Source organism: Adiantum capillus-veneris, chromosome 11, assembly GCF_014529385.1.
Source record: "Adiantum capillus-veneris isolate H3 chromosome 11, ASM1452938v2, whole genome shotgun sequence".
Taxonomy (NCBI): Eukaryota; Viridiplantae; Streptophyta; class Polypodiopsida; order Polypodiales; family Pteridaceae; genus Adiantum; species Adiantum capillus-veneris.
In genome coordinates this window covers 41,219,074-41,291,162 of record NC_140941.1, presented here as the reverse complement: position 1 = coordinate 41,291,162, position 72,089 = coordinate 41,219,074, and the positions used below count along the sequence as shown (strand labels likewise).

The 72,089-nt window shown below is 45.2% G+C and overlaps 1 protein-coding gene across 1 annotated transcript; it reads right to left on the bottom strand.

Moving 5' to 3' along the window:
* Window positions 1–13,747: 13,747 nt before the first annotated feature.
* Window positions 13,748–67,464, bottom strand: DUO3 (Homeodomain-like superfamily protein). The gene is made up of 10 exons (XM_086523033.1): window positions 65,962–67,464; window positions 65,775–65,863; window positions 65,495–65,703; window positions 65,315–65,399; window positions 37,794–37,850; window positions 37,627–37,686; window positions 16,297–16,473; window positions 15,283–15,847; window positions 14,401–15,194; window positions 13,748–14,259 (listed from the first exon to the last, which is right to left on the bottom strand). The coding sequence occupies exons 1-10, from the start codon at window positions 67,232–67,234 to the stop codon at window positions 14,194–14,196; spliced, it is 3,375 nt and encodes a 1,124-aa protein (XP_086379159.1). The 5' UTR covers window positions 67,235–67,464; the 3' UTR covers window positions 13,748–14,193.
* Between the last annotated feature and the right edge of the window lie 4,625 nt (window positions 67,465–72,089).

Genomic DNA, 72,089 nt, shown 5'->3' with positions numbered 1-72,089 from the left:
CCAACTTGTCATCCCGCAATGCCTGAAAGACCTGTAGCAGATGTTCTCTATGTTCTGCCTCATCCTTGGAGAAGACAATAATGTCATCAAAGAAAGTGCCAACAAAAGATCTATACTCTCTCAAAATCCTGCCCATCATTCAGTTAAAGGTCGCTGGAGCATTGGCAAGGCCAAAAGGCATCACCAAAAACTCGAATAAACCGAAGGTCGTCCGAAAAGCTGTCTTCTAGACATCTCCCAGCGTGATTCGAATCTGATGATATCCGCTCTTTAAATCGATCCTGCTGAAAGAAGAGGATCCCTGTAGTCGGTCTAGAATATCATCGATGGTAGGAATCGAAAATCTGTCCTTGATGGTGATTTTGTTGAGAGCTCTATAATCAACGCACATTCTCCAAGATCCATCTTTCTTCAAAACCAACAACACCGGAGAGCAGTAAGGTGAAGCACTCAGCTGGATAAGACCCTTTTTCAAGAGGTCTTTCACTTGGTTCATAATCTCTTCATTCTGGGCTCGGTGCACACGATAAGGTGGCCGGTTCGATGGTGTGCTTCCAAGTATCAAATCAATGGTATGATCCTCAGGAGTAGCTGGTGGCAACTCGCCTGGCAAGCCCTCAGAAAAGCAATCGGCATGAGTGTGGAGAAAACCTTGGGGTTCTTTATCAAGGTCAGATATATTTGTCCTATGTTCATCATTCAACTCTTTCAAAAAGATCGAGTAAACAAACAAACCGGATTTCATTAATTTCGAAATGGCCGAAGCCGATACAATAGGGACAGACTCACCCTTAAGTTTCACATCAAGTACAATTATTCCGCCTTTTTCAGTAGTCAATGTCGCTTTCTTCGCCCGATAATCGACCACGACGTTGTTCTTATGGTACCAAGGGACTCCTTGGAGAACATCACAACCTTCCAAGGACATTATGTAGAAGTCCTCTTCTACGGTTTGTGCTATATAGCACGTGTTGTTCCCGCTTCGTTTCTCCTATTTTCAGGCAGTTTTCACATCAGGTGCAGCATTTACCATGGCTGACAAAAACACAGATGTGTTCAAGATGTTTGTTGTTGAGGACAGGTTGGATGGGGACAACTACCCTATGTGGGCTTCTATGATGCAACATGTTCTTGTGTCAAAGGGTGTCTGGAACATTGTGCACGGCATTGATGTACGTCCTGGTTCTGAGGATGTAGGCGATGTTGAGGATGTTGCAGGTCTTGCTGCAAGCATTGCTGTTATTAGAGTTGTTTTGCCTACGCCAGAACAAGCTCATTGGGATGTAAAGGATGCGCAGGCTCATGCATTGATTGCGTTGTCTGTGAAGCGCACCATTGTTCCTCACATTCGTTCAACAAAATCTGCAAAACAAGCTTGGGATATTCTAGCAGGTCTTTATGCAAGCCGCAATGAGGCTAAAATTGCTTTGAGGCGTAAAGAGCTGGAGTCGAAGATTATGCATGAGGAAGATAATATGGACACTTTCCTTGCTGGTGTCAAGGATATCAATGAGCAACTTATTTTTGCAGGTGAAGTCATTTCAGACAGTTCCCTTGTGCAGACTGTTCTTGATGCCTTACCAGATTCCTACCAGACTTTTGCTAGTATTTGGAGACTGATGACCCAAGGAAATCCTGAAGTTGTCAAGTTTGATGCATTATGCACATTGCTATTGCAAGAGTCACTTTCCAGAAAAAACAGAACTAGGCAGCGTGCAGTTGAACAGGCTTTTATTGCTTCTCAAAGAAAGGGTGGTAACAGCAATGCGGCCACTTCTTATGGTTCTGCTGCGAGTGGCAAAACTTCTGTTCCTAATGCTTCTGCTGGCAGCAATTCGTCTGGAAATTCTGGTGATAAGGGCAAAAAGAAGATGCGTTGCCATTATTGTAAAGCTAATGATCACTTGATCAAGTCGTGTCCTAAGTTGAAGACCAAAGAGGCTAAGAAGAAAGAGGATGGTTCCACTGCGAATGCTGGTTCCACTACAAATGCAGCCATTGTTGAGTCATCTGTGAAAGGAGACTGTGTTGTTGATGTTGATGCAGAATGGGCTTTTAGCACAGAGTGCACTTACAATCATGCTATCCATGATGCATGCTTGTCAGTTGCTGCAGATTCACATGTGTGGTATTTCGACAGTGGTGCTACAAAGCACATTACCTCACATCGTGAATTGTTTACCTCTCTCGAGTCTGTCCCTCATGGGAATTCAGTCACTTGTGTCAACAACGCCTCTTATCCAGTTCAGGGAGTTGGAAAGATTGTGCTCACTACTGCTAATAACAATTCCTTCACACTTGTTGATGCACTTTATGTACCTGGGATCAAGAGGAATCTCTTGTCTGTATCCGCACTTGCTAGACTTGGACTTGTAGTCAAATTTGTGGATGACAGATGTACAGTTCATGATCTCATTTTTGGTGATGAAATTGTTGCATTTGGCCTTTTGTGCCGTGGGCTGTATAAGCTCACTTTGTATGACAAGTGTGGACAAAATTTTGCAAATGCTGTTGCAGATTCAAGGGCTATTTCAGATGCAAAACTTTGGCATGCACGTTTTGGTCATCTGAATCTTGCCAGTTTGCTTGCGTTTCCAAAAATCTGATATGATTGCTTCTTTGCCGCCTCTTGAAGCACCTAAACATGTTTGTGAAGGCTGTATTTTAGGTAAGATGCAGTGTTCTAAGTTTCCAAAGGATGGTTCAGTTCGGGCCAGATGCAGGTTGCAGCTTGTGAATAGTGATGTTTGTGGGCCCATGCAAACTCCGTCCTTGGGCAATTACCTTTACTTCGTGACTTTCACTGATGATTACTCAAGGCATGCATGGGTATTTCCGCTTAAAGCGAAGTCCGAACTAGTCGTGGGATAAAACACCAATGTACAGTGCCTCATACACCTCAACAAAATGGTCTTGCTGAGGAAAAACAGGTCACTGACGGAAATGGCACGATGTATGGTCAAAAGTCAAGCTTTGCCGCATTCCTTTTGGCTTGAGGCCATCATGTGTGCCACTTATGTACTAAACAGGGGCCCTATGAAGCTTTCTAGTCTATTACTCCATATGAAGCATGGCATGATAGAAAGCCTTCTATTGAGCACATGCGTGTTTTTGGATGTTTGGCATATGCTTTGGTGCCACAAACACAGCGCAGAAAATTGGATGATAAGGCTGTCAAATGTAATTTTTGTTGGTTATAGTGCTGAAAGCAAAGGTTACAGGTTGTATCATCCGCAAACAAAACGTATTTTGGTTTCATGGGATGTAGTGTTTGTGGAAGATTCTGTTCAGCCCTTGCTGTCATGTATTAGAGACAGTAATGTAAGCTCATAGGACATTTATGACACTTTGTTGCCTCTTTTCAGTGGTGGAAATACAAATGTAAGTTCCAATGAGGCAAATGTACAGCCTATGGGGGTTTTTGAAAATGTTATAGATCAGCCTATTACTGATGCAGATGTACATGATGTATTTGATTAGGAAAGAGCTGAAAATGAGCAGGCTAGAGGTATGCCAAAATGGCTGGTGCACACTTTGCGTGACAGTAAATTGGATGCACCTTTGTCTAGTCGTACTCGTTCAGGCTCTCGCCATGCATCTTATGCATCAGATTGTTATGCTTTGGTTGTGTCTAGCTTACATGATGTTGAGGAACCTCTCTCTTTTGATGAAGCACACAATTCAGAAAATTGGATGGCTGCCATGCAATCAGAATATGATGCACTTATAGAAAATGACACATGGACTTTATGTGATTTGCCTCCTGGCAAAAAGGCCATTGGTACGAAGTGGGTTTACAAGTTGAAACGCAAGCCGGATGGTGAGATCGATCGCCATAAGGCTAGACTTGTTGCAAAGGGTTATGCACAGCAAAAAGGCATAGATTATGAAGAGACTTTTGCTCCCACTTGTCGTATGACTACTGTGCGTTTTCTAAGTGCATTGGCAGCTCATTTTGGTTGGGATGTACATCAATCAAACATTGTTACTGCTTTCTTGAATGGTGACATATTTGAGGAAGTTTATGTAACGCAACCTCGCGGTTTTGTTATAAAAGGACAAGAGGACAAAGTGTGCAGATGTAAGAAGGCTTTGTATGGGTTGAAGCAATCTCCTCGTGCTTGGTATGAGAAAGCTGACACTCATTTGGTCAAACGAGGCTTTCGTAACAGTCCAACAGAAAGCACATTGTATGTAAAGCGTGAGGGTGATGTACTTCTCATTGTGGTTCTTTATGTCGATGATTTGCTGATCACTGGACCAAATGAGAGACATATTGCTGAATTTAAGGCTGATTTGAATGCCACTTTCAAGATGAAAGATTTGGGGCTGTTGCATCATTACTTGGGTATACAGTTTAAGCAGTGTGATGGTGATATTGCCTTGTGTCAGAAAAGTTACATACAGACATTGCTATGTAAGTTTGGACTTGAGGATTGCAAACCTATTGCCACTCCCATGGAAACAGGTTTGAAGTTGAGTCTACATGATGCTGGAGATCTTGCTGATGTCACTCATTATCAAACTGTTGTTGGTTGCCTCATCTATGTATGCAACACAAGGCTGGATATTCAGTTTGCAGTCTCACAGGTCAGCAGATTTATGCATAGCCCAGGGTCTAAGCATTGGCAGGCTGTCAAGAGGATTTTCCACTACCTTAGTGGCACTTTACATCTTGGCTTGTTTTATCCCAAGGGGGGATCATTGCTGCCAGACTTACATGCTTTTTCGGACTCAGATTGGGTTGGTTGTTTTGACACGCGAGTGTCCACAAGTGGTTTTTGTTTCATGCTTGGCAGTTCATGTATATCATGGTTGAGCAAGAAGTAACCTACTGTGGCCACTTCAAGTTGTGAGCTGAGTACAGGACAGTCTTCACAGCTACGGTTGAGTGTGTATGGCTCAGACGCCTTATGGCTGATTTGGGTGTTGGACAGGACACTGCCAACACTATCTACACTGACAGTCAGAGCGCATTGGCACTTGCGAGGAACCCAGTTTTTCATGCTCGCACAAAGCACATTGAGGTGCATTACCACTATGTCAGGGAGAGGCTCTCAGCAGGAGAGATCAGCTTGGCTTATGTGCCAACACAAGACAACCTTGCAGATCTTTTCACAAAAGGCATTGTCTCGTGAGAAGCTTGAAGCTATTCGCAAAGCTTTGGGCTTACTCCCCTTTGTGGACTGATCGTGTCCTTAGGGCATGGCACTTCCCTTTACTCATGTGCCAGCTCTCGTTCACCACATCACTCCAGGGGGAATTTGTTACCATATACATGTGGTAGTGATGTGTGTGAACACACTAGGACCGCCGGGGCATTTTTTCCCTCTTTAGGAGGTTTTTTTCCCCGTGCATTGTATATACGCATATCACTCTAGGGCTATCTATCTTTCCATTGCACACTACGTAACACACTCTCTATTGTGTGCCTTGAGCTTCCTTCGTCTTCTCCAAGCTGTGTGCGTTTTTCTGCAACCCTAATTCCAACAAGGATGTGCACAAGACTGCATTTAGAATGACATTTGGTCTTTATGAGTTCTTACTGATGCCATTTGGTCTTACAAATGCTCCTGCCACGTTCATTAGAATGATGGACCAGATTTTCTGCTCGTATCAGAAGTTTGTTGGTACATTCTTTGACGACATGATAGTCTACTCGCAGAATGAAGAGGAGCATAGGCGTCACTTGACCATTGTGTTCGAAGAGTTACGCAGTCACATGTTACTTGTCAATCCTAAGAAAAGTGAATTCTTCTTGGAAGAGATCCACTTTCTTGGCCACATAGTGTCAAAGGATGGTGTTTGAATGGATCCCGCAAAGGTTAAATCTTTTAAGACATGGCCAGACTTAAAGACTGTGCATGATGTCCAAAGCTTCTTAGGATTGTGTTCATACTATAGAAGGTTTATCAGGAATTTTGCAAAGATAGCTTCACCTCTTCACGCTTTGCAAAAGAAAGAGGTCACTTTCAGATGGACCCAAAGAGAGATTTCAGCTTTCAGTCTCTTAAAGGAAAAGTTGACTTCAGATCCCGTGATTGTTTTACCAGATCTCAGGAAGTCATTTGTGGTCGAGTGTGACGCGTGTGGCAATAGCATCGGAGCAGTGCTAATGCAAGATGGTTAGGTAATAGCCTATGAGAGCAGATCCTACAAGGGCCAGAAAAGACTATGCAAATCTATGAGAAAGAGTTATTGGCCGTGATTCATGCGCTCTCTAGTTGGAAGCACTACCTATTAGGTGCTAATTTTGTTGTCCAGACAGATCATCAGACCTTGCGATATTTCTTGACACAGTCAAAGTTATCCGAAAAGCATATGCGATGGGCAAAACATTCTTTCTATGTTCCACTTCCAGATTATGCATGTGGAAGGCAAGAAGAATGTCGTGGCTGATGTGTTATCAAGGAAGCCGTAAATTTCAATTGTATCAATTCCTTATCATCATGAGCTTGACGACATGAAGGAACAATATGCTACTGATGAAGACTTTGCAAGGAATTTTGAACAGTTGCAAGATGGGCAACATCATGAGCATTACCTCCTCAGAGACGGTTTTATATGATGCATAGAAGACTTTGTGTCACTATGCCATTGCGACATAAGGTCATGGTAGAAAGTCATGTCCCACCGTATGCAGGGCATCGTGGTATTGATGCGACAATTAAAGCAGTAGAGACATTCTTTTATTGGCCTACTTTGAGGAGAGATGTGGATGCCTTTGTGCAAACATGCATGATTTGCCAAAAAGTCAAGTTTGACACGCAAAAGGCACCAGGGTTATTACAGCCATTGCCGATTCCGGATAAGCCATGGGAAAGTATTGCTATGGATTTTATCTTTAATCTTCCAAGAACGCCAACAAGGAATGATGGTATATGGACCATTATTTGCAGGTTCAACAAGCAGGCCCATTTTATTCCTGTCAAGAAGAAGATAAAATTTGACCAGATGGCACGGTTGTTCATGTACAATGTGTTTAAGTACCATGGTATGCCACAATCGATTGTCAGTGATCGTGATCCTCGCATGACAAGTTTGTTTTGGAGAGGATTGTTTGAGAACATGGGCACTACGCTCAAGTTCTCGTCTTCGTTTCATCCAAAACTGATAGACAGTCAGAAGAGGCTAATTCTACTGTCTTGGATCTGCTGAAATGCCATGTGTCGGATAATAACGGCAAGTGGGAACAGTATTTGCCTATGCTTGAGTATACGTAAAACAATATGGTGCATTCATTCACATGCAAGGCACCTTTTGAGATTGTTGAAAGTGGAAAAAAGATTCCTCCAATTTTACATACAAAGGACAAGATCTTTGAGGCAGATCGATATGTTGAAAACATGGATGAAATGTATAAGAAGATTAAGCTTGCCTTGGAGAAGACTCACGCAAAGCAGAAAAGCTGTTGATCATCACCGTCGTGAATTACTGTTTTCACCTAATGATTGGGCACTTTTACGGTTTGAAAAGAAAAGGTCAAAGAAGATGAAGAGCAAGGAAAGGTTATTTCCAAAGCTCAACATGCGTTACTATGGGCCTTTTCAAGTGCTTGATAAGATCAGCGATGTTGCTTATAGGCTGAAATTGCCTGACACTTGGATTATTCATAACACATTTCACGTGAGTCTTCTAAGACCTTTCGTGGGTGATGTGCCAGAAGATATGCCAGATGAGGACCAGCCAGAAGTTGAGAAACTTAATGAAATTTTAGTTCCTGAGCAGATTTTGGCACATAAGGAAAGAAAAGTTGAGGGACAGGTTGCAAGACACTATTTGGTGAAGTTCAAGAACTATCTAACTATGGATGCAAAGTGGATGGAAGAGCATGAATTGTCAAAGTCACCAATTGTATTGCAGCTTTAACTTGAGGCCTTTGGGTTACAGCCTACGTATTCCCCAGCCCAACGTGTTCAAAGGAGGGGTAATGATGGAGCTAGCACATCAAATGTACATGCGGATTTAGTGCAATAGAAGTGTGCATCGCTCTTCAAGTGTTAAAGGTATTATGCTCACTTCTATCATAGATGAAAATGACAAAAGTATGAAGGTCTCATTAAGTCATTTGTATCTATGTGTTATGACCTTTCTTGCGGGCACATGCGATGATAAAAGCGTGCTAACCACACAAGATCATCAATGGCATGTATATATGGCAACTGCTAACCTTAGTTGTTGGTTTCTTTCCCTTGATTTTTTGTTTGATTTTTGGGACCCTCTTTTTGAAGTTTCAAATGGCCGGACATTGTAAGGCAACTGTGAAACGGCCGAGAGTTTCACCCGCAAACAGGAAGGTCTTGTCGCCACGAGTTGGTCGAGCCGACCGGCATTGCAATCCGAGCAGTAAAAGTATGTCTAGGCTCTACTCAGAGTTTGAAGAGAAGATCACCCGATAACTGGGCTACATTGCATTTTTGGATGTGGTCCCAATGGTGATAGATGGTCAGATGACCAGTGGAAGTGCCATGGAAGCATCTCCTAAAATTTAGGGAACTGCTATTTTGGGCCATGAAATTTGTTCGCATCATTAGCTCCGGAATGACAAGAGGAGCATTTTATTACTCTACCGCTAAGTCAACTGAGCAATCGGTTGAGATATTTTTAGATTGGAAGGTGCAAAACTGGAAAACCATGCATGAGTGCCATTTGACACATTTTTGGGCACTTTCTAGCTTGAGAGAGAGAGAAGCCTTGAAATTAAACATGGGGCTGTACTTTCAACCGTATGGTGGATTGTTGCAGGTACCAAAGCTACCGTGTGCTTGCCTACCCTCTATGTACAGTGAAGTGCAAGAACTGAAGCCTTGCACAGCATTCACTGCTCTCTCTCCCCCCTCCGTGCAGTTATGTGATGCCCCACATCAGGGTTCTTCATTTTACCTATGTACAATAGTGTGGGTTCATGCGCGATTGATGAGGCAAGAGCCTCTTGCACAGGCACTAGATTAGCTAGTTGCTAATCCTCCGTAGGTACGAGTGAATTCAAAGAGATTTCAAGCGAGAAATCTCGTCTGATTCAAAGGGCAAGTAGCCCTACAAGTGCGGGAGCTCGAGGACTTGCTAAGGATGCGACTAGCTCGCGAAACGGAGCCCAAAACAGGGAAATACACCCTGCTGTGTATTTTTGCAGGTTTAGGGTCTCGGCCCTCAACGGTCCTTAATACCCCCAGGACATCCGGGGACGCGAGGAGACCGTTGTGCGAGTGATCTAGCGCATTATCAGGGCAGAAAACAGAGAATTCAGCGTGCTGCAGATTCTCGCCAGGTTTTGCAAAGTGTCTATATGCGTAGGGAAAGTCACTTTTTGTGTGGGGATACTGTCTGTGAAGCGTCCTAGTATGGTTATGCTGCCGAAATCGGCCAGAACAGGTCATTTTCAACCCGGATTATGCGGGGCAGCTTGTAGGAAATCACAGGTTCTATTCCCTCTTTGAATACAATAAAGAAATACCGAAAGGGGCGCTAGTCTTTGGGGTCAAGAGATGTCGGCGTCTGCTTGGTAGCGCTCTAGCTTGCAAGCTGTGTGTGTTTGAAGTATCAATTCCTGTTATAGGTTTTTATTTGCAAAGTTTCGGGTGAAAGCCTACGTCTACCGCCCTACGGGCCGGTTTCATGGTTTCGTCGCCGGGGCTGCAATTTCAGTCGTACGGTGGATTGTTGCAGGTACCAAAGCTACTGTGTGCTTGCCTACCCTCTATGTACAGTGAAGTGCAAGAACTGAAGCGTTGCACAACATTCACTCGTCTCTCTAATTGACCAACCTAGGATCCCATAGTATATATCTTTGTTTTGTACTGTTGTTAGGTTATTTTCGTTACTCTTGACTTTGTATCAGATCCACCACCTTGTAACTTGCTGGTCTCATAGGTCACTATGGCCTTTTGAAGACGTTAATATAACATTTCATTTCTCCCCTCCGTGCAGTTATGCGATGCCCCACAAGAGGGCTCTTCATTTGACCTATGTACAGTAGTGTGGGTTCATGCACGATTTGCCGAGGCAAGAGCTTCTTGCATAGGTACTAGATTAGCTAGTTGCTAATCCCTCGCAGGTACAGGTGACTTCGCAGAGATTTCACGCAAGAAATCTCGTCCGATTCAAAGGGCAAGTAGCTCTACAGGTGCGAGAGCTGGAGGACTTGCTACGGATGCGACCGGCTCACGAAACGGAGCCCAAAACAGGGAAATACAGCCTGCTGTGTATTTTTGCAGGTTTAGGGTTTCGGCCCTAAACGGTCCCTAATACCCCCAAGAGGTCATAGGTTATGTGGGGCAGCTTGTAGGAAATCATAGGTTTTATTCCCTCTTTGAATACAATAAAGAAATACCGAAAGGGGCGCCAGTCTTTGGGGCCAGCAGGTGTTGGCGTCTGCTTGGTAGCGCTCTAGCTTCCAAGCCGTGTGTTTAAAGTATCAATTCCCACTACACGTTTTTATTTGCAAAGTTTCTCTATGTCCTGAAGTGTAAAGTAAAATTTCGGGTGAAAGCCTACGTCTACCGCTGTGCCGGCCGGTTTCATTTAGCACCTTGAGTTGGGGCATACATAGGCTGTAAAGTAAAGGCCTCAACGTAAAGCTGAAATACATTTGGTGACTCGAGCATCTCACTTTCTTCAATCCCTTTGCATCCATAGCTGGATAGTTTTTGAACTTCACCAAATAACGTCTTGCAACTTTCCCTTATGTACCAAAAATTGCTCAAGTACCAAGATCTCATCAAGTTCCTTAAATTCTGGTTGATCATCATCTAGTATATCTTCTAGCACATCACCCACAAAGGGTCTTATAAGACACGTGAAACGCATTATGAATCTTCCAAGTATCAAGTAATTTCAGCCTATATGCAATCCCGATGCCTTTTGCCTGTCAAACTTGACCTTTTGGCAAATCATGCATGCTCGCACAAAGGCATCCACATTTCTCCTCAAGTAGGCCAATAAAAAATTTTCTTGACTTCGTTCATTGTCGCATCTATGCCACGATGCCGTGCATACGGTGGAACATGACTTTCTACCGTAACCTTATGTCGCAATGGCCTAGTGACACATAGTTTGCAATGCATCAACAAAGTCATCCACCATGAACGTGCATTTCCTTTCAAAAAAGTTTTCCTGACCTTGGAGGCCTCTGTAAAATTCCCCCTTGCATAAGCAGGATCAAACTGTTGGAGGAAAGTAAGAGCCTTCATCTTGTCCTCAAATCTGCTGAAAGTTTCAGCTGCGCCACCTTTTTTGTATGATTTTGGCTTTTCCAGCACTCCAAAATTATCATAGGGAAGTGTCTACAACATGGGTACAGTGGTAGGGATCATTTGTGCCTCTTGGCCATTAACATTTTGGTTCCCTAGTGCCATATTTGCGCTCGAAAAACCAGCCATACCAAAAACAACCTGTGGCACCCCAAACTGGCCCTGATTACACTGAAATCTTGGTCGTAAGCCGATATTACCATGCTTCAAAACACAAATCCACCCTTGAAATACCCAGATTGTATTGTGGGTTGTGGAAAAACCTACTGCATAGATTGGAAATTAGCTCCCTATCAATTTAAACCAACATTTGGACTACGAAAGGTGGCTGGCTGAATTGGTATAGCCTGTGGAATTGGAGTTATAGCCACTTGTTCGTGGACAGAAAAAGCTTGTCTTGGAGCCCCAAGTGGCTCCGCAACATGCAAATGCTCCCTGCCCTGCTAGGACGCATAACAGACCTGGGCTTCGGCCTCAACAGGCTCTACTGCATGAGAAGGTTGCCTTGTATGCTGTGACAATGGCGGAGCTTGCAAAAATTCCATAAACCTGGGGTTCTGCACCAATCGAGTAAACACATTCACAACAACAACCAACTGTGTCCTGAACGCATCCTCATCTAGTATCTAGGCCTGCCTACATGAACACACTTGTCCCACGGCTTACCATGTGCTATCAGACAGATTCGGACATCATCACACCAGCTGATTTTGAGATTGGCAAAATTCGAGGCATCTCAGCTGAAGCCAGGTTGTGCCTGCTATGTCAGGGAGAGCCAGAGACAGAGCCCCACTATATATGTCACTTTACAGCATACTATGAGATACGGGGCCGCTTTCACTGCCTAATCAAGCAAACAAACAGGGAACGGAAAGGAAAACGTGCATAGGAAAGAAGCGGAAGGAAAGAAACACATGGCAGAGACGCAGAAGCATCATGCGGAGGAAACGATGCCTCATGGCAGGTTGCTGTGGCCAGCACTGCACGAGCAGCCCAAGGGGGCCAGCCGTACATGCAGGAGGAAGAGAGTCCACTAGTCGCCATGGATGCAGCGTCAAAGGCATTACAAACAGCTCGGAGGCATTACAGACAAGCTTATAGAAACAAATAGAGAGAGACAAAAAAAGGTAAAGGGATACGAGTGAAGGACAACTGTAGAGGAGAGCAACTGCTGAAACACACCATCCATGATGATGAGAGGTTGAAAACTCTGCCAAAGAATCCCCAATCTCAGACTCCATGCTCTCTGCCAAAAGTATATCTCTACCAAAGAGCAGGCTCCATCTGATCCAGCGGAAAGGTCGTCAACCACTTCCATAGAGTTCTTCACAGCAACAGGACAAGTTGATGAAGATATAAAGAGACAAACCACCAAAACTTGCATAGAAATCTGCAAAGTCAAAGGACAAGTCCATGACAAGGGATCTTGCATATATAACTTCAACTAAGCAGGACAGCACTCCCTAGAGAAGAGACCAGCCACCACACCTATCGACCATGGAGAACTCCAAAACAGGAAAAAAAACAACAAAACAGGCAGCTACAAGGCATGCAAGCACAGCACATGCCCACACCACACCACAGCACACACAAACATACAACACACACACCAAACAGCCAGACAATCCATCAGGCATAGACAAGCACAAAACACAAAAACAAAAACCACACCTAGCAAAGCATACATAAAAGTAGCAAACAAGGCAATGAAGGAAAGAACCTGCGTGAGGAACAAACAGAAAGAAATCAAAGACGCCGCAGGTTGTGAGTTCTCAGAAGAGGAAAGGGGGGGGGGGGGGGGGGGGGGGGAAGGGGGACCCTGCGTGTTCTCTGTAGTTGTACTACTGTGCACATGGTGCTCCTCAGGATGCCTCCCCCCATGAGGTATGTACTAGCAATGTCTACATCAAGGTGGCATACAAGATGAGGACAATATAAACTACAGAGGTGGGGAGTAGTGCCATGTAATCTTGCCCTGTATGAGGATGCCTCCAAAGCCTCTCCCCATGAAGCCGTGTAAAACTGCAGCGATACGTACAGATGATGTCTACATCAAGGTGGCATACAAGCTGAGTACGATATAAACCACAGAGGTGCGGAGTAGTGCATGTAATCTTGCCCTGTACGAGGGTGAAAAATGGAGATATCGAAGAGCCCCAATGGCTCAAAAAGGCAAAACAGTGCTCATCCATTGTGAAGTGCGTGCACAACCCTCCTTCCCTCACTCTAAATCAGAGTTCTTTATATTGCTTTGCTTCTAGAGGGCATGGTACTCAACAAAAAATCATTCACTTTAATCAACACCAAAAAGTAATTAATTCTTCCTGCTACAATTGACTTGCTACCAAACAAGCAGCTCCCTGACACAACAAAAGTTAGCAAATGTCTAGTACTTGCCTTTCAAAAAACAATTTACTTCATTAATGTTGAGTTGTTTTACATTGATTCAGCATTGTCCCCCAAAATACAAACACCTTTCCATGATGGACTGTGTCCAATGGAGATTACAAATAGGAAATACATATTATTCACATTTATGCGTAGAATACAGGTTTCCAAAAATGATTTCCCAGTGGGAGTGTAAGTACTAAATTGTAATTAAGTGAGTAATGTAAGGGTAGCACCTCAAGAAAAGCCCTGTTGCACGTGTTGAATTGGCTGGTCCAAGTGGCCTCAAGTAGAGGTTGAGGGTGAGAAGCTGATGATGAGTTGGGCTTTGAGAAAAGGATTCTATCTTTGTTTCGAGACTCAAGGTGATCAGGTTAACGTGACTTGTCAAATTGACCCAGCTCATATAGAGTGGCAAATTACTACTGTGATATAATCTTGCTTTACATGGACTAGACACACGGTAAGCCCTGGCTCATTCCTCTGAGAAAAAAACAGTGTTCTGGGAAATCTTGGTATCAACGACTCTGAAAGTCAATGGACTAAATGTATATGCTCAAACTTCAGAATCACCATCATCAGATCCAATCTCTTCTTCCTCAAACTCAATGCCTTCCTCGCCCTGCAAGTAAAAACATATCTTTGATGGAGAAAAGTGAGGTAAAAGCGGACAGGAATCAAAGAGGCTCCAATATGATGATCTAAAATGAAACACCAGACAAAATAAAAGGAGCTTTTGCCAAGGACATATCTCACTGTATACCTTTGCTGGATGGATGGCATTCTTTCCACAATCGAACTCATCATTGTCAGAATCAGTTATCTCTTCATACTCAAACTGCACAACCTCTTCAGTTTCCTCTTCCGATCCACTGAGCTCTTCCTGTTCCATGACCACATTCTCTTCCTCTCCAGAATTCACAAAGTTATCACTCTCCTTTTCTGTTTCTTTACTCGAGTCTAACATGTCATCATGGCCAGTGATATTTTTAGACATAGCTTTGCTGCCACGCTTTCCATTAGCTACGTTTTGACTTCTGTTTCTGAGAGAAGCTGAGGCTGATCGATCTTGATGTGCACTCTGGACTCGCACAGCCCGTCTTGGTTCTGGTCGAATGACAGAGTCTGAGAGGAAGAATGGCCAATGTGTGTGACCCAAATGAGAAATTCCTGTGTTTGCCCCATTTGCATGAGGAACTTCCACTGCAGAGCTTTTCTGCTCCATCACACATTTGGCAACCACCTCTGAGTGAGTATGGTGGTCCCCATCATCCTGCAGAAAGGGGTGGAGTTCTGCCGCACTCCTGGTTGAGCTTTCTGTTTGAACTGCCAAGACCTCCATTGACCCCACAGTGCTTATACCTTTTGAAACAGGAAGAAATGGACGAAATCGCGGAATGTTGTGTGTCGAAGGTAGCCCTGGAATTACTGTATGAGAAGCACCCTGTTTGCTCGACGTGGATGAAGTCAATGGTCCCGTTTCAAAAGTGTTCTGCATGAGCAGGGGATGCATCTTGGCAGGAGCAGCCTTCTCTCCACCATAAAAGCTTGGAGTACCTGAAAGCACCCAAATGTTACTTGAATGCCTTAAAACTCAAGTTTAGGACGCAGAACTGGAATTGTTCACGTTCTTCCGGACACTTACCTGCAACGTATACTGGATTTGGAACGGGAGTAGGTGAGAAGCTGCAAGCTGAGCCACTGGCTGAGGCTACACAGCCTCCTTTCTGGCTTCTGAAGCTGCCAGGTGCAAGGGAACTGTTGCCATGTGCAGAGAACTGGCTATTGTACTTGGCTTGAGATATGACACGGACACATCGAGGAAGATTCAATGAAGGCAACCCAGGAGCTAGCTTGATTATTTGGAAACTGCTGCGCCGGTATCTCTTTCCTCTCCTTGATGGCTTAAAGGTTGTGTCGAGGGTTCCCAATGATTGAGCACTATGCAGATAGTCACTCTTTGATGGCGGAAGACACGTTCCTGTTGGCAGTGGAACGTTGGGGACCGGAGTGAGAGAGTTCCGTACTGCTGCACTAGCTTGACATGCAGTTGTCATGTCTGATGAAAGACCACGAGGGCTGCACGCTTGGGAATTATAGTCTGCCAGAAAGGCTTCATGAAAATAAGCACCAGTTGTGTCCTCACATGTCTCATCCCCACTGTTCATATCCCCAATTGTGCCATCATTTTTTTCTTTCAGAAGTGCTTGCTGCCAAAAAAATAACACAAAAAACTTATTTGTACCACCTTATGCAAGTTTCAAAAGCAAAGCAAGACGCACAATGCCTTCAAAAGAGGAACCCAAACAGCCCAATCATGCCAACCTCACCAAACAATGCATGTTGAAAAATACTTCAGTATAAATGCTAGTAGTGGTGCATAATGCTTACAGTGAGACCCCTGGAATGGTCTCTTGATTGATGCCAATCTTAGTAAAGAAACACTGAATAAATCAATGCAAGCCAAAATAACCAAAAAGGTGGAACAAACCAGCAAACGAATATCACTCAACAGTGCACATAGTATATTGAGACAACAATAGTATATTCTAAAACATCACAGTGATACATCTGCACAATTAAATAACAGCTACTTTCCACACTCCCAAAAAAAAACCCACAAATAGATTGGTAATTCTAGAAAGCATTACATACAAACCTTCTGCCGTCGCAACTTCTCGCCTATCCTATGCTTTTCTTTGGCCTCCTCGCTGGCACTGTAAGACTTCTGAAGCCCAACAGCTGCCCGCCACAGCCGAGATAGTGTCACTGGGTCTCGGTAAGGAACACAGTGCTCCCAAACTTTCATCCAGTCACTTCTGAAGAATTTGAGCCCCTGTGCTACAGCAAACACAGATAAATTATCCACTGTCAGTTTGTGACAAAGACTGCCCCGCATATTTATTGAATCCAATCAAATCTGTCATTCTATAAGTAATCATCCACATTTACTTGACACCTATGACATGACTAGACATTTAACTTCTTTAACTACTTTGGCTAATCTGTATAGCGAATGAAATCATTTTCTTGCGTGTAGCTGAATTTATGAAAACATTTATTGAAGATGGAAAAATTCTCGTACAAGGCACCAGTAAACGAATTTCCCCAGACACAAAAAAAGTACTAAGTTAATAGCCTAGCGTACTGTAAAGCGCACAAGTACGGCCCATGGATGAAGATGGGGTCCTAAGACCATAGAATAATTTAAAAATTTCTAGATTGTTTGCCTGCACATGGGGACACCTGGATAATTGTACACATGTAGCTTTTATAGGGGAAACTAACCTTGTGAGGAGCTGTGCAGGTTCAAAACAGCTATAGTCACACAAAGATGTCAAACTTTGGCCTTTTTATTGGTGCCCAAGGGGTTAGAAATTAAAGCACCGTTAATTTTTTAACATTTTAAAGTGCCCCATCTATGTGAATACATATTACAATTAAATCACCATTCTAATGTAAAAAACATAAATTCCCTTCTTGGTTCTTACGGAATGTTACGTGGGCTCATTTGTCCTCGCTTCTCCCTCTCTCCTCCATACCTTACCTTACCTGCTTTTGTCCATACCATGCCTCTCATAGATAAAAATTGCCCCCCTCTTCCTTTTCAAGGCATAAAGACCCATTTTCATAAAGATGTGTGTAGAGACAGAAAATGATGCAAAAATCTTCACATACAGCATTTCGCTCTCTTTTCCCTCTCGCACGCACGTGCACACACACACACAGAGTCTCGAGGTTCCTAGCCTGCAAGAGCCTAATGGCCATGGAACCAAGCCAAAACCCTGAGCTAAACATGGCTAGAATATCCCAACATGAGAAAACTACCTCATACTGGCCAACCACCGCCACAAAACAACCCTCACTCCCTAACACTTGTCCTTGGGAGAAACTCGAATAAACTGAACGAATCCAGCGAGATCCCATAACTCTAACACCCCCTGTTAGCTCATGGAAAGGAAGTGGGACCAGGAAGCTGGAGTGAGCAATCTGCAACTGTAAAGAGAGGGATTCGTGGATGAGGATATTTGCAACAGAACTCTGAGGTTGAACAATACATGGCCACTATACCAGCCAACCACTACCCTCGAAGAACTCCGGGAAGTAAAATGCTATCTGTTGAGAGTGAATCCAGCTCTATCAAGAATCTGCTCAACTAAACCGACTCACAAGTCCCACAACCAGCATCTGCCAAAGGTATTGTTGTTGACTGCTCCATCAAAATTGAGGGTAAAGGCATAGACCACTAGTATTGAGGTCATTTCCCAACCTCAAGAGCTCCACCTCAAGGAAAGAGTGGGAAATTTGCACATCTGGTCACATACCAAATGCCAAAATCTCTAAGCTATTACAAGAAATCCAAAGAATGAGGACAACCAAGGCTATTGAGAAATCATTTGTCCGATGACGAAGAACCAAAGAACTGCACCAACCACCAATACAATGATGAACTGCAAATTGTATCTGAAGGAACTACAAATACAACGTGCTATAGAAAGCCACCAAATAGACTGTCAATCTTGTCCGTTTCACATGGAACCACTAGAACTGAAAGGAAGTAGTCCGCTGAAACCGACTCCCAAGCTGACTCCACATCCCCCTTTAAAGGGAGAGCACCCGGACCATGGGTAACTGCCACAAGTCTCTATCTGGGTAACTCGATCATCCGAAATAGATGTATCCGAAAGAAAATATACCTGTGAAACTTGGAACCAAAACTCGGAGAATCGAGAAGACCCCCTCCCCACTGTGAAGAATACTCAAGCTAACTATAACTAGTTCTTAGTCCAAGAAGGACCACTACCCACATGTACAAAGCAACATGCAAGTCTAAGGATGAGAAAACTAGGTGTGTCCTGAATGGTACAGTCTCTAGAAATCAATCTGGAAGATAAAATATAGGAACTATTGCTTGGATGCACAAGGAAGAGCAACCGTCACACCACCAATCTGAAAGACGAAGAAACCACCGAAGTGGCTCAAGAAAACATCCGCGAAGATACTAACTGCACTGTGGGATAAAGCACACCATCCAAGCCACAAGAAATGGGCAAGGAAACCGAGGACTAGAAGACACTGTGCTACTGCGTTGAGTGGAGAACCCAAGCAAGGGACATAAACCCTAGAAAAAATATAAGTAGCAGAAGTTCTCCAACTTACAGATCCTTGGGAAGTGGGGTAAAATCATTTAAGTTTTACCAACTTATCGGACCCCGTCTGATGGGGGCCCAAGTCACTAGAAGTAAAGCCAACACACACACACACACTCAAAGTCTCCATAAAAAATGATGGCGTGGCAACTGTACAAACGATCCACGTTTTGCACTGACTGATGACGTGGCAGCTGTATGGATTTTCGCAAATCGTGCTGGCAGCTTTTAGGCCAGATGTTTTTTAGCTTTTCATGTATACTGCTTTTCAAGCCAAGGGCCTTTAAATATGTGGCATGGGCTCTTACTCTGGCATTCTACCCGGTGGGAGAAACAGAGCAGAGCCGCAAGGATTGTACCTTGTTGAAGTAAAATAAAGAAATACCGAAAGGGGAACCAAGGTTTGGAGCCAGGTGAAACTCCGCCACTCCCCGTCTCGTATGTCGTGCATCTCTTTCAGTTTAGTGTTATTTGAAGTGCTTAAAGTTGTTTAGTCTGTTCTTTTCCATTGGCACATGGTGCCCTTCCGTTACAGTAGTATCAGAGCTTCAGGCGTGTGCTTTTCTGAAAGCATACCGGTCCTTAAAGATTCAAGAACAAACAGAGCAAGCTATCGAAGAATCTTTGGGTTTGTGCCCCGAACTTACTAGCCACTGAAATCGGCCTGTAGGGCGGTAGGCTTTAGCTTTCACCCAAATCTTTACTTGGTAAACTTTACTTGAACTTTACAACACAGAGAAACTTCACACATAAACTTGTGATTGGAATTAACACTTCAAACAAACCATGGCTTGGCAGCTAGAGTGCTACCAAGCAGACAGCAACACCTTGTAGGCCCCAAAGACTAGCGCCTCTTTCGGTATTTCTTTATTCTTATAAAACTTGGTTCCTACGAGCTGTCCTCAGCTGAAAATGACGTACTCTAGCCCGATTTCGACAGCATAACCACAGTAGGAGGCTTCATAGACAAAATCCCCATGTAAAGGTGACTTTCCCAGCACATACCAGCACTTTCCAAAACTTAGCGAGAATCTGCAACATGCTAAATTCTCTGCTTTCTGCCCCCAAAATGCACCAAATCACCTATGCAGTGATCCCCTAGCTTTCCCGAAGCTCCTCGGGTTATTAGGGATCAATTAAGGTCAAAACTCTAAACCTGCAAAAAATACACAGGCCTCCGTTTCACGTGCCGATCGCATCCTAGCAAGCCCTCAAGCTCCCGCACATGTAGGGCTACTTGCCCTTTGAATCGGACGAGATTTCTCGCGTGAAATCTCTCCGAGTTCACCTATACCTATGGGGGATTAGCAATTAGCTAATCCAGTACCTGTGCAAGAGACTCTTGCCTCAGCAATTGCGCATGAACCCACACAACTGTACATACAAACAAAAAGCCCTCGAGCGGCGCATCACGTTTTTGTATTCAAAGGGGGAAAGAGATGCATGAGAGAGGAATCATCGTGCTACATAAGACAAGGGAGAAGGCAAGCTTTCCATTAACGTTGTGATCACATGCACCCACTACTCACACACACAGTAGTTCACTTATGAAGCAAATCAGCCCCTTCTCTCAATTTGGGCGCCTCCTCTTCATGCAAGTATAGAAAATTGACTTGGAGCCGCCAAGTGTCCAAATTGCCTCTTTTGAGTTAATTTCCTAGTACCCACCAACTTTGAACCGAGCCTAGACACACTTTTGCCACCGGGATTTCAATGCCCTCTGGCCCGCCGACCATCTCGTGACGACATGTCCTTCCCAGCTCCGGATGAAACTCTCGGCCATCGGCCGTTTCACACTGGCCACACAATGTCCAATCATTTGTGACTTCAAAAAGAGGGCCCCAAAAATCAAACAAAAATGAAGGGAAAGAAACCAACAACTAAGGTTAGTGGTTGCCACAACCTCATGACATACCCCTATCTTGAATTCGCAAACGTCCTCGATTGCATGCCAAATATACATGCCATAGATGATTTAGTGAGATTAGCACCCTCCTATCATCACATGTATCCACAGGAAAGGTCATGAAACATAGATACAAATGACTTAATAAAACCTCCATATTTTTGTCATTTTCATCTATCGTAGAAGTGAGCATAATACCTTTAACAATTGTAGAGCAGTGTACACTTCTCTTGCACTGAATCCATATGTACATTTGATGTGCTAGCTCCATTATGACCCTTTTTTTGAGCACGTTGAGTTGGGGCATACGTAGGTTGTAACCCAAAGGCCTCAAGGTAAAGCTGCAGTACATTCGGTGACTCTAGCAGTTCATACTCTTCCATCCACTTTGCATCCATAGGTGGATAGTTCCTGAACTTCACCAAATACCATTGTGCAACTTTTCCCTTAACTTTTCTTTCCTTATGTGCCAAAATGTGCTCAGGTACCAAGATTTCATCAAGTTCCTCAACTTCTGGTTGATCCTCATCGTATCTTCTGGCACATCACCCGCAAAGGGTCTTAGAAGACTCACGTGAAACGCATTATGAATCTTCAAAGTGTCACGCAATTTCAGCCTATAAGCAACATCGTTGATCTTGTCAAGTACTTGGAAAGGTCCATAGTAGCGCATACTGAGCTTCGGGAACAACCTTTCCTTGCCCTTCATCTTCTTTATCCTGGCCTTTTCAACCCGTAAGAGTACGCAATCACCAGGTGAAAACAACAACTCACGTCGGTGACGATTAGCAGCCCTTTTCTTGCTTTGCCTGAGTCTTCTCCAAGGCAAGTTTGATCTTCTTATACATTGCATCCATGTTCTCTACATATCAATCTGCCTCAAAAATCTTGTCCTTTGTGTGCAAAATGGGAGGAACCTTTTTGCCACCCTCAACAATTTCCAAAGGTGCCTTGCCTGTTGAAGAATGCATCGTATCGTTGTACGCATACTCAGGCATGGGTAGATACTGTTCCCACTTTTATCCGAAGACTGACACAGCATTTCAACGGATCTAAAACAGTAGAGTTAGCCTCTTCTTACTGTCCATCAGTATAAGGTTGAAATGAGGAGGAAAACTTGGGCATGGTGCCCATGTTTTCAAACAAGCCTTTCCAAAATAGGCTGGTCATACGAGGATCACGATCACTGACAATAGACTGTGGCATACCATGGTACTTGAACACATTGTACATAAACAATCGTGCCATCTAATCAGATTTTATCTTCTTCCTGACAATAATAAAATGGGCCTACTTGTTGAACCTGCAAATATACCATCATTCCCATCGGTGTTCTTGGAAGATCAAAGATGAAATCCATAGCAATACTTTCCCATGGCTTATCTGGAATAGGTAGTGGCCGTAACAACTCCGCTGCCTTTTGCCCGTCAAACTTGACCTTTTGGCAAATCACGCACGCTCGCACAAAGGCATCCACATCTCTCCTCAAGTAGGCCAATAAAAGAATGTCTCGACCGCTTTTACTGTCGCATCTATATCAGATACCACGAGGCCCTACATACGGTGGGGCATGGCTTTCTACCATAACTTTATGTCGCAATGGCCTAGTGACACATAATCTGCCATGCATCATCATAAAACCATCTGAAACGAACGAAGAGAGTGGATCTCCCGGCTACACGGATCGCCTACAGACACGCGTCAGACGAGCCACCCGACCATAGCCACCATCCGGCAGCTCCCCGTGTTGGGGCCAGCGTCCGAGGACGTAGGCGTGCACCTGTAAGACCGAGCGTCCCATACCACCCGGCCTCACCTCCTCGAGGTGACCTCGCGCACTCCTAGCCTCTCGGGCTAACCATTGGCACTCTGCCAGTGGGGGTCGATGATTGCAAATGAGGCCTTGGCCTCCCTTTTATAATAATGGCCGGCCATAGTGCACACTGGCCGTGTTCACACTACGTCCGCACGGACACTGGATGTCCATCCCGACGACGTCTGGACTAGATCCCCTCTCCAGAGAGCGGGACATAACATACTTCCCCCCTTAAGAACCATTGATGTCCTCATCAATGAAGTGGGGATACCGAGCTTTCAAAGCTCTAACTTCCATTTAATTAAGTACTCGTCATAAGCCTTTTGGCACGAATGACGGTACGATGCATATCTTGCCATACATTTTCCTCGATGGGCACAACGTCGGCTTCGCCTAATTTTACTTTAAGGCGGCTGACATGAAACACTGGATGTACACTAACATCCGAAGGAAGAGCCAGTTTATAGGCAACTTGGCCAATTTTCTTTGTGATCAAGAACGGACCACAATATCTAGCTGAAAGCTTATAATGCTTTCCTGTTCGCATAGTCTTGGAATCCTTGGGTATCTTCAGATAGATCCATTGTCCCACATCTAGAGTCCTTGGAGATCTCTTTTGGTTAGCATAAGTAGTGACTTGATCACGAGTCGTTCTTATACTATCCTTAGCCAATTCGAGCATTTCTTGCATGCCATACAGGAAATCACGAGCTTGGCGTTCCTTGACTTTCTCTAAGCCAATAGCAATTGGGGATTAGGCTCAAATCCATACATCAGCATGAACGCGCTAAATCCAGTAGCAGAATGCTTGCTACTATTATAGGCAAACTCTAAATGTGGAAGATATCTTTCCCAATCAGAATGCCTGTGAGAGACATAGGCTCTTAACATGTCCTCTAACGTCTGATTCATCCTCTCAGTTTGTCCGTCGGACTCAGATGGTCAGAAGACGACATACTCAACTTCGTCTGAAGATAAGCAAACACATCTCGCCAAAATCGGCCAGTGAACTTAGTATCTTGATCACTCACGATATCCTCTGGCAAACCATACAGCTTATAAAGCTGATCGACAAATAAAACCGCAAACTCATGGCTTTTTACTGTTGATTTCGTTGGTATAAACTTTGCCATTTTTGTGAGTCTATCGACCACAACCCAAATAGCGTCATTGCCCCGACTAGTACTTGGCAAACCAAATACAGCTTATAAAGCTGATCGACAAATAAAACCGCCAACTCATGGCTTTTTATTGTTGATTTCATTGGTATAAACTTTGCCATTTTTGTGAGTCTATCGACCACAACCCAAATAGCGTCATTGCCCCGACTAGTATTTGGCAAACCAACGATAAAGTCCATGGAAATACTTTGCCACTTTGCATCTGGGATTTTCAATGGGTGTAGCAGGCCAGCTTTCCTAAGGCGATCTACCTTATTGACCTGACACTGAGCGCATCTCTTCACATAGCTCTCTATGTAAGAGCACAACCTTGGCCAATAGAAATATCGCTTGACCAAAGACAAAGTTCTCTGGATACCTGGGTGCCTAGTGCTAGGAACATCATGGCATTCGGACAAAATCCTTTGTTGAATCTCATTGATTTCCGACACGCAGACTTTTCCATTTATGAATAATAGTCCACCTTTAATGGGATATTGTCGCTATCTCGTCTCTCTAGCACGACTCACTTGGGTCTCCGGATCACCCAAGCCTGTACGCGAGCCATGCCCCGCTTCGACCTCGTTCCATATCTTGCCAAAATGGCCATCGGAACGACATAGCTCTCGGAGAGAGAGATAGAAATCCGTCGAGATTTCAGCCATAGACAAGGCATTAACCTCAGGAATCCTGGTAAGTGCATCGGCAACTCGATTGCTGGATCCTTTTCTATAACGGATCTCAAAGTCAAACTCTTGCATAAGCTCAACCCATCTAGCCTTCCGGCCTCTAAGATCACCCTGATCACAGACTTAGCGCAAGGAGTAATGATCTGTCCATGTAACAAACGTGAAGCCATACAAGTAGTGCCGCCATTTCCTCAAGGCGTGGACTACGGTGTAAAGCTCCTTCTCATACGTTGGATAACGCATCTCAGCATCAGAAAGTTTCTTACTTTCAAACGCAACATACGTATGGTGTGGAATTGGCACCGTTCTCCACATTTATAATAATACCGTAGGGAATGTGCCCTTCCCTTGCCACTTTTATCCCCTCTAGTGTTGAAGGGGGACTTATGCTTCTCCTCAAGTGTTTGAGGGACTCTCTTATGATAAAAATACCGCATTTGCACCAAAAAGAACTCATTACCGATAACATGTATCATCCTAGGTTGCCATGCCGTGGTGTAATCCCCATGTGTCTCTTTGTCAGACATCGCATAAGTTCTTCAATCCTTGTCACCTTCATCTATAGTGTTTCCAATAAAACTGATGTAAATTCATTGCTTTAATGTGCACATGATGCTTTTGAGATAACTTAAACGAAATCGAAATACGGAATATAAATGTACCTTTGGTATTGGTCATTTGCACATGGATCGGCTCCTAAACCTTCCTTACGCTGTTACACCACCTTGCCAGTAGTATGTGTTTTACGTCATCGTTTCTGTGATATCTATGGCATCCATGGCCAAACCTGAAACCAGCAGACCGAGTGAGTTTTCTAGGCAAGATTACCGCCACAAAATACACCATGACTCAAACAGTATATACGCTCTCTCAAAATGCACTTGCCTGATTGTTGCAAATTTCTACTGCAGGCCGTCTCCATTCCAATAGACGATATTCCAAACAAGAAGCTTCTCAAGCACTTTTTGTGCTTTCTGAAGCCCACCACATTTGGCATACAAATCGACCAAGGCAGTGCCAAGCACAACATCTTTTTCAACCGTCTCCTTCTTCCCCTCATCCAGCCGGCCGCTGGCCCTTCTCCAGGATGTGACGGATTCATCGTCTCCTTGCTCTCGGCGAGGTCAACATCAGCTACATACAGACAAACCCCTCTTCTGATAGAAGCATGCGGTGGGTTCTGTAGTACTGTACCCTCGGCCTCACCTGTTGCATCGCCTGTTCACTATCTTTTCGAAGGATGTCTCGCTTAAAGTTAAATTGCATTGTCGTGCTTTTCTACGAACAGCCGAGATTTCAATCATCGAATGGTTGAAATTGAGCCAAGTGGCTCACTCCACGATCCAGAAAGTGCAAAAGTTCATTAGGCTCACCAAGTAACAAGACGTCCATCCTGGTATAACGCCGCACCAATGGCATTCACTAGCATCCGTTTCAACCACAATGTGCAGTATTGGTGGCACAGTAGTCACCAAGTGCTTTAGTGTACGAAAGCTCTCGTCGAGACACTCATTCCAGACAACAGGGGGATTACCTTTATGGTGAGGACCCGAAGTCTTCAGCCCTTTCACCCCTCCTTTTAAAATTTGCGTAAGCGGAGCAGCAATTATAGAGTAATCCTTGATAAACTTGCGAAACAATCCAGTAAAGCCTAAAAAGGACTTTACTTGGCGCACGTTCTTCAGAATGGGCCAATTTCGCACTTTATCCAGTTTTTCAGGGTCGACCCAAACTCTTCCCTAAAGAATTCGCACTTAGAAGCCTTAGCATAAAGCTTCTCAGTTCTCAGTACTTCGAGAACAGTGCGTATATGTGCTAAGTGTTCAGACAAACTTCGGATGTAGATCAAGATGTCATCGAGAAAGACAACAACGAAGTTGCCTAGAAACGGTCTCAGCAGATCATTCATCATCTGCTGAAACGTGGCTGGAGCATTGGTCATGCCAAAAGGCAAGACCAAAAACACATAGTGACCATAACGCGTATGGAAACCTATCTTAGGAATATCTTCCAGTTTGATCCGTAAATGGTGATAGCCTGATCGCAGGGCTATCTTCGTAAAGTACAATGCTCCATGGAGCCGATCTATCAAATTGTCCATGCGTCTCGTCCTCCTCGGTTTTACTAAACCGATAGGGTTGCTTTGAGAAGGGCTGACTACCAGCCACCAACTCAATGCCATGATCTACTCCTCTCGAAGGCGGCAAGTCAGGAGGTAGATCATAAGGAAAAACATCCTTGAAATCAGTCATGATTTCTCGAATAAGGTTGGATTCGTCGGAATCCCAAAGTTCAACATAGGAACATGAAACTTTTTTACGAAATTCAGTGACAGAAGTACCAAGCACTAATGAATCAAACCAAACAGATGGTACACATTGATAAAAGTCAACATCAGAAGACTTTGTATCTTTATACATTTCCAAAGCAGTAACAACTGGTATTTCAATCGAATTCTAATACTCCTCTCGGTTTTCCGCGACGGAGTCCTCCAGTTTTGATTTACGAGACGAGGGCACTCCAGGTAAGAAATTATTTTCTGTTTTTGCATGCCATTCTCATGGAATACCAACATTAATATTTGTCATCTCCAGGCGCTTTATATAGCCTTTATTTTGCTCCCGAAATAACAGCTCAGTCGACGACTATGATGTTTTCTCTGAGCGGATTTGAAAGTCGACAATTGCAGTGCAAATTGCCGATAATGTGCATTCACAGGTTGGACGAATCACTCAATTGTCTCGTGGGGAGAAAGAGTGTACACAGGTTGCAGTTAATAATTGGCTTCGCCAATGGACAACTTATGTTGATTTCCATGAAGAATCAGAAGCACAAAGGATGCAGATGCTTCCTCGGTACTTGATGGGTGCCGCTGTCACCAGGAGGTGTATTTTTCCTGTTGCCTTCCGTAAATAAGTATTAGATATATTTATTTTATTTTTACTTGTTTGTCCCAAAACCCTTGAAAAGGTGCAAGTGGACATTGCATGGCCAGTGTGAAACGGCTGCAGCCAAATGGGTTTCTCACATCGGGGATCTAGGTCGGTCAGACAGGGACTGCCCGGGCCAGTTAGCACTGAATTCTGATGAGTATGGAAGCTCGTGTGCGCCAAACTGGAATTTGGGCCACTCGTCAAGTCACTGCAACTTTATAAGTTGAAAGGGGCCAGTAAATTAACCCACATTGTAGATGTTGGTCAAATGGTAGTCTTCAACGATGGTCAGGAGACCGATAGGGACGCCATGGAAGCATCTCCTAAAGTTTAGGGAACTGCTATTTTTGACCGGAAAATGTGTTCGCGTCATTAGCTCTGGAATGACAAGGGGAACATTTTATTGCTCTACTGCCAAGTCAACTGACGCACCAGTTGAGATATTTTTAGCAAGGAAAGCCCAAACTCAGAAACTGGGTGACGTGTCAGCCTGTGAGCGATTCTGCCACTCTGGGAGGCAAAAACGAGCTGCATATCAACAAAGGGGGGGCCATTCTCAGCCTCAGGTGGATTGTAGCAGGTACAGAAGCTATGGAATGCTTACCTTGCCCTCTATGCACAGTATGGTGACAGGAGTGATGCCCCGCACGCTACATATTGCTCTCTTTCTCCCCTACGTACAGTATGTTATGCCCCACTAGTGGGCTTCTCATTTGACCTATGTACAGTTCTGGGGGTTTATGCGCGTTTGCCAAGGCAAGAGCCTTCTGAACAGGAACCGGATTAGCTAATTGCTAATCCCCCACAGGTACGCACAGTTCCATCACGAAAGATTGCGAGTTTGGAGAGTTTTCTCGCGTGAAAACTCGTCCAATTCACAGGGGAACTGTCCCATTGCGTGCGGGAGCCCTTGGGACACGCGTAGGCCTGTTCGCTCCGCTAAAAACGATCCGAAACAGGGAATTACAGCCTGCTGTGTTTTTCTGCAGGTTTAGGGTTTCGCACCTAAACTGCAAGGGAACATCGGGGGAGCCTCGTGAGAGCCTTGGGATGCGTGTACAGGCTTTTGGGCTCCCGGCAGTGAAAAACAGAGAATTACAGCCCGCTGAATTTCTGTGACAGCTCACCAGAAAGCTTCCAGATATCGAGGGAATCCGTCCTAGACAGGTGTTTTTGACCTACAGGGGTTTTTGCGCCGTTATGCTGTCGAAATTCGGTCGAAAACCTGCGTTTTCAGCCTTCGCCAGGTTTGGACAGCTTTGTAAAAGCTTGTGCTAAGCGGTCGGATCGTCTACCTTAATTTGAATAAAGAAATACCGAAAGGGGCGCCAGTCTTTGGGGCCTACAGGGTGTGAGTCTCGTGTGCGCAGTGACATTCTAGTCGCTGGACGCAACTGTGTTCTCTTCCCTTCTCAATGCTCTGTGTAAAGTTAACAGGTAATTGAAATAGTACCGCCCTCTACGTTGTACGGGCCGGTTATATGGTTCCATCGACGGGATATTCACTTTTTCTTCAAAAAGTGCAGCGTGGATTGTTGTGGGTGAAAGCAACACAGAGCTTGTCGATATGGCAGAGAAGAGAGACCAAGTACCTGAAGAGAGATCTTCCTCACATGGCACAGAGAAAATTCCTTCAACTCTTCAAGAAGAGGACAGGTTGTTTAGAACTCAACTGCGTTGTTGCATGGACATGTTTCAGCAGTTGGCTAACAACCCAAGGATGCAGGAATTCTTACAGGCTCCGACACAGGGTTTTCAGCCTCCTACACAGGGCATGACTGAGCCGTTGCAGGAAAAGGAGATTTCCAATGCGCAGAGGACTCATGATGCTCGAGGGAAAGCCCATGTGGTTGAGCAACTAGCGGTGTCCAATGATCCAAAGCAACTTGCTTTAGCTGGACAGGAACCGTTTGTGAATGGTCAAGGGAGCAATGAACAGGCTATGCGTCAGACCCTTCCATTACCTAATACTTATCCTGGTTATTTTGGAGGTGGTTCAGTGTTTCAAGCTATGGCTGGACCTTCCACAGGTTATATGCCAGGGAATGTGTTCGGGACAATGCAAACAGGCATGGGTAACCCTATGTACGCGAACATGGGTATCCAACCTAGTTTTCAGGGTGCCTATGGCCAGTTTCGAGTGCCTAGAACACAATTTGGTATGGCTGGTTTTTCGCAGCCATACGTACAAAATGCAGATATGACAGGGAAAACAGTTGATGCGAGTGCTGGAATGAACACTCATGGAGCACCACTGCTACAGGCACCTGTTTATGATAATGTGGCTCCTTTGAGTCAGCCTAAGGATTACAAGGAAGGTGGGCAGGGAGTGAAGTTTGAAACTTTCAGAGGAACTGAGGACCAATTAAAGGCTTTGACCTTTATACAGCAGTTTGATGCAGCTTATGCTGGAGGCAACTTCACGGAATCTTCAAAGATACGCAAGGTTGCCACTTTCTTGAAAGGGAATGCGCTTCAATGGTGGACCGCATTGTTGAACCAAGGTCAAGCCCCAACAACGTGGGTCCAATTCAAACAACTTTTTGCGCCTGCATGGTTGACAAACACTTTTGAAGTGGATGTAATGACGGAATGGCACGAGTTGAATGCTAAACAGTGTGCGGATCTCGAAGAGTACAATAAACGGTTTTGGGCCGCACTGTTGCCAGTCACCTCTTACAGGTTTGTGCCTTTGTCAGAACAAATTGAGAAGTACTGTTGCGGATTGCCCAAGAAAATCAGGGACTACTGCACAAAGACTACTGTCATGAATATGTTTCAATTGATAGAGAATGCAAGAGTGGCCAACAATCTGTCGAAGGGAGATTCCAATGGATTTAATAGCCACAAGAAAGGGGCCCAGGGCAAACAGTTTTCAGCCAAGGGCAATGTTGCAGCAAAGTCTTCTGAGCCTCCCACAAAGAAGCCCTCCACTGAAGAAGCTGATACGTCCAAGAAGCAGTCTAAATCTTCTTCGGAACGAGGACAAGGACAAAAAAGGCATTTTTCTGGCAAAACTTTTCAAGAAAGGAAAGCTCTTAGGGAGGCCAAGAAATGCTACATTTGTGAATAGGAAGGACACTTTGCAAATGAGTGCCCACAAAAGAAGTCACAGGATAAGGATGACAAGTCAGACCATAAAGGGAAGAAGCCAAAGCCGAGTGCAGGACTTGTTCCAGATTTGGTTGGAGATCAGTCAAACACAGATGCCACGGAGCTGTGCAGAGCTTGGGGCAAAGTTAGAGACCAAACAGTACTGGTTTTCTTTGATCCAGGAGCCCGTGCAAATTTCATATCACCAGAATTGGCATCAAAGTTGGGCATTCGTGCAGAGGAGATAAGTATGACATGCGAAGCAGGTTTGGCATGCCCAGGACATTCAGAGCCTGTTACTCCCATTCTGGGAAAGCTTCGTCTGCACATTCAGAGTTATGTGGATGCGGAAGAATTTCATATTATGCCGCTTGAGGGCTGTGATGTGTTATTGGGTATCCCATGGTGTTACAGGTTGCATGCTATGGTGGATACTTACAACAAAAATATTACCCTTGTACATAGAGGAAAGACTCATGTCCTTGATGTAAAGCTTAAAGGCAAGTCTGTTCCAGTTGTTTCTGCTTCTGCTATTTCATATGTAATAAAGAATCATCTTTCTGCGTACTTGATCTTTGCAAAAGAAGTACCTCAAGTTGTATCTAATTTGTCTACCTTAGATAAAGACATGTCAACTTTTTTGAGTGGTTTCAGTGATTGTTTTTCGGACTCTTTGCCAGGGGAGTTACCTCCTGAGAGACCTGAGGATCATACTATAGATCTTGTGCTAGGTTCTAGTCCACCGAAAAGACCACCGTACAGGGTTAGTGCAGCCCAGCAGAAAGAGATTATGGGTCAGGTCAACGAGCTTTTAGAGAAGGGGCTGATTCAGCCCAGTTCATCCCCTTTTTATTCGCTTGTACTCTTAGTGCAGAAGAAGGATGGTTCATGGCGCATGTGCATTGACTATCGCGCCTTGAATAAGAATATTATCAAGAACAGGTTCCCCATACCGAGGATAGATGACATTCTTGATCAGCTTGAGGGAGCGTCATTGTTTACAAGAATAGACCTAAGAGCGGGTATCATCAGATACGCATTAGACCAGAAGATGTCCATAAGACTACGTTCAGGACAACATTTGGTCTCTATGAGTTTCTTGTCATGCCATTTGGTCTCACAAATGCTCCTGCCACATTTAATAGAATGATGGACAGAATTTTTAGACCACATAGAAACTTCGTGGGTACCTTCTTTGATGACATGATTGTCTACTCAAAGTCTGAAGAGGAGCATAGGGATCACTTGACCGCAGTTTTCAATGAGCTACGCAAGAATAGGCTACTCATCAATGCGAAGAAAAGTGAGTTCTTTTTGCAAGAAATTCACTTCCTTGGGCACATTGTTTCAAAGGATGGGGTACGCATGGATCCCGCTAAAGTAGAAGCAATTCGGTCATGGCCAGACTTGAAGTCCGTACATGACATTCGAAGCTTTCTAGGCTTATGTTCCTATTACAGGAGGTTCATCCGAAATTTTGCTGAGATTGCTTCTCCACTCCATGCACTGCAAGGAAAAGGAGTTACTTTCAAGTGGACAGCCAAGGAAATTTTAGCGTTCAAACACTTGAAAGAGAAGCTGACTTCAGATCCGGTAATTATTTTGCCAGATCTTTCTAAACCTTTTGTGGTTCAATGTGATGCGTGTGGCCATAGTCTTGGTGCAGTTCTAATGCAAAATGGCCGAGTAGTCGCATATGAGAGCAGAATTCTTTTGAAGACTGAAAGGAACTTGCAAGTCTATGAGAAAGAATTGCTGGCAGTAATTCATGCTCTCACTAGTTGGAAACACTATTTGCTAGGGGCTGATTTTGTTGTCCAAACGGATCATCAAACCTTGCGATATTTTCTTACACAGACGAAGTTGTCTGAGAAGCACATGCGATGGGTAAACATCTTGTCAATGTTCCATTTTCAGATTGTGCATGTGCAAGGGAAAAAGAACGTGGTGGCTGATGCGTTGTCACGAAAGCCCCAAATTTCAGCAATGTCAATTCCGTACCATTGTGAACTAGACGAAATGAAGACACAATATGCTGAAGATTCAGATTTTGCAAGGATCTATGACCAGCTTGTTGATGGGCAACATCATGAGCACTATATGCTTAAGAATGACTTTCTCATGATGCATGGAAAGTTATGCATTACTAAACAGTTACGGCCAAAGATTTTGATGGAAAGTCATGCTCCACCTTATGCTGGGCATCGTGGAATTGATGCGACAGTGAAAGGGGTTGAGGCATTCTTCTATTGGCCAGCTTTGCGTCAAGATGTTGACACATTTGTAAGATCATGCTTAGTATGCCAAAAAGTCAAATTTGACAGACAAAAGCAACCGGGATTGTTGCAGCCATTGCCGATCCCTGATAGGCCATGGGAAAGTATAGCAATGGACTTTATCTTTGATCTTCCAAGGACGCAAACTGGAAATGATGGGATTTGGACTATCATTTGTAGGTTCAGTAAGTAGGCCCATTTCATTCCTGTTAGGAAGAAGATAAAGCCAGAACACATGGTCAAGATATTCATGAGCAATATCTTTAAATATCATGGGATGCCTCAGTCAATTGTCAGTGACAGGGATCCACGTATGACGAGTCTTTTCTGGAAGGCATTGTTTGAGAACATGGGCACTACGCTCAAGTTCTCTTCTTCGTTTCATCCGCAAACTGATGGACAGTCAGAAGAGGCAAATTCTATTGTCTTGGACCTACTCAAATGTTATGTCTCAGAGCACAAGGCAACTTGGGAACACCATCTCCCATTGGTTGAATATGCTTACAATAACACTGTGCATACATCAACAGGTAAGGCACCATTTGAGATAGTGGAAGGAGGAAAGAAAGTCCCACCCATTTTGCAGACTAAGGACAAGATATTTGAGGCAGACAAGTATGTGCAAGATATGGATGAAACATACAGGAAGATAAAGATTGCTCTTGAGAAGACTCAGGCTAAGCAAAAGAAAGCTGTTGATCGTCACCGTCGTGAACTTGTATTTTCACTTGGTGATTGGGTACTTTTGCGCTTTGAAAAGGCCAGGTTAAGGAAAAGGAAAGGCAAGGAACGCTTGTTTCCTAAGCTCAGTATGCGATATTATGGTCCTTTTCAGATTTCAGAAAAGATCAGCGATGTAGCTTACAGGTTAAAGCTACCAGAGGCTGGAAAATACATAATGCTTTTCATGTCAGCCTTCTAAGGCCCTTTGTTGGTGATGTGCCAGAGAATATGCTTGATGAGGAACAACTCGAAGTGGAAGAATTGGATGAAATCCTTGTTCCTGAACAGATATTGGCACATAAAGAAAGAAAGGTTAGAGGAAAGGTTGCAAGACGCTATTTGGTGAAGTTCAAGAACTATCCATCATTAGATGCCAAATGGATGGAAGAGTCTGAATTGCTTGATTCACCTCAGCTATTGCAATTGTATCTTGAAGCCTTTCAAATGGAACCCACAGTGACTTGATGCAGCCTTTTTGGAGCAAGGCAAGAGCATGGTTCATGATGCTCAAGAGAGTAGTTAAGCAATTGTATCTACTCTTTCCATACAGAATTTAGCTAGAGAAGTTTGTGCTCAAGAGTACACTAGAAGAATTCTATGCTTGATATATGTGTCGTAGCCAGGTTGGTGGGATTGTTTAATCGTCCAACGCTACATTTCCGGAAGCATGTATATCTTGGATTCCCATCATAGAATATATGTGATATCACGAGATATCTGCATGTATTATTGGCATGCAAGCGAGGTCGTTTGCAGTATTTCAAGGGTGGGGTGTGTCACCAGGAGGTGTATTTTTCCTGTTGCCTTCCGTAAATAAGTATTAGATATATTTATTTTATTTTTACTTGTTTGTCCCAAAACCCTTGAAAAGGTGCAAGTGGACATTGCATGGCCAGTGTGAAACGGCTACAGCCAAATGGGTTTCTCACATCGGGGATCTAGGTCGGTCAGACAGGGACTGCCCGGGCCAGTTAGCATTGAATTCTGATGAGTGTGGAAGCTCGTGTGCGCCAAACTGGAATTTGGGCCACTCGTCAAGTCACTGCAACTTTATAAGTTGAAAGGGGCCAGTAAATTAATCCACATTGATGGTCAGGAGACCGATAGGGACGCCATGGAAGCATCTCCTAAAATTTAGGGAACTGCTATTTTTGACCGGAAAATGTGTTCGCGTCATTAGCTCTGGAATGACAAGGGGAACATTTTATTGCTCTACTGCCAAGTCAACTGACGCACCAGTTGAGATATTTTTAGCAAGGAAAGCCCAAGCTCGGAAACTGGGCGACGTGTCAGCCTGTGAGCGATTCTGCCACTCTGGGAGGCAAAAACGAGCTGCATATCAACAAAGGGGGCGCCATTCTCAGCCTCAGGTGGATTGTAGCAGGTACAGAAGCTATGGAATGCTTACCTTGCCCTCTATGCACAGTATGGTGACGGGACTGATGCCCCGCACGCTACATACTGCTCTCTTTCTCCCCTACGTACAGTATGTTATGCCCCACTAGTGGGCTTCTCATTTGACCTATGTACAGTTCTGGGGGTTTATGCGTGTTTGCCAGATTGCGAGTTTGGAGAGTTTTCTCGCGTGAAAACTCGTCCAATTCACAGGGGAACTGTCCCATTGCGTGCGGGAGCCCTTGGGACACGCGTAGGCCTGTTCGCTCCGCTAAAAACGATCCGAAACAGGGAATTACAGCCTGCTGTGTTTTTCTGCAGGTTTAGGGTTTCGCACCTAAACTGCAAGGGAACATCGGGGGAGCCTCGTGAGAGCCTTGGGATGCGTGTACAGGCTTTTGGGCTCCCGGCAGTGAAAAACAGAGAATTACAGCCCGCTGAATTTCTGTGACAGCTCACCAGAAAGCTTCCAGATATCGAGGGAATCCATCCTAGACAGGTGTTTTTGACCTACAGGGGTTTTTGCGCCGTTATGCTGTCGAAATTCGGTCGAAAACCTGCGTTTTCAGCCTTCGCCAGGATTGGACAGCTTTGTAAAAGCTTATGCTAAGCGGTCGGATCGTCTACCTTAATTTGAATAAAGAAATACCGAAAGGGGCGCCAGTCTTTGGGGCCTACAGGGTGTCGGTCTCGTGTGCGCAGTGACATTCTAGTCGCTGGACGCAACTGTGTTCTCTTCCCTTCTCAATGCTCTGTGTAAAGTTAACAGGTAATTGAAATAGTACCGCCCTCTACGTTGTACGGGCCGGTTATATGGTTCCATCGACGGGATAGTCACTTTTTCTTCAAAAAGTGCAGCGTGGATTGTTGTGGGTGAAAGCAACACAGAGCTTGTCGATATGGCAGAGAAGAGAGACCAAGTACCTGAAGAGAGATCTTCCTCACATGGCACAGAGAAAATTCCTTCAACTCTTCAAGAAGAGGACAGGTTGTTTAGAACTCAACTGCGTTGTTGCATGGACATGTTTCAGCAGTTGGCTAACAACCCAAGGATGCAGGAATTCTTACAGGCTCCGACACAGGGTTTTCAGCCTCCTACACAGGGCATGACTGAGCCGTTGCAGGAAAAGGAGATTTCCAATGCGCAGAGGACTCATGATGCTCGAGGGAAAGCCCATGTGGTTGAGCAACTAGCGGTGTCCAATGATCCAAAGCAACTTGCTTTAGCTGGATAGGAACCGTTTGTGAATGGTCAAGGGAGCAATGAACAGGCTATGCGTCAGACCCTTCCATTGCCTAATACTTATCCTAGTTATTTTGGAGGTGGTTCAGTGTTTCAAGCTATGGCTGGACCTTCCACAGGTTATATGCCAGGGAATGTGTTCGGGACAATGCAAACAGGCATGGGTAACCCTATGTGCGCTCGAGTTAGCTGATTACAAAGAGAACCTGGATTTCCACATCATGCGCCTGGACAGAGCAGATGTTATCTTAAGAATTCCATGGTTTTATGATAAACAAGACTCATTGTACATAGACTATTACATCACTCTCTTGTTTTTGTTAAGCAAGACATGCCTCATGTATCTGTGTCGCTTTGTAATCAAAATTCTGTAAATAAGGGGTGTCGTCTCCATTGGCTGGAACAAAATTTAATGGGCTGTGTCTGTCCGATCTGGTCACTTGTACCCCCTATCTGGAGCAATCACTCTCAATGCTGGTGTATGATACGCATCTCTGGTCCCGAGTCCTTGAGATTGACTGGAACGAAATTACTTGCTCCTTCAAATAGAGCCAAACATGTGCATCCGCCCTCATCACCATCTTATTGTGGTTGAGCACTTGTGAATAGCTCAAAATAATGATAGACTGCACACAAGTATTAGCACCCAAGCACTAGCAACCGCAGCTTCACAATTCTAAGTGGTAGTGGAACACAGACAGGAATTACACCATCTGGCACAAAAGTGATGCACAAACCCCCTCATTCAGCCAACACACACAACCAACACTGGCAGTTGATGAACACAGGATGGTCAGAAAAGAGGGAGAAACAGGGATAATCCCAATCACCAAGTAAACAGATGTCAATAATCCCTATAGTTCATAAGTGAGGGAGATGGGAGAACAAGAGTGGAGAGAGAGAGAGAGAGAGAGAGAGAGAGAGAGATGTATAATACTGGCAGCCTTGCTCTACCCTCACAACCAGTACAAGGAGGGACAGGCCAGTGCACATAAACATGTGGTCCTCCCTCACTGCCCTACTCAAAAGTATAGATATACTACAATACACAGATAGAGCATGATAAGGGCCTAAAACTCCTGGTAGAAAATATCAAGAGGGGGGGGGACAATACTCCAACATTGAAACTAGCCACCAGACCCACGTCAGGCCTAAACAAAGACCTGGTGTGTGTTCAGTGTCTCAAACAGGCTGTCAAACAGCACTCGCTCCCTAAACAGCTCCTGAGTGATACTAGAGCACAGCTGTAGATATATACAGGACATGAAGAACTCAAACACTTCCATAAAGGCATCATCACATTGATGCATCTCCAAGGCAGGCACAACAACTGGAAAGTCTTTACTTTGCAAAAACAAAGTTATTATCATTGAGAATTACAAGGGAAACGTTCATATCAGCGCTTTCTGAGTCAGAATAACCGTTTGGAAAACACAAACCACTCTAAACTAAACCCACCCAAAACATCCTCGGTGAACCCAAAAAATATTAACAATGGGTCAAAAATGTAAACCTGCATGATGATCTCATGAACAAAGGCTTGCTCCTGGTTACATATCGAATAAGAAATTAAATAAACAAAGGAGTATGTAATCAGAGTCAAACCTCCTCAATGCACGCCTCTTCTTCTTTCGTCAAAGGAGAAGTTTTCAGCCTTCGTACTGCCTGAAAGGAGAAGGAAAACAGCACCCCTCTTTAACCTCACGCATTTAAACAACCATAAATAAATGGAAAAGGTTGCAGGAATGCAGCAAGGGTAACTAAGGAAGTACCTTTATAGAATTTTCAGGAGCCCTGGCCGTGCTTCGATTTTTTTGCCTTACAAAAATCTGCCCCAACAAAAAACAAAAATCTTTATTCATCCTTGTTAAGCACAATAGGACAAAGAAAAGAAAGAGAATGTCCCCCCCTCTCAACATCCCCACCCCCCCCACCCCTGGTGCACAGCAGATTTGGCCTAGGAATCCTTGGCTTCTCACATGCATACTTGCTTTGAATGCCATGTTGACATGCTACAACCTTAGAGCCAAGGTAAGTGTCACCAGAAGGTGTATTTTTCCTGTTGCCTTCTTTAAATACGTACTACATATTTTTCTTTATTTTATTTTACTTGTTTTCCCCTAAACCTTTGAAAAGGTGCAAGTGGACATTGCATGGTCAATGTGAAACGGCTGCGGCCGAACGGGTTTCTCACATCCAGAGTCTAGATCGGTCAGTCTGAGACTGGTCGGGCCAATTAGCATTGAATTTTGATGAGTATGGAAGTTTGTGTGTGCCAGATGGAATTTGGGCCACTCCGCAAGTCACTTATAACTTTATAAGTCAGTGGGAACTAGAGAATTAACTCAAAAGGGGCAAACTGGACACATGGCGGCTCCAGGTGAATTTGCCAGATCCAACATGAAGAGGGGGCGCCCAATTTGAGAGAGGAGGCTGATTTGACTCACAAGTGAACTTATAGTGTGTGTGTGTGTGTGTGTGTGTGTGTGTGTGTGTGTGTGTGTGTGTGAGAGTAGTGGGAGGTCTACAACTTTAATGGAAAGCTTGCCTTCTCCTCTATCTCATGTAGCGCGATGATTTGCTCTCGTGCATCTCTCTCTCCCATTTGGCACATATGGTAATGCCCCACTAGTTGGGCTACTCAGATGAATATGTACAGTTCTGGGGATTTATGCGCGTTTGTCAAGGCAAGAGCCTTCTAAACAGGAACCGGATTAGCTAATTGCTAATCCCCCACAGATACGCACGGTTCCATCTCGAAAGATTGCGAGTCTGGAGAGTTTTCTTGCGTGAAACCTCGTCCAATTCACAGGGGAACTGTCCCATTGCGCATGGGACTCCCGCAGGCGTGTTCGCTCCGCTAAAAACAATCCGAAACAGGGAATTACAACCTACTGTGTTTTTCTACAGGTTTAGGGTTTCACACCTAAACTGCAAGGGAACACCAGGGCAGCCTCGTGAAAGCCTTGGGATGCGTGTACAGGCTTTTGGGCACCCGGCAGTGAAAAACAGAGAATTACAGCACGCTGAATTTCTGCGACAGCTCACCAGAAAGCTTCCAGATAGTGAGGGAATCCGCCCTAGACAGGTACTTTTGACCTGCAGGGGTTTTCGCACCGTTATGCTGCCGAAATCAGGTCGGAAACCTGCGTTTTCAGCCCTCACCAAGTTTGGACAGCTTTATGAAAGCTTGTACTAAGTGGTCGGATCATCTACCTTAAATTGAATAAAGAAATACAAGGGGCGCCAGTCTTTGGGGCCTACAGGGTGTCGGTCTCGTGTGCGCAGTGGCATTCTAGTCGCTGGACGGAAGTGTTGAGTCTCTCTCTCTTTCCCATCAGTACTCTGTGTGTAATTAACAAGTTGTAGATTTGGGGCCGCCCTATACTGTGTACAGGCCGGTTATAGTAAGTCTAGGAAAGCAGAGGATGATGTCCAACAAACTTGTGAACGGGTCTGAAATTTGGTATTAAACTAGTTTCTAATGTGCACAAGGTTGCAACTACGCACGTACGGATCCTATCCATACAATACGGATTCTTACCATATGGATAGGATCCGTACGCATATGTTTTTTTTTAAAAAACCGAAGACCGGCTGTCCATGTGAGGTTGCTTAAGTGGGGCAAGGGTTTTTTAGTCCTTTTACTATAGTCTGAAGCCGATTAGAGTTCGCAGCAAAACCTCAGAATCATTGTAACAATTGTTAATTGCTTCTTGAGTCTTTCATTGCTTTCAAGTTCTTGTAGTTTTGGCAATGAGCACTGATCAATTGTCACTTTTTGGTATTGAAATTTGAGATCCTATCATCATACAGGTGCCACAAACTGATGACGCTGCAGTGCCCACATACACGGATGCACACTGTTGATGTGGATCCAGGTTCCGGATTATGCGCCTGTCACTGGCATTGTACGGACTCCCGGATTTTACGGCGTAGATTGCGCTGACAATGCTGACGTGGCATTTCCGTACGGATTTGCGTAAAAAGCGCTGGCTGATTTTTATGGCAGCTTTTGGGCATCCCTTGTACCAATGAATAAGTTAGTTGGGCCCCACTTCTCAGAGCATCTGGACGCAGAGTCTGAGAGTGAGCACCCGCCGACTCTCTTGTACTTTGAACACAGATTAATAAAAAAAGAAATACCAAAAGGGGCGCCAGTCTTTGGGGCCAATACCTTTGGGCACGGAACTACGCCGGGCCGTGACATCTTTGTGAACTGTCTTGAAGTGAATCTCTGTTGTGTCGCGGTAGAATCTTGACTTGGGGTGTCCAAGTTTGTTACAGTGGTATCAGAGCGCGGTCGATTTCTCTTCTACCGGGAAATCCGATCCTTTTCTCACGGCACTTATGGATTCCAACAAGAAACAGTCGACTTCTTCTGTACCTGCGAATGCGGGAGGAGATCACGAAGAAGATTCTCATGAGCAAACAGAGGAAGAGTACGGCCCACCTCGGCCTACCCAGTTTGAGATTGAAGAGTGGAACGTCCACAACTACTTGACGAGGCAACAAAGCAGATGATTAAAATTACGAAGGATCCAAAATTTGCAAAATTTTTGTCTCTACAACCCATCGCACAAGTGCACACCCAGTGGCAGAAAGCCACAGAACCACTGTCACCAGCGTGTGACTACTATCTATCCTTTTTGTTGATTTCTTTCTTATTATCTATTTACTTTCACTTTTTGGAAACACCCCTCCGGAAATCTAACTGCCCTGCATTGCATAGCTAGTGTGGAACTGTCCAGAGGGAGTCCAGGCCTGAGGGCAAGAGAGCACTAAGGTTGGACAAGGACTATGGTTAGCCAAGTGGGGTCATTGACTAGCCAAAGTGGAATCCTTTGCTACAGAGGCGACATTTCAGTTCTGGATGTGGCCGCAGTGTACAAAGAGGGTCGGATGACCTAGAAAGATACAATGGCAGCATCTCCTAAAATTTAGGGAATTGCTATTTTGGGACCTGAAAATGTGTTGACGTCATTATCTCCGGAATGACAAGGGGAACATTTTCTTACTCTGCCGTGAAGTCAACTGGGCAACCGGTTGGGATATTTTTAGACGGCAACCCCGAAACGGGAAAATGCTTGTAAATGAGCCAAGTGGCACATTCTGGTGCACTTGCCTCATGTAACAAGAAGTGGCGCTGAATTTTAAGCTGGAGGAGGCTCATTTTCAAATTTGTCACAGGTTAAGAGCTATGGAGTGCTTGCTTTCCCTCCTATGTACAGTGCGGTGCCAGGAGTGATGCCCTGCACGCTACGCACTGCCCTCTCTCTCCCCTTTGGCAGTATGTTATGCCCCTCTAGTGGGCTCTTCATTTGACCAATGTACAGTTGTGTGGGTTCATGTGCGATTGCCGAGGCAAGAGCCTCTTGCACAGGTACTGGATTAGCTAGAGGCTAATCCCCCCGCAGGTACAGGTGAATTCGGAGAGGTTTCACGCCAGAAATCTCGTCCGATTCAAAGGGCAAGTAGCCCTACAAGTGCGGGAGCTCGAGGACTTGCTACGGATGCGGCCGGCACGCGAAACGGAGCCCGAAACAGTAAATTACAGCCTGCTGTGTATTTTTGCAGGTTTAGGGTTTTGGCCCTAAACGGACCCTAATACCCCCAGGAGGTTCGGGGACGCAAGGGGACCGCTGTACAGGTGATCTGGCGCATTTTCAGGGCTGAAAACAGAGAATTCAGCGTGCTGCAGATTCTCGCCAGGTTTTGCAAAGTGCCCGTATGCGTCGGGAAAGTCAGTCAATGCGTGGGAATACTGACTGTGAAGGGTCCTAGTACAGTTATGCTGCCGAAATCAGGCCGGAACAATTGAAATTCAGCCAAGTTTGTGCGGGGCAGCTTGTAGGGATCCACAGCATTTATTCCCTCTTTTAAAGAATTTATTCCCTCTTTTAAAGAATAAAGAAATACCGAAAGGGGCGCCTAAGTTAGGGGCCAATCTGGTGTCGGTCTTCTCATACAGGTGCATTCTAGCATCTGTATCCCATTCCCCTCTCTTGTGTCACTATAGCGCACGTAAAATAGACGACTAATAATGGGTGAAAGCTAAATCAAGGTTTGAAGTAAAGTCTACCGCCCTTTTTGGATTGAACAGGCCGGTTCCAACCACCCATCAAACCAGCAATCAAGAAACCTCCTTCTCCGAGGATGTTTACAGAGCAAGAATTACAAGAGGTGGTTCAGACACAGATCGGCCGGCTTTTGAATGCAAACAACAAATCGGAAAAGCACAATAAAAAGCATAAGAAAGGGACTGACTTCCCGGGTTATTTGGGCGTCAATCTTCTTTTGCATCGGCAAGAAAGCAGAAGAAGCGTGTACGATTTGAAGGACTACCCAGTTCTTCTTCTTCTTCTTCTGACAGTTCTTCTAGCTCTTCTGACTCAAGCGAAGAAGACAAAAAAGGCAAAAAGAGAAGCAAAAGCAAAGCTTCGGAAAGGGCAAGAAAAAGGCAAAAAAGCCTACATTTTGCCCAGTTTCTGACAGTTCTACAGAGGAGTCATCCTTAGACAGTTCGAACTCCAGCAATCACATGTTTTATGCAAAGAAGAAGCATTTTTACAAAGCCAACCAATATGACTTCCTCGAAGATAAAAGCAAGAAAGTAAAAGAATTCAAAGAAGGTGGACAGTCGATTAAGTTTGACTCTTTTTCTGGATTCCGAGATGCTCCGAGGGCTTTGGCCTTCATTCAGCAGTTTGACATAGCTTTCAGGGAGGGCATTACTCAGAGCACTCCAAGATTAGGAGGGCTACATCTTTCTTCAAGGGAAATACTCGGAGCATGGTGGTCCACCCTTCTCCTGAGGAAGGAAGCTCCACCTAAATGGTTGAATTTGAAAGGCTTTTTATTTCTTCTTGGCTGACTCGGGAGTACGAACGAGATATACGAACTGCATGGAATCATCTTCGGATGACCAAGGGAGATTCTCTGGACGCTTATTACGAGAGATTTTGGAATTCTTTTCTACCAGCCTCTTCATTTAAGAAGGTCTCGTTTAAAGAACAGATTGAGCGGTTTTGCTGCGGACTTCCTACAGAGATCCAAGACTACTGCCTGGAACGAAAGCCAAATTCTATTCAATTATTGATGGGTCATGCGAAACGGGGTTTTGCGATACATTCGGGCAATTTGACTTACCCCACTGATGAGATCTTGACTCAAAGAACCCAACAAACTTCTAACAATGAAAGTAGAAAGAGAAAGAGTTCCCAAGAAAAGAAAGACAAGGATTCACGACCCGGGCTAACTCTTCGAGAGAGGGCCAGCTACATCAAAGAGGGGAAGTGTTTTGGATGCGGGGAACATGGGCATGTCTCCACGAAGTGCCCTATAAAGGCACAGCAAGAACAGAATGAAGATAGGCCAGAGAGTTCGAGAGCAGCTGAGGAACATGGCAGATAAGGCAAGATGAGAGCAGGACTCGTTCCAGATTGCATGGGTACTGACCCAAGCACGATTAATGAAAGTACAGAACTTTGCCGAACTTGGGACAAAGTGAAAGATCAAAAAGCCCTGATTTTCTTTGATGGAGGAGCAAAGGCCAACTTCATTTCACCTGAATTGGCGGCACGGCTCGAGATTACACCCGATCGGATGGGACCACAAGCAGAGGCAGGGCACCCGGACGGGACATAGCCATTACAGCTATCATTGGCAAACTTCGGTTGCATCGTCAGGGGTATTTGGGGCACGAGGACTTTTACATAATGCCTTGGAAGGTTGTGATGTCCTCCTTGGAGTCCCTTGGTACCATAAGAACAACGCCATGGTCGATTATCGGGTGAAGAAAGCGACATTCACAAATGAAAAGGGCCGAAAATTTGTATTTGATGTGAAACTAAAGGGCGAGTCTGTCCCTATTGTATTGGCTTCGGTCGTTTCCAAATTAATGAAATCCAGTCTGTTTGTTTACTCGATCTATTTGAAAGAGTTAATGATGAACACAGGACGAATATGTCCGAACTTGATAAAGAACGCCAAGATTTTCTCCACACTCATGCCGATTGCTTTTCTGAGGGCCTACCAAGCAAGTTGCCACCATCTCGTCCTGAGAATCATACCATTGATTTGATACCTGGAACCACTCCACCGAACAGGCCACCTTACCGTGTGAGCCGAGCCCAGAATGAAGAGGTTATGAACCAAGTGAAGACCTCTTGGAAAAGGGTCTTATCCAGCCGAGTACTTCACCCTACTGCTCTCTGGTGTTGTTGGTTTTAAAGAAAGAGCTCTCGATAAAATCACCATCAAGAACAGATTTCCGATTCTGAGGATCGATGATATTCTTGACAGATTACAGGGATCCTCTTGTTTCAGCAAGATCAATTTGAAAAGCGAATATCATAAGATCCGAATCGCGCCGGGAGATGTCTACAAGACATCTTTTCGGACGAGCTTCGGTTTATATGAATTTTTGGTGATGCCTTTTGGCCTTACCAATGCTCCAACAACTTTCAACTGAATGATGGATAGGATTTTCAGAGAGTACAGATCTTTTGTTGGCAATTTCTTTGATGACATTATAGTCTTCTCCAAGGATGAGGCAGAATATAGAACCCATCTGCTACAGGTCTTTCAAGCATTGCGAGATCATAAGTTAGTAATCAATGCCAAGGAAAGTGAATTTTTCTTACAGGAAATACACTTTCTGGGACACATCGTCTCAGCAGCAGGAGTACAGATGGACCCGGCCAAGATTGACACTATACGTGATTGGCCCGATTTGAAGCTTCTTGGGCTTATGTTCTTACTACCGGTGGTTCGTTCGAAAGTTTGCAGAGGTCGCTTCCCCTTTGCATATTCTGACACATAAAGGAGTCCCTTTTCTATGGGGACCCACAGAGGTGACTGCCTTTCAGACTTTGAAAGAGAAATTGACTACAGGACAACTTTTGACTTTGCCGGATTTGCAAAAGCCTTTCGAAGTTTATTGTGATGCTTGTGGTCATAGTCTGGGTGCGGTGTTAATGGAAGAAGCCCATGTCATTAATGGCCTATGAGAACCGATTGTTTTCAAGGCCGGATTGACAACACAGATTTATGAGAAAGAGCTTTTGGCGGTTATCCATGCTCTTACTCAGTGGAGACATTACCTACTCAGAGCCGATTTTACGGATCATCAGAGTTTACGCTACTTCTCGTCTCAGAAGCAGCTTTCGGAAAAGCAGATGCGGTGGGCTAGCATCTTGTCACCGTTTCACTTCCAGATTGTCCATGTACAGGGACAGAAGAACTTGGTGGCAGATGCTTTGTCTCGGAAGCCATTAGTCTTGGCTATTTCCGCGATTTATCATAGAAGCTTCAAGGATATGGTCGATCAGTACGCCACAGATCCAGATTTTTCAGATGTATTCACACGAATAAAGTATGGGGAGGTAGTAGCGGGATATTCCATACAGGATGGCTACTTGATGAAGAAAACGATGTTGTGCGTTACACAGCCACCGTTGAGGGAAAAGATTCTAACCGAATGCCACTGTCCACCATTTACGGGTCACCGCGGCGTTGATACCACCTTGAAAGGTGTGAAGCGTTACTTCTTTTGGCCGAGACTCAAGAAGGACGTGGACGATTTTGTATGCAATTGCTTGGTATGCCAGAAGGTCAAGTTTGACAGCATAAAGCACAGGGATTGTTACAGCCTTTACCCATTCCCACCCGCCCCTGGGAAAGTATTGCTATGGATTTCATTTTTTATCTCCCGAGGACACAGAGTGGGCACGATGGTACCTAGACTGCTAGTGACAGATTTAGCAAGCAAGCTCATTTCATTCCAGTGAAGGAAACAGTCAAGTCATACCATTTAGCGAGATTGTTCAAGTGCCCAGATATTCAAATTACATGGCATGCCTGAGACAATAGTCTCTAACAGAGATCCCCAATTTACGAGCTTGTTTTGGAAGGCTATTTGGGAGAACATTGGCACATGGTTGCAGTTCTCGTCATCTTTCCGCACGCAGACAGGTGGGCAATCTGAGATTGCAAATTCAATCGTTCTGGATTTATTGTAGTCTTACATTTCTGATCAGAAGACTCAATGGGAAAAGTTTTTGCCCTTGGTGGAATTTGCCTACAATAACACGATCCACTCAAGGCGCCATTTGAGATTATTGAAGGTGCTACGAAGGTTCCACCCTTCCTAAGCACAAAAGATAAGATTTTTGAAGCCGACGAGTACACGAGGGACTTGGACACTACTTTTGCCAAGGTCCAGGAGGCTTTAGCGAAATCTCAAGAAAGACACAAGAAGGCAGCAGATTGACACCGTCGCGATTAGAAATTAAAGGAAGACGATTGGGTGCTCTTACGTTTTGAGAAAGCACGCCTGAGAAAGAAAAAGAAAAAGGAGCGGCTTCTTCCAAAGCTTAGCATGAGATACTATGGACCTTTCCAGATAAAAGAAAAGATAAATGATGTCTCCTTTAGATTGAAGCTGCCCGATACTTGGAGAATTCACAATGCTTTTCATGTGAGTCTTTTGAAGCCTTTTAAAGGCGATGTGACCGATGATGGGGAGCCAGATGAGCAACCCGAAGTGGAGGAAAACGAGGAGATCCTCGTTCCAGAACAGATACTAGCACATATAGATAGAAAGATTAAAGGTAAAGTGATTAGGCGGTTCTTGGTTAAATTCAAGAACTATCCTGCATTGGATGCGAAGTGGATGGAGGAGGACCTAGCAGATACTCCTTAGACTGTGGAACTTTACGTTGAAGCATTCGGTTTAGTATAGTCTACTCCGATAGAACCCCGATTTCAGCATGGGTGAATCTACTGCAGCGGGCATGCACAAGAGGGGAGTCACTCCGCTCCTTTGTCAATAGATTACCCCGATTTTTGATATAGAGTCATTGATTTCCCTCTGGGTTTCAGGGATACTGCTGGCCTGACATGTCACATGCACATCTAACCCTATGTGTACGTGGACAAGCTACTTCATGACATGGGTTCAACTCAGTTCAGTCAGCCTAGATTAGGAAGTGTTCTGGCACTTTTGTGAGTCTGTTCGCAGACCGTGCATGCCCAAGCACTTAGAGTAGATATACCTAGATGAATCCAGGATATACCCAGATTCACCCTTGAAGGAAAGTGCAAGGTATAGACTCATGGTAGTCACCCACGAGACAATACCATCAGCTCCATCATGCATAGTATTGACTAAATACCACGACATTCCCACTAACGTCGTCAGTGCCCAATAGTGGGTGTAGAACTAGGTACAAACATATGCTCCCAAACACAACACACACCACACGCACACACACATGAGCATACATCAACACAAAGTTCAGCGTGCTGAGTTTCTGTCATGACTCCGGAGATCAAGGGCAGACTCAGCCATAATGAAGCCTAGCACTAAGAGTAGATGCATATCCGCTGGTTGCACACAGCATGATCATCAGATTTCCATCAAAACCCATTAGGAGCACTTTTACAGTGCATAGACCTATTTTCCCTATTTTGAACAATTTTCCAAGGTGGAAAGGTACGTAGTGTACGGCATGTTTTAGATACGTATGGAACGTACTACTGTACTGAACCACCTCTCAGGTACGTAATAGGTACATACCATTTGTAAAAAACCCATAGTCTCTGTGCTACTATCTGTGAAGTTCTCTGCAGAAACTTGCTCTTTGGAGTCTGGAAATCGTTACGTGCAATAAGTTTTTGCTTGTAACCTTAGGCTGTTAAGCTTCCAGACCACCCAAAAGCCCAAAACGGCTCGCGTTACCATTTTCCACCTTATCCCTGCAATTTCGCCCAAATTTGTCAATTACCATCGTACTAAACCGTACGAGCCGTGAGCGTACCGTACAGTTGTACCGTATGAAAGGTTCAGTACGTACGTACGAATGCAACCTTGCAATTTTCACTTATTATTTTTAAGTGACTTTTGTTGGAAACTGGGTAGGGCAATTTGACTAGCCAAGTATATAAGCAAACCTAGCGCTAGCACTTTCTGGCAGAAGAGGCAGCAGGAGCGCTTGCTCACAGGCAACCTCTCAGCAAGAACCCCAAGATTCTCTAGCGTTTTTGCATCACAGCAGATGAGCTAGCGTTTTTGGATCAAGAACCCAGATCAGCCAGCGTTTTTGCATCTACATCAGCCTGGCGACAGCAAAGGACAGATCACTCCTAGCGTTAGTGGTTGCACCAGCAGATTCACAGTGTTTTTGCAGCAGGACCCATTTCAACCCTAGCGTTTTTGGTTTGCAGATCAACCTCAGCGTTTTTGCAGATCTTCGCGACGAAACAACTAGAAGCATCAGCGTTGTCGTGCCACTCCGCTGCCATGATGGAAAAATGAGCAAAGAAATGCAAGCTAAGCTTCTTTGAATCCTACACCTTTAGTGAGCATTGAGCAAGGCTTGTTAACAGGCCAAGTTTAATGACTAATGTATATCAGATGCGGCTTAAAAGCGCCAACAAATGCCTTAATGATGCCAAAAATGAGTGTGATTTAAGTGAGCACAAATGAAAGATTATGATCTAGAATTGTAGTGCTTGAAGTGCTCTACCGGCCTGTCTTTACGACTCATCGATTGGAGCTACGATGAAGAAGTTATGGCAGTTTGAAGTCTAAGTCGATTGCAGATCCGCACCGGATTGGGCAGATGCAGTTGAGGGGACCGAAATGAAATGAATGCACGGGTCTGAAGTGCTCACTTTGTGGAGCACGTCGGTCTTTTCCGATCAGTGATCGGAGTTCCGGCTGCCAAGTTATTGGTTGTTAAAGATTCACCAAGGGCCGGTTCCATGCTAGTCTAGTCGGCTCGGCCGGAGTGGAAAATGGTAGAAAAAGTGCTCGAGGAATATCTTGTTCAGAATTGATCTCTTGCGGTGCATTGATAGCTTATGCTCCAGTTGAATTGAATTCAATGGCCGGCTAAAACATGATGTGCTTAACAGAGCTTTGGCCGATACATATGCCAAACAGGGAGGTTCATATTAATTTGGGTAATGCTAAAAGCCTTTGGAGCCGAACGCCAAGCTTAACATTGCCTGGATGATATGCATGCCAGCTGTGGTGCCGTTACGAAAGCACAAAATGTTCTTGTTGAGGTCTTAGTTGGAAATGTCGTCTTTTGGAATGCAATGATTGCGGGCGATGCCTTGGTCGGTATGTATATAAATGTGGTGCCCAACTAAAGCATTGCATGGCCGGCATGTTTGCCGTATGTATGTATGTATATGTATGTATATATGTGTATACCAAGTGTGGCCACCTCAGGGCTATGGCTCGCATGTATGCCCAAATGTGATGCCCTTACAAAGGCCGCCCGCCCACACTGAGAATTAAAAAGGCCGCCCAATTACTTAAGCAAGGGGGCTTTAGTGTGGAAGGAATAAAAGAAAAAGCAAGGTCTGATGCAGCGAGCGGACGACGAGGGAGAAGAAGAAGCGCTCGTGGCGGCCGTAGGGAAGCTCAAACGAGCGAGAGAATGAACAAAAATTTCTCAACAACCCATGGCGAACCCTTTCGGCGGTAGTCCCGTCAAATTCCGCGTTGCCTCATCTAACCAACTGCCACGTGATCGGCGCCGTTCCCACAACGATGGCGCCATCGTTGCATAAAAAAGAAGAAGAGAATAGGGCTATTAATAGAAAGTGGAACAAGGGCAAGGAAGAACGAGATGAAGGGAGGTTTTAGGGCATGCAGGAAAGAAGGGAGCTCGTAGGGAATCAAAGCCCTTAGAGGCTCTCGCTCTCTCTGTCTCATCCTCGATAACGAAGGAAAGAAAAGCTCGAAGAAGAGGAGGAAGTCGTGTTGTGAGCGAGAAAGGAGGAAAGCAAGGTCGAGAGGGCAAGGAGGTCCGGAGCAAGCAAGCTCCCTCTCTGTCGCTCTCGGCTCATCCTCGACTAACAAAGGAGGTCGGGAGGGCAAGGAGGTGACGGAGCAGGAAGCTACAAGGAGAACTCCAACATGGCAAAGAGGAGGCTAGAGGAAGATTTGAAGGGCATGGAAAAGAGGAGTTAATGGCGTGACTAGGATACGAAGGATTACGAACTGAAGAAAACGAAGGAGGGTCTTGGTTTTTGCATGCGAAGAGCTTCAAGAGGACGAAGCAAGGGCGTTTCTTCTCGTGCTCAAGAGAGCAAAGCACTCGGGAGGACATCGAGAGCTCCAAGCAATCTCTCTCTCGTGCTCAATCGACCTAAACAAAACAAAAATTCCAAGCAATCACTCTCTCTCTCTCTCTCTCGAAATCAGAGAAACAAATCAAAGCCTCGGAAAAGGGGAGAAATAAGCAAGGAGTCGAAGGCAGAAGAAAAAGGGTTAGAGCTCAACAAGGCGGGAAGTTAAAGGATAATTGACAATAACTAATGCTTAATGATTAAGGCAGTGAGCAGAGTCAAAGCTTGCAGAATCCGCGAGGTATTTGAAGCAGATAAAGCAACAGGAGGAAATTTCCATCACCGTCATCAGCTAGAGATTGATTTAACATTCTGTTAAGTCCGGTGTCGTTAATGGCCCGGTTCATCCTGTAAACGAGAGCTTAAACTCCTAGTTAGCAGATGATCCAAGTGACGGTGCTGTTAACAGCCCACCGTGGCTAAGGATTAAGTTGTACTCAAAGAATTAATCAATTAATTGAAGAGTACGGTGATTGCCAGAGTCAATTGCATCTGTTGTTCTTGTTCTCTCTCTTTCACACCTCTCACAGCCAGAGGTCCGGCACCTGCCCGGCTCATGTTTCGAACACATATCCCCCGACAACGTTTTCAGTTTTCAGCACTTTGGCACAGCAGAACGACCCCCATACCTCACAGATCTCACCTTCCCGCAACAGATTCTCGCCGCACGGTCAGATTCCGCGAAGTCTGCAGACTCAGCCCGGAAAACGCAGATTTCAGCATCTGCGTTTTCAGCGCGTCGTCGTTGCATCGTCGTCATCGACACGTCACCGACATAAGAGTCAGAATTCAGCAGATAAAGATTTGCAGATTTCAGCCATTAGCGTTTTCAGATTTTAGCCTGTCTCGTCGTCGTCCTCATCTTCGTCGACATTGTCGGCAAGTCCAAAGCATTGTAGAGATTTGTGCAATCATAAGTAGACCGCTCTCTTCATAAAGAGTGGGGCCTTCGGAGGAGGGTTTGACAACATTCTGGTGTCGTATTCTCTTTTCTCTCTATCTCTCAGTCTCAGCACCTTCATTCACAGTGTTCAACACTTTGTTTGTGTCCATTGCATTCTCTCACTAAAGGAACGGAAGGCTCTCCCTTCCGTAAGTAAAAGGAACCCTTGAGCACAGTTCGGAGCACTCATCTTGAGCAAAGTTCAACATTCACTTCCGCTCCACCTTACATTGGTATCAGAGCTTTGGCAGTGTTCTGTATCACTCAAGGAAAGAACCACACAAATTTTTTTTGCTTGTTGAGGTCGCACGTAACCCAAGATTTCTTGGGCGTGTCGATTCCTAATTGTGTTTTTGAAGAGTGACAAGAAACCCAAGAAAGAAGTGCTTGTCCAGCCTCCCCTTTTGCCTCTTTTCACTTATTGCGAGCGGACCGTGCACTTAGGGGTCAGCCAATCGACGTGAGGTGGGAAAAACCAACCTTGGTGTGAGCACAAGGCTGCTAAGGGGTGCGCCCACGGAAAAGAGCAGAACTCGGGTGAAGAGAAGATCCTTCTCTAACACAGATTGCAAGCTAAAGAAGAACCTCAAGAACCCCAAGAACCAAGACCCCCAAGAACCCAAGTTCCTCATGAACTTAATAACCCAAGACTTCAGTGGATGGTCATCACCCGAAGCAGAATTCGCATGGAGGTGATGAGCATGGGAGTGGCGTAGAAGAGTTTTCCCCACCAGGAGGTTTTTCCGACCCTCCCCCTTCCCCATCTACGCCAAGGATAGCACTAACTCCTATGGAGGAGTTGGACCAGATGTTTATGGACAGGAAGTTAGAACGCGAAGCACGACAAGCAGAAAGAAAGGCCGACTTTGAGCGTGAGCGCGAGCAAGCACACTTGGAGGCCGCAAAAAGAAAAGCAGAAATACAGTGTGAACACGAAGAAAGAATGGCACCCATAGAGCATGAGCACAACGAAAGGAAAGCCGTCTTGTTCCGATGTATGTGATTGCATCCAGGCACGCCTGAAAAGTGCTATGAAAGCATTGTTAGCTTTTATTGAGTTTTTGGGCAGATTCAAACTATTTTTAACATACACCGGCCGCCCGATTAACAAGTGGGCAGCCATCTGATAAATGAGGCAACAGATTAGCCAGTGTTTTTTTCTCTCTTTCTTGCAAAACAACGCTTTAAAAAATAAGAATAAAAATAAAAATAAAAACGGCCGCGATCTCTTCGCGGGTAGCATTGCTCTGCTATCTTTGCCGTGGCCAGGGAGTTATAAAAGCATCACACGCCCTCTTCCAGAGGGAAGACTAGTTTTCACAAGGAGGAGATGCTGCAAATTTCAGCCGCAAAGAAGACGTTGTCAGTGATGCCCATGGCTACCCCAAGTGTACCAAATATCGCCACGACCCAGTGCGCGAGTTTCCATCGCAACAAGCTGCTGTTTTTCTCTGTTTTCAGCCCATAAACGTCGTAGACGGGGCTGATTTACGAGAAGGAACCTAAGAACACACCTTTTTTGTGTGTAGGATTGGAAGAGAGGATTTTCTATGTAGAGATCTCTTCCGAGGAATTGCTTTTCGAGAACCGAGTTGCGTTTCGAGCGTCGAGACTTTGAAGGTAACGATTTTCATGTTATGATCTCTAAGTATTGCTTTTGCAGGTGTACCTCCTCTTAGTGAGGGAGTAGGAGCAGAGGGAAGGCATGAGCCTCTGCAAGAGAAAGCGCTGTGCGGAACTAGAGCCAGATCAGCCCAAGGGTTTCGTACCCGAGTTTGGGAAGTAGATCCATGGATCCGAGAGTGGTAGACTCTCGAGATGTGATCAGGAAGTTGAAATTCCCAAGGGAAGGACTTCGTGTCCAGAAAAGCAAAGTTATTGTGCAGGAGAGGACTCTCGAAATAGAGTCAGAAAAGAGTTGCAGGGATGCCATGCCCAAAGTTTGGAGGGTGAGATCCAGAGGCGAGAACCTTGATTCTCGAGGATTTGGAATAAGGAACGGAAGTTCCTTGGAATAGGGTTTTGCCCTGGGAATGGGAAGCCGAGGCTTCCGAGAACCATCAAGTCTTATTCTAGAACGAACGTGGTAATACGTTCATAATAAAGATACTATTACAGGGGGGAACAGCCATCTTCTAGTCCCTAGTGTTGTGTCGATCTTCTCACTCTCTCTCTCTCTCTCTCTCTCTCTCTCTCTCTCTCTCTCTCTCTCTCTCTATATCATCTTGCTTCAGTATTAAGTGATAAATTCTATTTATCGTGCTCCCGTTTGTGACAATGGTATCAGAGCATGGTCTCCTCTCTTTCTTTGTAAAGGAGGACGACTCTGGGAAGATACGGGAAGAAGCCATGACAAGCCAAGAGAGAAGTAAGCAGGCAGACCCCTAAGTCCTGCAAGGAAAAAGCTCGCTGAGTTGATTTTTTTTTTTCTCTCTTCAAGAAGTAGACTTGGGATTCTCTAAGAAGGCGACAAGAGCATGATGCTCAGGAACCTAGAGAATCCAAGGAGCGGAATGCTCAAGATCCTTCAGAATCCAGAAAATATCCATGAACATCAATTCAGAACCATAGCCAAAAAATCCCGTCATTCCGGGAAGGATATGAAGAAGGTCTTTAGACCTCAGAACACTCAGGTCAAGTTTGATACTTTTGACGGAAGCGAAGATGTCTCGAAAGCTACCGCTTTAATTCGACAGTTTGAAGTTGCCTTTGCAAATGGCAATTTCTCAGAAGCATCAAAGGTGAGGCATGTGATCAAACACCTCAAGGGGGATTGCAAGTACTTGGTGGTATACCAAAGCTCTACAAGGAACTTGCAACAAGACTTGGATTCAATTCAAGGCTGAATTTTCCGACAATTTTTTTCCTCTACGCTTTGAGGAAGGCATTCAAGAAGATTGGGATTGGTTTGCCCAATGGGAACACGAGCGAGTCAAAGCAAGTAGTGGTTCACTCTTGCCAAGGTAGCTCCAATGAAGGACTTTTGCCCAAATTTTGTAGACGCATCTGCAAGATACTTTGCAGCTGATGGTGGAGTCAGCAATACAAGCTGAAAGTGTACACCTCAGTGTACGTAGAATCTAATCCCCTCAGTGGGACGGTAACCATTGAACACAGAAACATAAAATTTTTCTTATCCCTCCTCGACGGATATGTGGTTGTCTGCCGAAGAAAGTTTGAGGAGTAAGGGAATTCAAACCTACTCCTGAGATTTTGGACAGAAGACCCTCGAACTTTAAGTAAGAGGGCAGGTTTTTGATCAAAGTTACATCTTTGAGGAAATCATAAAGTGCATTGTGCTTGTTTGCTCTTTTGCACGAGGTATGGTTATGTCTAACCGGGACTACTCACTCTCGAGTGTTTATGAGAGCGGGATCAAATTGAAACAATGTTTTCTGAGATGAATTGGTTTGTTCAACTAGCCGGAAGGTCAACTATTGATCTGGTATCCGGTAGTTCTCCAATAAATTACGTGCTATTGCGGGTAGGACGGCAGCAAGGAAGGAACCATTTCGAGATCTCAAGCAAAGTAAAAGCTTTTGCTAAGCTTGAGGCCAAAACCAATTAATGGAAGCTATGGTAGTGCTTTTCGCACAAGTGAATAAACACTCTCTTTAGGAGGGAAAGAACAAGCGACGGCTACGGCCTGTGCTCGAGGAATCCAAGGATTGAAATCCTAGATTATTTGATGCGCAGGTTTTGCTCTAAGATCAAGCCAAGGGATCGTCAGGTGAGCGTCTTCGCTCTAAGGATCTTACGAAGGGAATGTAATTTCCCCAGGTTCACCGAAACTCTTAACACAACTTAAGAATTACGTACACCTTTGGATACATGGATAGCACACGAAGATGCAGACCTATGCCAAGGTGGCTCATCTACCAGTTGAAATTTTTTTCTAATGAACAGAATGAGATGAACCAACTTCCTTTTTCAAGAACTGGACGGGAGTTTGTTATACTCTCTTGAGCGTCTTTTTGCGCACAAGGATATTCCGACACAAAAATCTCTATTTGAGATGTGTTCGGTACAAGGAATTTGAGTTTCTCTACGGAGAAGAGGTTTTCTCATGGTCGTTGATCATTGAGTACGCTCTGTGCTTTTACCATTACAGTAACAACTTTTGGTTGCGGTATATGTTTCTCCATGAGCAGGTCACGTAGCATTTACACGCTGCTGGAATAAATTCGAACAATTATGTTCGTAAGAGTATAATTCGCCAACCGTTTTAAAATGGTAAGAATTACCTTAACCACATATGGGAGAACATCATTGAGATCTAAAACGAGTTCGCCCTTAAGTGGGCCGAGTTTGAACTTATGTTCACAAAATGGTATGGCTAGAATTTTATCTACCTAAGATTTTGCAAGTCGTCATTGATGCTTGCAAGGTGAATCATTTTTTTATGATTTTGCAAGGGAGAGACGCTAATGGGCATCAGGAAAACACTGCTGGTGGTAATAACTCGCAGGAGGAAAAGATTGGAAGGAAGTGCCGCCGTGCACAAGGAATCTTCGGATTAGAACCGTCCGCCTACGTTGAGCGACGGCCCGGAACAAGAACCTTCTTTAAGATGAACGCAGACTCTGTTTGTAAAAGAAAGACATCCAGATTAATACTCTATAATTTGGGCATTCCCTACGTGGGAGGACATAAGAGGTTTAATACCCTCTAGACTAAACGCAGGATTATGCGCTGTCGGGGGATATGTGTTCGCTACGTGAGCCGGGCAGGCGCCGGGCCTCTGGCTGTGGGAGGTGTGAAAGAGAGAGAACAAGAGACAATGACAGCTTTGTCAATCACCGCAATTATCAATTAATTGAATATTACTTTGAGTACAATTTATCCTTAGCCAAGGCGGGCTGTTAACAGCGCCGTCACTTGGATCATCTGCTAACCAGGAGTTTAAGCTCCCGCTTTACAGTATTAACCGGGCTGTTAACGACACCGGACTTAACAAAATGCTTAATCAACTTCTGATGTTGGTGATGGAAATCTTCTTATGTCGCTTCATCTGCTTCAAATACCTCGCGGATTCTGCATGCTTCGACTTTGCTCACTGCCTTAATCATTAAGCATCAGTTATTGTCAATTATCCTGTAACTTTCTGCTTTGCTGAGCTCTAACCCTTTTTCTTCTGCCTTGACTCCTTGCTTAACTCTTACCCTTTTTCGAGCCTTTGCTTTGTTTCTCTAATCCAGAGAGAGAGAGAGAGAGAAATAGTCTTTGTCCTACCCTTGTTCAAGCTTGAGAGCGAGAGAAAGCCTTGCTTTGTATTACCGACACGAGAACGAGAGAGAGCGGGAGAAAGCCTTGCATTGTATTACCTTGCCAATTATGAGAGCAAGAGAGAGTGGGCGAGAGTCCTTTCTCCCCTCGAGCTTCCCTTCTCCTTGGCTTTGTGCCCTCGAGCTTCCTCAAGCTTATTCCATTGCTTGCTTCTGCCAAGCTCGCCCTCCTTGCTTGCCTGCTACGCCTTTCGTTGATAGCCCTCGTTGGCTTCCCATCCCTTCATGCAAAAGGCCTCCTCGTTGCTTCGCCTCCCCAACACGAGAGAGAGAGCCGTTGCTTTACAAGCCGAGGGCGAGAGAGCTTTGCTTTGATCCTCCCCTAAGCTTGCTCTCCCCCTTGAGCCCTCGTTGGCTTCGCTTGGAATTCCCTCATGCAAAAGATCAATGGAGAGAGAGAGCACGCTGTCTCTCCAAGCTTCGAGAGAGAGAGCACGCATTGCTTGGTTTTGAGATTGTGAGAGAGAGAGAGAGAGAGAGAGATCTCGCCTTGCCTGCTTCGCTTGCCTCCTCTTCAAGCTCGAGAGGGAGAGAGAGAAATCACCCTTCTTCTGCTTTTCCTTCGCTTGCTTCGCTTCCCTCTTGCCCTCGTTCAACACACCTTATTAATAGCCCCTAATCTGTTTTTTATGCAACGACGACGCCGTCGTTGTGGGAACGACGCCGATGACGTGGCAGTGGTGAAAATGAGGTGCGCGAAAACCGCCACCAGTGGCTCCAAAACTGAGCGCACTGGCGAGATGAAACGTTTCCGTCTCTGCGGCGGTGTCATCTGCCGGTTGTAGAGCCTAACGCAACCACTTTTCTCCTGCGCAGTCGCTGCTCGTCGCCCCTGGCTGCTACACGCTCTTTTTTCCTTTCTTTTCTTTCTCTTCACACTTCACTTCAAGCTTGGGTCCTTGGTTAATATGGGCGGCCTTTAGGTTTATGAGCGGCCACCACATCTCCTCATGGATATGTATCAACCAAGGCCCTGCCTCGCACTCGATGAAAATAGCCGAGAGCTCCTTGCTGTAGCTTTGGGCATATCTCGAAACTAATGCTCTTTAAAAGACACTTTCTTAACTGAATGCTCATCAAAAACATCGTGCTTTCGTAACGGCACCATAGTTGGTATACGCATCGGCCAAATCATTGTTCAAAGTGACATACAAGCCCAAGCAGCCATTGACTGACAATATCATCCGGATTCCAAAATTCATCCTGTTCAGCTGTGCCGGCAGCTGACACCGGCCTCAAGCCATATTATCTCATGAGACCGAACTCAGTCTGACGATCCGTTAATTCCTTTAGACTTCTCAAACTGCATAGAGCGTATACAAACCCTACCGAGGCTGCAAAATTCCCAGATGGCACTCCAACCGAGCCGACCGGACTAGTACGGAGCCGGCCCCCGATGAATCTTTAACGGCCAATAACTTGGCAACCGTAACTCCGATCGCTGATTTGAAAGGACCGACGCGCTCCACAAAGTGAGCACTTCAGCCCGATGCATTCACTTTAGTTTTGTCTCCTCAGCTGCAGTTGCCCAATCCGGTACAGATCTGCAATTGACTTGAACTTCAAACTGCCATAACTTCTTCACCGTAGCTCCAATCGACGAGCCGTAAAGACAAGCCGGTAGAGCACTTCAAGCACTGCAGTTCTAGGTCATAATATCCCATCTGTGCTCACTTCAAGCATACTCATTTTTGACATCATTGAGGCATCATTGAGGCATCTATTGACCCTTTTAAGCCGCATATGGCATACATTAATCATTAAGCTTGGCCTGTTATCAAGCCCTGATCACTGCTCAATAAATGTGTAGGCTTCAAAGAAGCTTAGCTTGCATTTCTCTGCTCTTTTTCTCTACATGGCAGCGGAGCTGCACGACAACGCAAGGACAGATACCTATATTGCTTTCTAGAAAGATTATCCTTTTCGAATTTGAGAAGACAGAATCCAGTTAACAGAGTCTCGAATAAGGAAACATTGGATCTGGAGGAAAAAAAAGTGAAAAGACGTGCGGCAATGCACAAGGGATCTTCGGATCAGAACAATTGGCCTACCCAAAGCAAAGGCCCGGAATAAGAACTTACTTTGGTAAGATGGCACATTTGTCTGCCACAGGAAGATTCACATGAGCTTAGTGCTCTCGACATGCCCTATGCGGGAGGACACGAGAGGTTTAATATCTTCAGGACTAACAGCGCAAGGTTATGCGCAAGATCAGAGACCTAGATTGATTTCTAGGAGGATTATTCTTCTCGGGATTGAGAGGTGGAGTTGAGTTAACAGATTCTTGAAAAGACGTGAACGATGAGTTCTTACGTGGTTCGTAAGTTTGATAAATGGTGAAGGATATCCTTGAGGTACTAGAGGAAGGACATGAACTGGTAGGTAAGTATTCAATTATTGAATTTTTGTTTAATTTAATTTTTAAGTTGTCTTCTGAGAAAGGACCAACTCAACTCACCATTGAGCAAGATTTGAAATTTTTCCGGTTTCTCCTCGGCGGTTCAGTTGGACCTCTACAGTTGAGGACAACTGTTTATAAGTGAGAGGGATATTGCTACATTGGCTTTATCTGACATTAAATAATTCTAAATGGATTATTGGATTTATAAGTGAGAGGGTTTTCTCGCTTGGAACGCTAGGAAAAATAATTCTAATTGAATTATTGAAATTTAAAGTGAGACGGTTTTCCTCACCGGAGACATCCGAGTACAAAGTATTCCTAGTGCGTAATTCAGAGTAATGACGGGATCACTGTGAAAGGGAATATCTGTAAGCCCACCAGAAACGGATACTTGTGATGCATCACATTGGATGGTGACAGGGAGCATCGGGAAGAAGTATTCGACCATCCGAGAACGGACATCTCTGATGCGTCATAGGATGGGTGACACAGAGCATTGTGAAGGAGATTGTACCGTAAGTTCGGTAGGAAAAGACTAGGTGATGGGTATTCCTGATGCGTCACAAGGTGGGTGACGGGTGCATCAGAAAGGGAATATCCATAGTCAAGAGGAAATTCCAAACTGTGTTAGAATTGTGCACAAGGAAAAGCAAGCACTTGAATGAAAATGGGTTCATAGGAAACTTTGAGGAAAAACGGATGCTTTCTGAGAAAGCGGGATTGCTTTTTGGGAAAGCAGATGCTTTCCTGCGAGGAAGTCTATGTCTACATTGCAAGTGTGTATGTGATTGCATCCAGGGACGCCTGGAAAGTGCTGTGACAGCATAGTTTTCAACTTATAAGGTTTTATTGAGTTTTCAAGCAGATTCATACTATTTTTAAAATACGCCGGCCGCCCACTTAACAAGTGAACAGCCATCTGATAAATAAGGCAACAGATCGGCCAACGTTTTTTTCTCTCTCTTTCTCGCAAAACAGCACTATTATAAATAAATAAATTATTTAAAAAATAAAAATAAATAATTAAAAAACGATTGCGATCTCTTCGCGGGTAGCATTGCTCTGCTATCTTTGCCGTGGCCAGGGAGCTATAAAAGCTATATACCTAGATGAATCCAAGATAAGCCCAGATTCACCCTTGAAGGCAAGTGTAAGGTATAGACCCATGGTAGTCACCCACAAGACAATATAGCCATCAGCTCCATCATGCATAGTATTGAATATGCATGATAGGGTAGCTATAAAAGCATCCCACGCCCTCTCCCAGAAGGAAGACCAGTTTTCACAATGAGGAGAAGTTGCTGCAGATTTCAACCGCAAAGAAGACATTGTCGGTGATGCCCATGGCTGCCCCAAGTGTACCAGATGTCGCCAGAACCAATGCACAAGTTTCATCGCGACAAGCTGCTGTTTTTCTCTGTTTTCGGTCCATAAACGTCGTAGACAGGGCTGATTTACGAAAAGGAACCCGATAACACACCTTTTTTGTGTGTAGGATTGGAAGAGAGGATTTTCTATGTAGAGATCTCTTCCGAGGAATTGCTTTTCGAGAACCGAGTTGCGTTTCAATCGTCGAGACTTTGAAGGTAACGATTTTCATGTTATGATCTCTAAGTATTTGTTTGCAAGTGTACTTCCTCTTAGTGAGGGAGTAGGAGCAAAGGAAGCCATGAGCCTCTGCAAGAGAAAGCGCTGTGAGGAACTAGAGCCAGATGAGCCCAAGGATTTCGTACCCGAGTTTGGGAAGTAGATCCACGGATCCGAGAGTGGTAGACTCTCGAGATGTGATCAGGAAGTTGAAATTCCTAAGGGAAGGACTTTGTGTCCAGGAAAGCAGAGTTATTCTACAGGAGAGGACTCTGGAAACAGAGTCGGAAAAGAGTTGCAAGGATGCCATGCCCCGAGTCTGGAAGGTGGGATCCAGAGGCGAGAACCTTGATTCTCAAGGATTTGAAATAAGGAACGGAAGTTCCTTGGAATAGGGTTTTGCCCAAGGAATAGGAAGCCGAGGCTTCCGGGAACCATTAAGTCTTATTCTAGAACGAACGTGGTAATACGTTCGATTCAAGTGCTTGTATAGACTTCTCCTCAGTAATAAAGATACTATTACGAGGGGAGACCAGCCCACCTTCTGTTGTGTCGATCCTCTCTCTCTCTCTCTCTCTCTCTCTCTCTCTCTCTCTCTCTCTCTCTCTCTCTCTCTCTCTCTCTCTCTCTCTCTCTCTCTCTCAATTTCTCTCTTTATCATCTGGCTTCAGTATTAAGTGATAAATTCTATTTATCCGAATATATTCTATATTGCTATGCGCTCCATTTGTGACATCAGCCATCGACTACTGGGTCAAATGTAACAAACTGCTGACGTGTCAAAGCCTAAAGAATGGAGCCAACTTACAAATGTCGCCGAGGGGCCTAAACTGTCACAAAGTGATGACGTGGCTGCCCGAGAGTAGAAACCCTAACCCTAATTCTGAGAACCCTAACCCTAAAACCTGCAAACCCTAATTCTGGAAACCCTAACCCTAAAACTGCAAAAACCCAAACCCTAACCTAAGGGCAACAGGCAGATTTCCGAAATTTGCGCTGGCTGATGACGTGGCAAGTTGTACGGATTTCCGTGATTTATGCTGGCAGCTTTTTGGCTTTGCTTTTGGACCAGAAGCTTTTCAGTTTTGAAGGCTTTTCACTGTAATTGCTTTTTAGGCAAAGGGCCTTTAAATATGAGGTTAGGGCTCATTCTCTGGCATGCTTCCTAGAGAAGGTGCAGAGTCTCGAGTACCGGCTTGTATTGTGTTGATGCAATATAAAGAAATACCGAAAGGGACGCCAAGGTTTGGGGCCAATACTCTCTGGGGTGGAATTCCGCCACTCCGTGTCGCGTGTCGTCTCTCTCTCTCTCAATTCAGTTGTTATTGAAGTGCTAAAAGTCTGTTTCAGTCTGTTCTTTTCTATTGGCACGTGGTGCCCACCTTGTGACATCAAAAATTTTGCAAATTGGGGATCCTTAGCAAACTGTTGTCGACGTTGCATCTCCAAGAGTTCATACTGTGTGGGCCGAGGTGGCCCGTACTCATTCTCTGCTAAGTCGCTTAAATTTTCTGTATTGCCTCCTCCCGCCTCAACGGTGGCAGAAGAGGTCGACTGATTCTTTTCGGAATCCATAATGTAATGTGGGATTCTTTATGGCTTCATGCCCTGTAAGACAGAGTTATGAAGATGGGAGCGCGCCCAATGCACGATGTATGAAGGGTGGAAGTGGCTAATAAGTCTGGGGTCAAGACCGAAGATTCTAAAATAACAGTTTCCAAAAGTGCCTTGTCCGCTCTTTGATAGGACCTGTATGATTTGAGAAAAGCACATGCTTGATGCTCTGATACCACTGTAGCAAACTTGGGCACTCCAAGTCTAGAATCTGTCGCAACACGAGAGAGAATCACTTAAAATACTTCACAACTTTAAAATCACAGTTCAATTTGGTCGACACAGCCGGGCGCAGTTCCGTGCCCAGAGAGATTGGCCCCAAAGACTGGCGCCCCTTTCGGTATTTCTTTTATATTAACCTTTGAGCAAAGTACAACTCCCAAAGGGTCCTCAGCTCTCAGACTCTGCGTCCAGATGTCCTGAAGAGTGAGGCCCTTAGGGCTCTTTTATTCTTACAAGGGATGCCCAAAAGCAAAGCCCCAAAAGCAGTTAAACTCAAAAGCAAACTGTTCCAAAAGCAATGATCCCAAAATCTGCAAGCAAAAAAGCACCAACGTGATTTACGAAAATCCGTACAATTGCCACGTCAGTAGTCAAAGTAAAACGCGAGAATCCGTACAGTCTGCCGCGTCATCATGTCAACGCAACATTCGAGTGTGTACAGTTTTGCCACGTCATCACGCCATGTGTGTGTCTGGGTTGCACTGCCACGTCATCAATTTGTGAGAACTGCTCCCTCGGGTGAGTGGCGGTTGAATCAAACAAAGTGTGGCGTATTCAGGCCTCCCAAGCCAGTGCTTTATATGTAGACAAATGGGCCATCTTGCGAAGGCCTGTGAGCTCGACCCCCACCGCAGGCTGAGCCCCGTAGGGCTGACCAGGGACAGTAGCCAGAGGCCCAGGACACTCAAGCGGGCACTTCCTCTGAGCCTAGGGTTCAGGCCACAAAGGGATGGCAGCAGGTGCCCGGCCGCCGTCGGGCAGGGTAGGGCACACCCCAATGCCCCTTCTGGTGGCCGACCCACCGCTGCACAGCAACATTGGGTTTCCACCAGGAACCGTTTTGATCCCTTACAACAACAGGCAGACTCCATGGAGACACCTCCCACCCCATCTTCGCCACCGCCAACCCCTCCATCTCCCTCCCCCCCCCCCCCCCCCACCACCACCACTCAACCTCTTCCTCCACCGCCCCCCCACGTTGACGTCCATCTCACCCATTCGCCCCACATCTTCCTCATCTAGCCCGCCCCATGCCCCACCTCAAGCAAAGGAGACGGGACCCTCCTCAGCTGCTCAACAATCACTTGACAGCACTTTTGCTACTAGCATGCTGGCCAAAGAGGGACAACCTTCTTTGCAACTCCCCCTACTATAGAGACCTCGGCCTTCAGCACCATCCTAGGGGGCCTATCTAGCTTCGACATCGACAGACGTGGGAGACTTTTGACTGTCTTTACTTGCTTTCTTGGCAACTCGCATGCTGGTTTAGAGGGTGCTTACTTTCGAGTTCATCTGCTCACAGAGGCTCTAGCCACTGTAGTGGGCTTCTCCTTCCCTCTGTGCGACAAGGATCAGCAGGTCTGGACTATGGACTCTGTGCTCAGATTGCTCAAGTCACAGGCAATCGAGTTCTCTCATCACACGGGAGACCTGGGAGCAACAGACATGGAAGAGATGCTTTGGCCACTGGCCAAGTTTACAGTTTCTCTTGGCAACTCGCATGCTGGTTTAGAGGGTGCTTACTTTCGAGTTCATGTGCTCACAGAGGCTCTAGCCACTGTAGTGGGCTTCTCCTTCCCTCTGTGCGACAAGGATCAGCAGGTCTGGACTATGGACTCTGTGCTCAGATTGCTCAAGTCACAGGCAATCGAGTTCTCTCATCACACGGGAGACCTGGGGGCAACAGACATGGAAGAGATGCTTTGGCCACTGGCCAAGTTTACAGTTTCTCTCCCAGATGCTACAGGCTGCAGGCATATCTTGATACGGTTTTTTGCAGACACTCGGTGTGCTCCTTGTTATGTATATACACATGAGGACTCTTGGTCAGAGGATGTAGCACAGAGGACAGCTCAGGCATCTTGGACACTAGTTAGACATGCTATGCATGCCAGGCTATCGAGAGGTCGCTCGAATGCGGATTATTCCCCATCCAAGCCGGCCCCAAAGATTGCCCGCTTGGCTGCTGTGGCAACGTCCGTCTTATTGACCCCATGAGGATTACCTCATGGAACGTCCGGGCCTCGGTGGACTTCAATTTTTTCAACACAGAGGTCGCCTGAGACATGAGCTACAGAGGTGCTTGGTAGGTGGGCCCATTGATATTCTCATGCTACAGGAGCACTACCTTTGTGATAGCCACATTCGGCGTTGTGGACATGTGTTGAGAGGCAATATGAGACATTTTGGTCAGCTGCTTTTGGGCCTGGAGGTATCCAGGGAGGTGTATGCATGACTATTGTTGACTCTTGGCAGCATGCCATTTTGGACAGAGGCATCATTGTACCTGGCAGGCCAGTGGATTACTATGTTGTGGCAAGGTCGCACTGTTGGATTTTTGAAACTTTATGCACCCAATCATGCGAGCGCGCGTGTTGATTTTTTGTCTTGCTTGGTTGACGCACTACCTCATGCTAAGCAGTGGCGTATTGGGGGGACTTCAATATGCTTGAGGACCCCTTAGACCGTGTGGGGGGCAGTCACATTACAGTGAATGGAGCCGAGCTAGCTGCCTGTGTGAGGCTATGTATGACTTGCGACCTCAGGAGAGCCTCTCCTTCTCTCACTCTGATAGGCAAGTACGAGGGGTGAACCTCTCTCGGATTGATCGGTTTTATGCGAGTGATGGCCTACGTGACATGGGAGGATCAGTGAGTATCATGGCAGGGACTACTTTCTCTGACCATGCACCAGTGATAGTGACAGTGATGGATAGACTAAGGAGCTCCAGCTCGATGCTCAGGATCCACGAGAGCGTACTTCTGGACACTGATGGGAGATCTACATTTCCCCTCTACCATCTGGAATAAGCTCCATAGCCCCCTCACCATGCACAGGAGCCACTGATCTTCTCTGAATGTAATTGCACCTTCATATGTACATACATACATAGACATAAAAATCATATATGTATGCATCTAGATATACATATATATGTATGTATGTAAATAGACATAGATATGTATATATGTATCCATGTGTATATATTTATTTGTTTGTTTGTTTATCTAATTATTTATATAAATATGCACATATATAAATGTATATATGTGTGTTAAAATGTTTGTGCACAACATAATATTGTCCTAATACCTGATGTGTTGTTTTAGAAGGAAGAAGAAGCTGTTGTATCTTCTCCCAATTCGTGTTATACCGCATCAAGCCCATAGCCAAAAGCCTGGATACCAAGAGAGAGAGAAATATGAGCTGTGAGCAAAACTTGCTACCCTTATATGCAAATTAATTCAGAAACAATTAAGAAGAAAGCATTACTCATCCTCTGCCTCTGTAAATAGTAGACGCTTTGCTAGAGCTGCAGGGGGTGGCTTATAGGGGAACAGCGTAGGGTCAAAAAGGGCTGTAAATCTGCTAATTGCAGTAGCAATCTCTGGCGGCACCACAATTATGCCGTTCAATTTTGTGTCTTCAACAAGAGACCCTGCCATTGTCTTCTTTCTTTGGCAATTTTGTACAGGAGGAACCTAGAAAAAAATTAGGCCTTAACATGTGTGTATAAACTTGCATAAGCTTTTCCAGTACCTTCAATGCCTACCTGGATCATGGATGCTGGAAACAAGGGCTTTTGAGCTCTGTCAGTGGAATCAGATATTTGTAAGCGTTGTTGCCTAAGCTCCTGCCCACCTGTCAAACAACTCCATCAAAACTCCAATAGTGTACTGCACATAATCAAATCAAAACAGCCTAATAGAATTTATAATCTACTTATAATAGTAGTGTACCCTTTACATCAGCCACAAAGTCCTTCACAAGAGCGAGTGCAGCAATGTCTAGTAGTGAGTTAACTTTTCTTGTAGCCGGAATAAAAGTATTCAGACTGGTCTCTCTACAGTTCCTTTCACCCTTCTGCAAGTTTGAAGAAGTAGAAGTATCAGAATCAGCTGTTGAGTCTGGAACACTTCTGGCAGGACATGAAGCTTCTTTCGGGGGTAAGTGTTTTGTGATAAACTGATTAGGACTGTGAGGTTGAAATGCATTCAATTTGACAAGTGGTTGCAAATTGGACGAGGTTGTGGAATGCGCATTTTGTGGACAGCAGCAAATTTTAGGATGGAATGGTCTTTTCCAGGTCAGCACTTGCTCTCGTGCATCTGCTAGCTGCAACAGAAGCTTATGTGTGTCAGCAGCAATTTGTTGCCGAGCAGGATCTAAGACAGTGACAGAAAAGACTTGCACCAAGAGCTGAACATGCTCCTGGATCAAACACTGTAGTTGCCTTCTCTGGCAAGGGGTAAACCCAATGGCTTCTTTCCCACTATTAAGGGCCTCATTATAAAGCTTTCTGGCATCACTTGACCCATCTCTGCCAGCAATAGAGGGTAATAGCGGCCGTAATGGGGTCCTTGCTGACCCCAGAGGCCGTTCTGTAAGTGTCCTCTTCTTCAAGGTGTGTCCTAGTACTGCTGCCCGCCGCCGGCGCTTTCTCTTCAAAATGTCCTGCTTGGGTAACTCTTCATAATCACTCTCAAGAGCCTCCTCCAGTTCAATCTCAAAATCATAATCATCTTCTTCATCTTCATCCTCGTCATCCTCTTCACCCTGCCTACTGCCATCAATGCCATCTACACACGAACCCTCCTTCCAATTACCTTGCACAGCTGCCACAAACTTTCGGTACTCCTCCTCATCATCAACATTTTGAAAATAGTCCTCCTCATCTGATTCCTGCAAGAAAGTTTCAAGCTCGTCCAGCGACATGTCTGTGAGGGAGAGATGGGCTCTTGTCCTCCTGCAAATTGCATCCACAATCTGGTCTTCCTCTTTTGGACTCTCTCCCAATGGTGTCTCCACACCTGAATCATCATTTTGGGGCAACCCGCTGAGGGTTGAGAGTGTGGCAAAATCGCCAGAGGTCTCTTCAGGGCTTTCATTGCACCTTAAGTCAGAGTGATCTTCGTCAGAGCTGGTACTGACGCCCACCGAAGCGTCGAGACAGGACCTTGGGGGCGAAGAATTTATATCCAAGTCGTTGCAATGCTTAGAGCAGGTTTCCATCAAAGAGCGCAAAAGCAAAACATGTGAAAACGATGCAGCCCAACTAACCTCCTGAGAAGACCTTGTACCTGCCTGTCATGGGATAAACGACGATCTTGCACAGCTCTCTCTCTCCCCTGTGTATAATCTAATTTTTGCTGATTTTAACAGTTGGTGACTCGGGGAAAGTCTTGTCTGAGGCCTTAGTGATGCCTTCCTTTTTCGCTAATGATCGCTAATGAAAAAGGGAAGTTTTCTCCATTAGGAAGACTCCTGCAAACAAGATCATGTTGCCTTTAGCTGATGGTGATTCTCTCAATAAAACACTCATAAGGAATTCAAAAGGGATTTTCGGAAGATTTTGTCAAGATTATATACTCAAAGAAATCTACTATGACATAATATGGCGGAAGGGGGAGCCCTTTACACGTGTCGCAATCTGCGATCTGAAGGCTAAAGTCCAAAACGAAAACAAGCCCCTTTGCACGTGATAAAGAGGGAGAGAGGGGGAGAGAGAGAGGCCGCCGAAGGCAGCCCGCCGTACTAGTTGAAGAATAAGATGACTCTCTGCTCGCTCGTTAATCTCTCTCTATTATTCTAACGACATAAAAATTTATCCTCTCTCTCTCATGCATGAGATAGAGCTTTGATGGTAGGCCTCTCTCTCTCTCTCTCTCTCTCTCTCTCTCTCTCTCTCTCTCTCTGCAATTGGTTCTGACAGCAAGTTGAATCGAAGACGAAGAGCCGAGAAAGGAAGTTTCTTAGACGGCCAAGGACATGTGGGAGGTCAAGGCCTTCAGGACGAGCAGGCTTCTGTGAAATTGTAATTAGCTCACCACAATGACCTCCCAGTCGCTATCACTCATGACGGTTATGAAGGCGACCTAGCTACCGAGATCCCAACTGCCTAGCTGTGCCATGCAATAACGAAGCATGTCCGAATGCCACCAGCTTCCATTATTTGTCGACATGAAATCGAAGGGATCTAGCTTCTAGGAGTTGTTGGGGTGTTTCTCTCTCTCTCTCTCTCTCTCTCTCTCTCTCTCTCTCTCTCTCTCTCTCTCTCTCTCTCTCTCTCTCTCTCTCTCTCTCTCTGTGTGTGTGTGTGTGTGTGTGTGTGTGTGTGTGTATGTGCAGCCCCGCCCTCCCCCTCTCTCGCGCTCCCTTTGCCTCCCCGCCCCCCGCGCTTCCCCCCTTGTTGCCCGTGCATAGAGAGAGAAAGTTCCCCTTTGCCGCTTGTTGCCCGTATGTAGAGAGAGAAAGCGATACGTTCCCCCCCTTTTTGCTGCCAGTGCGTAGAGAGAGAAAGTGGAGGGAAAGAAGGCGTAGAGAGAGAGAAGTAAAAAGCGTAGAGAGAGAAAGTGGAGGGAAAGAAAGCGTAGAGAGACAGGGTGGGAAAAATCATAGAGAGAGAAAACGTATAGAGAGAGAGAGGGAAAAAAAAACCTTTGACTATAGATTTTTTGTTGAAATTGTCGGGGTACGCAAAATGCGTATTGATGCGGGAGAAAATGTATGCATAGTGTGGAAACACATGTGCGCATAGGCTCTCGTTTTGGGGGCGATTAAGCATGAGAAAGCAGAACGATAAGATCGACCCCTTAGAGGATGCTATCCAAAAATGCAAAGAAGAAATGACGAAAACCACTAGCAGATAAATCGCAGCCTATTGGGCATAATAAAAATGCTTGAAGGACGCGTGTTGATTCAAGAAAGCAAGATAAATGCACTGGAAGATCATGTGACGGCTCCGGATGAAGAGATTGCATCACTCAAGAAGGATCTCGCTGAAGCACGATCAAGAAACACACTTGAAGAGGGAGAATTGCAACCCTTAGTAATAGAAGAACTCAACACGATCAAGGAGCAAGTATGGGCCATCAAAGAAGGAGAAGAGCAGCACAAAGAAATGATGACTTCTTGGGTGGATGTTATTACGAAGACTCAGCAGAAGGCGGATGAAGTCAAGAAATGGATCGAGGTTGCCAAGAAAGGAAAAGGCAAGGAAATAACGTCCACATCCACACCCACCATTATTAATTTGACACTAGAGGAGGAGCAAAGAAGATGTGTGTGTGCTTTACATTTGAGAATTTGCGGCCTTAAAGACAAAGATAATGTAGACAAAGAGGTAAAAGAACTCATAGCTTTAATGGGGGTTCATGAGCCGATGCACACAAGAGCTTGGAGGGTGGGCAACAAGAAAAATGAAAGCAATGGGAAACCTCAAAAGAAAGGGCACTCATCCTTCGTTTTCCCTCCATGGAAGCGAAGGACTTTTTGAAGAAAAGGCCAACTCTTAAGAAGTAATACCGGAGATTAGAGCAGAGTGGTAATACTGGAGCAACGCTCCACATGACGGTGCGGGACCTATGGGACCACACTCAAAGTTGCCACGTGGAACTGTAATGGATCCATGCGCCTTGATGTGGGTGCTTTTGAGGATAGTTTTACTGGAAGGGAAATCATCTTTTACTCTGAGACACATTAGGCCCCTGGGAAATCTATGCTTCACATCAGTGGATGCAAATGGGAGACAGCCTGCAGACTGGAGACACGAGCAGTGCACAGAGGGTGGGGATCACGGGGAGTGGCAATGTTATTCAGAGAGGAGTTGCAACCATTGATACGTATAGCCCGCAGGGATGAGCAGGCTAGGTACATGTGGGTGAGATTGAGAGCAGAGATAGGCAGATATCTTTACATCGCTATTTGCTACTTTCACCCGAGCACGTCTGTCTATGCATCACCCAGAGGCCAATCCCCCTTTTCTATTTTGGATGATGACATATGGGAGTTCTCTAGAGATGGTGACATTATCATTCTAGGGGACTTCAATGCTAGGACTGCCCATCACCAAACAGTCTTCTATGCTACTTCGGAGGAGATGCTGAGAGAACTGGATGTTGTAGAGACGGGCCTGTCCAGACTGTCACAGGATGTGGAACATACTGAGTATGGACGACACTTGATAGACATGGGAATTGCACATGGACTGGCCATCTCGAATGGCCTACAGAGATTTCCCGCTGAGGGAGGTTTTACACGCTTTCCTCATAGACATGGAGCCAGCACGATGGATTATGTCATGGCACAGCCGAGAGTCATCTCTAGTTTCCAGGATCTCACGGTTGGACCCAGACCTATTGGGGTGGTTGTGGATCATGCCCTTCTGTTGATGACCATCTCTTTTCAGTTTAATGTAGCACACAGTCCACGGGCAGCAGCACCTACTCGCTACACCTTCACGTGGGAGACGAACTTTGTATATATAGATGGGATCTGCAGACGAATGTGCACTGAGGATCCAGGGCAACCTCTGGAGGAGCTTAGTACTATCCTGGCACATACATTACATGAGGCAGCAACAGAGGCATACCCACACACTCATCTTGAGCAGTGACGTCATTCTGGGAGCATGCCACGGAACAGTTGGTATGCTGCGGAATGTCGCGAGACTAGAGCTAGACTTCAGAGGGAGGTGCTTTTGGGGGACATCACTCATAGACAGTCACAGATTGACTTCGGATGCCTAGTGTGGCGGAAGAAGAGGGCATTTTTGGCTCAACTAGAACAAGATCTATACCAGCTATTCTTGAGTCAGGACTCACGAGAGGCATGGCGGCTCTTTCATGAGCACTCTCCCCCCCATGCCATTACCTCTACAAAGGCTTGGGGCCAGTACGCCTCATCTTTGTACACAGTTCCTGGACAACCGCCCCTTCCTGACACCCCCCCCCCCCCCCCCCCCCCCCCCCCCCCCCATCCATGCCCACAAGCATGTGCTTTTTTCACCGCTGAGATGGTGAAGAAGGCCATTGACAGGATGAGGACTGGGAGAGCATACGATCATGATGGCTTAGTGGCTGAGCATTTCATGCATGCCAGAGATATACTAGTAGAGATTCTAGCAGTTATGTTTAGTCGTGCCATGTGTGAAGGCTTGCATGATACTTGAAGCCTATCTACTATTGTGCCTATCTTCAAGTCAGGAGACCCTATGGAGCCTGGGAATTATCGCACTATCATGATTGGACACACACTGGCACGGTTGTACGCATCCATTCTTGAGTAGCAGCTCAGTAGATGGGCAGAGAGGAAGAGGATATGCGCAGCCGGGGCAGGCAATGTTCAAGAGAGGCTTTTCTACTCTTGACCATATCTTGACACTTAGAGCCATCATTGAGGAGGGCAGATCACACGGGAGACGCATCTATTGTAGCTTTGTGGACTTCTGCAAAGCATTTGACACTATATCCAGAGCTAGATTGATACGCAGACTACAAGAGATGGGAGTACCCATAGAGCTCATTTGGGGGATCAGGGCATTATACAGGTCAGTAGTGGGGCATGTACGCACCTCAGAGGGTCTATCTACACCGGTTCACTCCACTACTGGGGTGAAGCAGGACTGCCCGCTATCTCCTACTCTATTCGGTATGTATGTGGATGAGGTTGCTGACTACATTGAGAGCGATGGTGATAGAGGTGCACAACTGACAGGGACATGGATTCCACTATTGTTATATGCTGATGATATTGTGTTGATCTCCGACTCCCCGAAGGGGATGCAACGTCATTTGGATGCTTTGCATAGGTTTGCCCACGAAAGTGGTTTGTCTATCAACCTTGGTAAAACCAAGGTTTCCACTTAGCCTTGAGCCGGTTGCACAATCAAAGTAGCCAATTGATTTTATTGTTTCCAATTCCAGGTGGTAGTGGGCACTTATTGGCCTGCTCAAAGGTCAAAACTTATCCTAATTAAAATAGAAAAAAAATTGAGTTGTATAGATTAAAGTATAGATGGTGCTTTTCTTTAATGGTAGTCGTGCTATATTCAAATATGTCACTCTCGTGCCCTTGTAGCTCAAGGGTT

Excerpts from the sequence above, each read along its gene's own strand:
- DUO3 (XM_086523033.1), bottom strand. The coding sequence starts at position 67,234 with ATGGAAACCTGCTCTAAGCATTGCAACGACTTGGATATAAATTCTTCG. Across the intron at positions 65,864-65,961 it reads CTTTGTGGCTGATGTAAAGG|GTGGGCAGGAGCTTAGGCAA; the intron begins GTACACTACTAT and ends GTTGTTTGACAG. Across the intron at positions 65,400-65,494 it reads TTTACAGAGGCAGAGGATGA|GCTTTTGGCTATGGGCTTGA; the intron begins GTAATGCTTTCT and ends CTTGGTATCCAG.